The following is a 72,089-nucleotide window of genomic DNA, read 5'->3' on the forward strand; positions in this document are numbered from 1 at the left end:
GAAGAAAATATATATAAAGAGGCAGGAAAAAACAGAGCTAAAAACTGAAAAAATTGAGTAGCTAATTTGTAAAGGCAAATAAGGGGTTAAACAATCAGCCTGTGAAGGCAGGGAGTGGCTACAGGGGTGGGCGTGAGGAAAAAGTCAAAGAAAAAGGCCTACGTGAGTAAAGGAGGCGGTACCCAGAAGGAAAAACCCCTCCCAGAGGAGCTGCCCTCAGGGAAGAGGTTTCCTGCCTTGGACAATACGGGAAAACAAAGCGTGTTGAGCGCGTATGAGGAAACAGCAAAACTCTGAAGCAGAGTGATGCACAGGCTGCCACACAAGAGGGAAGGTAAAGCGCTGACTGCACACGTCTACAACGGTGAAAAACGACCGTTGGTAGATGCGCAAAACCTGAATAGAACGAAGCGGCGTGCGCGCTGAAGCGCGAACAAACCTGAAATACAGTTAGAGCGATAAGCAAAAAACGTATAAGCAGTAAACAAATGCAATAAATGTATATGTAAATAATTTGTTTAAAAGAAGAATTGTAGTACTTATCTTGACTGCGAGCAGCAAGAAAAGAGGACTTGTTCGCAGTTAAGATATTAATAGTTGTATTCGACGTCCTATTGGATATTCCCATTGTGATGTCACTTTGTAGTTTTACTTTATTGGGAAATGTTGTTTTTCTTCTTGGCTGCTGTTTAAATTAAAGTAAGAAAAGACTGCATAATATGACCCTCCGATCTTGTAATAAAATTTACATTTCCCTATACTAATCTACCACTAAACCTTTTGGTTGTAAAATAAGGTTGGGATGAGTCAAAAGAGGGATACACGAGGTAAGAGTCTAGGAAATGTTATGCTGTAATCCATGTGCACTTAAGGATTCAACAAACTCCACATATTGCCCAGGAAAATTACACACTGTATTACGGAGCACCCACAAATAATTTTCGCTTGAGCTTTGAAGATAACTGGGTTCTTACAGTGTTTTAAGTGTTACCCGCCCAATTCCTCCCTCCCGAAGATCGGGTCTAGTTGCTCCCCTGCTGTAGTCAGTAGAGTGAGTGCATATGTGAGCTCTGACGCCATTGCCACTGAGAGAGCGTAGTTTGAACGTATCAATTATTAGAAATGTAATGCTTATATAAATGGCTAACAAATGCCGCATAGAAAATGACAATGAATAGTAATTTGCTTAATGTGCATTCAAATTATGTAAATGAAACATAGAAATACCATTGTGTGTACGAACTAATGTTAGTTATGAAAATTGATTGTTTGCATCATAATTAATCGAGCTTATATTGACGTTTACAATATTGCAATAAACCCATAGGCCTTAAGTTAGCGTGAGCTGCAGATTTAGCTGCCTATCTTTCATATTAAGGCATTTTTCTCTGTTTTTCTGTGTGCTGACTCACAAAGGGCCATGACCCTGCATTTGTTCTTTTCTTCGTTCCATGTAACCATAAAGATTTTGTTCCCATCTGTATGCTAGCTGCTTCTGTATGGATTATTATACTATTTGCAACAAAATAGATTAAAAGAAATATTCAAGGACATTTAACCGTGGACCGAAGAACTTGTGACCCGAGGAACGTGCCAAAAATGATGAACTAATTCCGGATGTGCCACCTCTGAAGACGTCAATTATGAAGACCAATCAAAGTGTTGTAAATTATCGTGGGGTGACAATAAGGATTACCTAATGTATAATTTGATAGGTCAAAGATAGTGGGGTATAGCAAATATCCAATAGAATTTTGGGGGAAGGGGTTACGAAAAAGGGATAAAAACTCATGTCACAGAATGGACGTTAGAACTAGGTAGAGAATGCTATCGATTTTATCCAGAAACTCTGTCACTCTGTTTGGTGATTAGAGACTTAATACAAATTATCATTGCCCATTGACTGCCATTACATTTCTCCTCCTTATGAGGGAAGCGTCCCCTGTCCCTTAGATGAAACCAGACTGAAGGCGATCTGACTGATGTCCTGAAGACGAAGACTGATCCTGTGTGCTGACCTATTACTGGAGGGTAATTATGACAATGTGAATTACAATTGTCTGTTTTCTTTCTAGGTACCAACTGCTGTATATTTTTGATTAGAGGCCATAGCTAGATGTTTTTCTAAATTGTTGTTCTAAATTATTTTGCATGAAGTCAAACATGCTGATGCTAATTAGTGGTTAGACTAGGAAATCACCCGACTGACACTTAAAGACGAAACTGACGTTGCGATATGCTGAACTGAGACTGCATTATATTCTCATTGTTCTAATCTATAATTACGTTATGCTATACTCTAATGTTCGTGATTCTTGCATTAATTAAATCTTATTATAATTGCCATGTTGTGGTTATGTTCTTATGCTTTTTGGTTTTGAGATTGACACTTCTACTAGTAGATTGTAACCAATAGGGAATAAAATTCATAAAATTCTATCAAAGGATGTGGTTATTCATGGCTGAAAGGTCATGGTTGAGCCGACAATTTGATCAATGTCTTTATCCAAAGTAAAGTATATTGTGTTGATAAATATTGGTGATATTATTGACATTCTACTCGACATATTGATCAGTTATCTCGTCCTACGGTGTCTCACCACTGGGTCAAAAGATTAATTGGCCTAAAACGAGTCCTAATGTGTATAAAATTGGCATAAAGGGAAGCGTTAGCAGTTCTGGTAGCAGAGCGACGGTTTGGCCCTTGGGGGCCCTAGGACGGAGAGTCATTGTTTAATTTGTTTTTCTGTGTTAATGCAAATTGGAGGTATGATGGGCTTCTAAGTTCACCATGACTTTCCCGGGATCTCGGAGCCTGCCTAAATGAGTTGGGAATGTTCTCGGCGCCATAATGTATGTGGTTTAGGGTTTTTGCGCTTGCTTAGCTTATGCCTTTTGCAGAAGATTGTGAAGATTTGTGTGTATTTAGGCCAAATTAAGGGGGTTATTATAACTTTGGAGGAGGTGTTAATCCGTCCCAAAAGTGACGGTAAAGTGACGGATATACCACCAGCCGTATTACGAGTCCATTATATCCTATGGAACTCATAATACGGCTGGTGGTATATCCGTCACTTTACTGTCACTTTTGGGACGGATTAACACCTCCTCCAAAGTTGTAATAACCCCCTAAGTGTTGTTTAGTAGGAGTGGGCGTACTCCGCGGTATGAGAGTAGGGAAGTCGGCGTACTTCATGTGAGTGTGGCGCTTAATGCTCAAAATTATACACGTGGTTGGTTGTTATGTACGGACCTGTTGAGGTCTAAGACTCCGGAGTATGAAGAAAAGTGTGGTTTATGTTGTAATCTGTGTGGTTTAATAGGTCAATCGGGCGTGGTTGACAAGTCAAGTTTGAGTTGTAGTGCGTGTATGAAACCTTTGATGGAGATTTGACAAATTCTAAAGTGCACTAGAAGGAGTCATTGACAAGTCAAGAGTAGGATTTGCGGGTCAAATTCTGCTTGCGTATGAGGGAACTGATAAGGAGAAAGTAGCGGCTGAGGCTTCAAGTGAAATCTCTGTAAAGTTCTTAAGCGAATGTGTTACCCTTCCTGTAGTAAACCGCCAGATTTGTGTTGTTATTTAAGGTGCTCGCAATAATTTGCATTAGTTTGTGTGGGTTTGTATGGGTTCAATGAGGAGCGGACAAGCCACAAGACTTTGTCAGCCGCAGTGTGTATGTGAAGTGTGACGTCAGTGCTGCCGCGCTGAGATAGGTCAGTTGCCGAGAGGGGTCGCGCACGGATCGGCTGCCGTCCGTGAGAGGCAATAGGTTGAGAAAGGCGGGTGAAGAGTGTCCTGGGAACTAAGTCAATTCTAATTAAAATACAAAACAAAAGAAAATCGCGAAAATTAATTTTGTTAAAGCATTCAAGAGCGCTTTGAAGGGAGATGCATATATCATAACGACTGATGGGGAGCCTACACCACCCGAAGGTACCCCAGCTTATATAGTTATGGAAGAAAAGGGTGTTGCTCCTTGTTTATGGATGAAACAGTGGCGCAAACTAACAGAGAAAGAGGGATGTTTAGCGTTTCCAGAATATGGGACATTCAATACGAGGATCCTTGCACGATTGAGGTGGATGTTAAGTGAACAGAAACCACCTCCGAGGCCAGCACAATATGAGGCGTTAGCGGTTTGTGATCTGATGGCTCTTAAACAAAAGCAAGAGAAATTTCAGAAAAGATTGCGAAAGGCAGAGAAATCTTATGCGGAAGCTAGGTGGGATGATGAGAGTAAAATGTGGAGAAGGGGAATAGTTGATGGAATAAAACTGTTCCCAGCAATAGCACAAGGGGAAGAAACACAGGGAAAGAGAGACTCATGTAAAACAGACAAAGACTCAGGCAGATCTAAAGAAAATAAAAGATCTTGGGAAGAGTAAGATGATTCAGACGATGAGGAATTTATGGACAGATTATTACATGATCGTCCGCCACCTTATGCGGTGAGCGATAGTGTCCCAAGCACTAGCATGGATCCTGGGAACCAGACGCAGGAAAAGGGAGTTGCTGATACGGCACAGACTAGTGATATGACTTTGTTACAGAATGGTGTCAGTGTACCCACTGCTCCCGACATACCGATACAGTTGCAGCCTCCACCGCAGATACAGAGAATCTACCCAGACGTCCCAGTGCTTGAAACTACTACTAATCTGATAGTACCGCCAGACCCAATATATACTAAGCCAAAGCTAATACAGATTGAATCGACTCCGAAATTAGTGTCCCAGCCGCAACAACAACTAATGTCAGGGTACAATTCAGTAACTGGTCCACCTTTAGTACCAGTCCCAGGTACATTAGAGCAGACTTATGGAGTCGCTGCTCCACGCAGTCTAGGTACGGGTCAGACACCTGCCGCCATATCGTTACCAATTACTGTCGGTCCACCTGTACCATTGTATGCACAGGGCAAAATAGGCACGTGTGATCAGGGAGTGATGACTCAAGATGCAATAAGAGGGTCTATGGGAACTCCACAGATTATGGCCCCAGGAGAACAAGCAGTTGAACAACCGAAGTCTTTAATGGACTTTAGTCGAGTGGGAGCACCCATTGAAGAAATGCGTCAAGCAGAATTAGGAGTCTTAACTCCACAGACAATGAGTATAAACACTTCGCATTCCCCAATGATGCATGCAGGGAGCATTTCGTTGCAAGGTTTTACAGTCCAACAGTTAAACGAATGGTTAGAAAAGACTTATACTTCACAAAAGACTGCAGTAATTGCATCCTAACCAGAAAAAGAAAAACAAACCTGAACTTTGTAAGACTAGGGGCAGAAGCTGCTGAGTTAGTGGAAGGTACAATGGGAGTAAACAGACTGGAGTCATAGACGGAGGCCGAACTGAGATACCTATGTCCTAAAATTACAAAAGAAGTAGGCAAGGTGCATCAGAGATTAGCGAACCTGGCGGATAAATATAACATTGATATCGGAAACACTAAACATTTGAAAAGGAGTTATAGATTAGACTTTGACTCAAAAGATTTTGAACACATGAGATCTGCAGGAATGAAAGCACATTTGAGAGAACTATTGCAAAGCGCGCAAATTTGGGGTGCTCTGGAGAAATGGGAAGGCAGATGGGCAAAGAAAAGAGACAAGGGAAAAGGAGACAGTCCAGGGTCTAATCAAGCTAAGGCTTCACCTGATTTGGAATCAGTAAAAATATTACCTATGAGAGAAACAGCTGGTGGTGTCTTAGTTCATGTGCCATGGACCAGAGGAGACATTCTATCCTTTACTAACGATTATCCCAGATTGAGAGAGAAACCGATCGAGTGGTATCAGCAAACAGATAGGTTTGTGAAACTTGCGAAATGTCTATGGGAAGACCTGAATACCTTGTTTGAGATCATTGTTCCGCCTGATTTGTGGCTTGAGTGTAAGAGAGGAGTTGATTGGCTGACAAAGGAACCGGCAAGGGATAAGGTGACCGGGGCACCCTCTGAAGAGGTGATGAAGTATTATCATAAGGTGATTGAGTTTTTTAAACAAAAGGTGTCGCTGAAAGTGACTGAAAATTGACCGGACCTCTCAAGAGGTTAAGGAATCAATACATGCCTACTAAGAAAGATTGTTAAAGGCATTCAAACATTATAGTGGTACTGAAACTATTGAACCAAAGGATATGAACCATCTTGTGTTTAGATTTGTTGAAGGGTTGCGACCAGAGGTTAGCCAGATGATTAAGAATCATTTGATTTGTTGGCAAGCTAAACCGATTGATGAGGTGTTGCAGTATGCAAAGTACTGTAGTGATGAGACTGAGTTGAAACAGAAAAAGTTGAAAGAAAAGGTGATGGTGATGCAGATAAGGGCTGCACAGGCAGGAATACAGGGAAATGGAGTACAACAGATGATACAGCAGCATCCGCAAATGAACGGTGTGTTTCAGACCCAACCGAGGGGTCGAGGTCGAGGGTTTGTGAACCGTGGTTCAGACATGAATACTGTTGTGATTCAAAATGATGTTCAAGGGATGAAAAAAAATGTCACCATGTCACGCGTGCTGGGGTGTGGGGCATTGGAAACGGGAGTGCCCGAATATGGTGCAGGATGGTGCTGTTCAGCAGGGTGTCAACGTTGGTGCGTTACAAAATGTACGAGGTCCGAAAATGAGACATCAAAACCCGAATTCTCAGAACAATTTACTACAAGGGGTACAGCCCATGCAACAAATGCAAATGCCACGTTTCCAGTCAGTGCAATTGCAACCAGTACAACAGCAGATTCCCATGGTGCCTAGACAGCAAATGCAATTACCAATGGCTCCGACGGGACAGCAACAGGTGATGGTTCCTCAGCAGGTCGCAGGTCACAGGTCAAGTAAGGAGTCAAAATAATACAGTACAACAGTTCCAATTACGAGGTGAAAACAGCATGAATGGGGAATGGTCAGATGATAGTTCAGACAGTGAAGAGTGTAGGCTTGCAGCGTCCCTAGAGGTGGATCAGAGGGGTCCATATGTAGAAGGGAAAGTGATGGGTTACAAGGTTTTATTCCTGGTGGATACAGGAGCTACACGTTCCACAGTTAGAAGTGCAGAGGTCCTGAGATTGCCTCTTTCAGGGCGTACCATAAGAGTGGTCAGAGTGGAAAACCAGTATTTGACAAATCCGGTTATGGATCCAGTGCAGGTTGAGATTGGTAACTTTCAGGGACTGCACAGGTTTGTAGTCTGTGATTCAAGTCCGGTATCCTTACTGGGGAGAGACTTACTGTGCAAGACAAAATGTTCAATTACCTGTTCCAACGACGGAATTGAAGTACAAACAAATAGTGACGAAGGGCAATTCTCAGAAGAAGACACAGGAACAGCTAATGAAGATTACCCTTTAATTACCTTGTTCCCAATGCTTACCTTGATTGACTTGCCTGTTGAATTACAGGGGACAGTAATAGAGAAAGTGTGGGATCTGACTGGAAAAGAAGTAGGATTAATAAAAGGGGTAGAACCAGTCAAAGTCCAAATAAAGCCAGATGCAGTGTTCCCTCAAGTACCACAGTACCACATGACACAGGACGTTCTCATCGAAGTGTCACAAATAATTGCAGGTTTTCTCAGACAAGGGGTTTTGAAGGGGGTTTTGAGCAGTCCATGTAATTCTCCAATAATGGGTTTGAAGAAACCCTGTGGAAAGGTCCGAATTGTACAGGATTTGAGGAAAATAAATGAAATTGTGATAAAATGTTGCCCTGTGGTACCCAACCCAGCAGTAATAATGTTTCAGGTACCCTGTGATGCTGAATGGTTTACCGTAGTAGACCTATCAGAAGCCTTCTTTTAGATACCTCTTCATGAGGACAGCCAATTTTTGTTCAGTTTCAAATTCCTGGATAAGGTGTACAGTTGGTGTAGAATTCCTCAAGGGTTCTCTGAGTCACCGTCCATCTTCAATCAGATATTGAAGAAGGATTTGGAGCCTTTGGTGATGCCTTTTAATTCAACTCTTGTACAATACATTGATGATTTGCTCATTGCATCCAAAACCAGAGACAGTTGTAAATACGATACCATTGCATTACTGAATCATCTGGGAAAAAATTGACATAAGGTGTCACCGAGAAAGTTACAATACTGTCAGAAGGAGGTGAAATACTTAGGGCACTTGATTGAAAAGGGTTCCAGGAGAATATCAAAGGAACGAACAACAGCTGTTTTGCAAATGAACCCTCCAACGACAAAAAGAGATGTTAGGATGTTTTGGGAATGGTGGGCTACTGTCGCAAGTGGATACCCAACTTCTCGATCATTTCAAAACCATTGATAAAGCTAACAGGCAAAGAGGTCAAGGATGGGCCATATACTATAACCTTGTCTAAGGAAGAACTTGAGTCCTTTATGGAGCTAAGATAATGTATGTGCAGGGCACCAGCGTTAGGAATGCCAGACTATGAGAAACCTTTTCTGTTGTTCTGTCATGAACGTGATGCTTGTTCTTTGTCTGTCTTAACACAGGTCCATGGAGATGCGAATCGCCCTGTAGCATATTTTTCAGCTACCTTGGACCCTGTCACAGCAGCCTTACCGGGTTGTTTGCGCGCAGTTGCAGCAGTTGGTCAGAGCCTCACACAATGTGAAGGCATTGTCATGGGATATCCTATAACAGTAATGGTTCCACATTCAGTTGAAATACTGTTGAATCGAACTAAAACTCAGCACATGACAAATGCACGTCTCACTAGGTATGAGAAGATCATACTGGGGTCACCAAATGTCACGCTCAAGCGGTGCAGTGTATTGAACCCGGCAACTTTACTTCCTGTTGAAAACACTGAGATTAAAAATGAGGAAGAATTTGAACATGATTGTCTTGAGGTAACTGTACTGTGCACCACACCTCGTCCAGATATTCAGGACACCCAATTAAAAGAAAATGACTGCATCATGTTTGTTGATGGGTCCTGTCTAAGAGATTCTGCGGGAACGCTGAGAGCTGGTTACGCGGTATGTACTATAACCGGCATTGTTGAAGCTTCCTGGCTTGAAAGGGTGTTCTCCGCACAAGTGGCAGAATTAATTGCCCTTACTAAGGCATGCCACGCAGCTATAAATGTGAAAGTCACTAGCTATACCAACAGCAGATATGAATTTGGAATCGTGCATGATTTTGGCCAACTTTGGTCCCAGAAAGGTTTCATGACCTCATCTGGTTCACCTGGGAAAAATGGTGAACACATAAAAGATTTGTTACATGCAATTCAGTTACCTCTTGAAATTGCCGTGGTGAAATGCAGTGCTCACACCAGATCACAAGACTTTGTATCCATGGGAAACGGTTATGCAGATCAGGTCGCAAGGTTTTGTGCCCTGAACTGTATATCGTTCAAGGAGCAATGGGAACTACTTCCGCAGACTGAAAATGACACATGTTTGAAACTTGCATTGCGGGTAGTTGATTCCTTAGATGAGTTAAAAAACATTACAGAGTCGGGCAAGTAAAGAAGAAAAACGTTCTTGGCAAAGAATGCAATGTACCCAGAGAGCTGATGATATATGGGTTTCAGAGGAAGGAAAATTTGTTCTACCAAATTGCCTTTTGTCACAATTTGCCCGATTGTACCATGGACAGGCTCACCTTGGGAGGGACGCAATGATCAGATCATTTAAAATTGATTGATTCAATCCAAAATTCAGACATGCGGCCGAAGTCATTTGTCACAGGTGCATCATCTGTCAGCAGATGAATGCGGGAAAAGGGACAGTGGTAACTTTGAGCCACATTGGGAGAGCTGGAGGTCCATTTAGCAAGATGGAAATGGATTTCATTGAGATGCCTGCTTGCGGAGGTTTGAAATATGTGCTGGTGATTGTGTGTGTTTTCAGTCACTGGATTGAGGCCTACCCTACACAAAGAAATGACAGTCTCACAGTTGCGAAATTACTACTCAGGGAACTAATACCAAGATTCGGATTTCCGGTCACTATAGAATCAGATAGGGGCAGACACTTTGACAATGAGGTGATCAAACTTCTGTGTGCCGCACTTAACATCGAACAGAAGCTGCATTGTAGCTATTGCCCTGAAGCATCAGGACTAGTAGAACAAATGAACGGTACCCTGAAATCGAGAATGGCAAAAATGTGTGCAGCTACCAATATGAAGTGGCCAGATGCATTACCTCTAGTGCTGATGTCAATGAGAAACACCCCAGATAAGAAAACGTGATTGTCCCCCCATGAAATCCTCATGGGTAGAGCTATGAGGTTACCAGCAGTACCTGCAAATGCTCTAGTGAATATTACAGATGATATGGTGTTGGATTACTGCAAGAGTTTGGCTGATGTGATTCGCTCTTTCTCTCACCAGGTGGAAGCTAACACTTTGCCACCGATTGGGGATCCAGGCCACTCTCTGCAAGCTGGTGACTGGGTGGTTGTCAAAAAGCATGTGAGAAAGTCGTGTCTGGAGCCACGCTGGAAAGGGCCCTATCAAGTGATCTTGACAACTACCACTGTTGTAAAGTGTGCTGGAATTCCAAACTGGATACATGCCAGCCACACCAAAAGGGTAACGTGTCCAGATGAAGAAGAGCTCGGAGTTATCAGCACACCTGTTTCAGAAGAAGTCTCAGGTCTAGAAAACAGTCAAGAAAGAACTGAGACTGCTGGAGAACTCACTGAGAACAGCCTCGTCCCTCAAGCGGTCAATGAGTTCGAGAGAGGTGACAGAGAGCCTATCTCAGTAGAAACGACAAGAGGACAAAATCAAGAAGTTCTCCCAGAAATAGACAGATACGGGCTAGAACTTGAACCTGGTACAGACCCAGAAGAAGAAGAAGAGGAAGGAGAAATAGTAGAGAGAGATCAGAGTGAGCCGAAATCTCCCGAGCCAATTGCAGGTCCATCAAGCGAAAATACCATAGTACAAGAGGAGGGTGCTGACCAAAGTCCTGAAAAGACGCATCAGACGTATAAGGGTTATGACAGACCAAACAAACCGCTTTCTAAAATAAGAGGTGTGCCAAGAGACACAGTAATAGAGGAAAGTGATACATCTCGAGTAGAAGACTTAAGCGAAGGAGAACAACAAGGTGAACAAAAGTTGAAAAGAAAAAGAATTGCAAACAGGAGATATACAGGTCCTGAATGGGCATATGCTACAACATCTGAATGGCAACAAGAATTCCTGGCATTCTGTTTTGATCGAGAAGTACCAGGCCAATACTACGGTACCTGAACGAATCTGAGGAAATCTTGGTTAAAATCTGAAACTGAAAAAAAAAAGAGAGACTTTATAAATTACCTAAAGTGACACTAGAACCGGATTTGACTATTGAAAAACCCGATTACGACAAGCTGCTAACCTGATTTGACAAAAGGGATCCTGCTGCAAGTGAAAGCGCTGTAAATACACGAAGAAAAAAAAAAAAGAAGAGTTTGAATCATCCTCTAGTTGATTGTTATTCTGCTATCTGATTGTATACAGACATGGCTAATAATAGAAGTAGTAGCAAGAAAAGTAAAGTGTGTGGAAGGTTGAGCCTTATAGTAGGTATTGTGTGTGCAATAATGATAGTGGGTGTGATTGTAGGAATGCTGTGGTTAGAGAAAAAGACTATTAATGCTACCTCAAAACCTGAAACTATTACACTAACACCGTGGGAAAGACTTGAGCAGGATGCACTACACATGCATGAGGGAACTAATGCAAAAGGGGAACTTTCTACTAACGTCTTCTATCGCTTACTAAATGAGTATGTGGAAACTATGGATGCGAAAGATTGTTATGTGTGTACTAAAATTCCTGCGTCTGTACAGGAGGGAGTTACATACCATAGTCTACCTCTCACTTACGGAATTAGCTGCAGATTGCTACTAACAAGGTTCTACAATCAAGAGCATGTGCAATACTTTTATTCAAACTTAGATGTTGTGTTTTCTTTTGTGCCTGTGATTGATATTTAAATAAATTAGCTAAAGAGCATGATATAAAAATAGTTAGAGGATTCTTTGAGCCAACGCTTACATTTGGGACAGCCTATGCACATCGCAATAATTTGACTTGCTTATTATCACCTGTTGAGAAAAGCTTTTTAAATCACACTGATGATAGACACAAAGCATTGAAAGAAAGATTAGAAAAATGGTTAGAGAAACGCACATATGCAAATGATTATGCTTACACCGCAATCAAGACACAAGGAAAATTAGCTATAGATGCATTACACGTAGGTAGGTTTTGTATATATAGGTCAAAATCCGAGCAAGACAATCTGTTTGTGGGAACGAATGAGTGCAGGCATGTGTTTTTGTTTCAGAGTAAATGGACCTTTATGCTGAATGGACAAGATACAGCCATCCCTGGGATCTATTACATCTGTGGGCTAAATGCATATTACCGTCTCCCTAAGGGATGGTATGGGACATGTTATTTGGGAATAGTATTCCCAAAGATTTACCAGATTGATGACTTAAAACAGATACCTAAGACGTCTGAATTACAACATCCGAGACAAAAACGAGAATCAGTGGCGGCTGTCATTGGTGATATATTTAGAGCTATAATCCCTTCAGTAGGGGTTATCTTAAATTCTATGAAGATACAGAAGTTGTCTGCTATTGTGGATAACATGTTGACAAATTTTACAGGGGCTATACTCCTGATGGATACTGAACTTGCTGCAGAAAGAGCTATGACTCTTCAAAATCGGCTTGCTTTAGACATTCTTTTAGCAAAGAGTGGGGGGGGTCTGCAAGTAGCTCAACAAGCGTCATTGCTGTTCATTCATCCCAGATAACAGTAAAAAGATTAGAAATATGCTTACTAACCTTACTAGAGATAGTACAGATTTGAAGGATTTGAAAAAACTTGGTGTTTGGGAGAAATTTGGAAAGGGAATTGCCAGAGTTGGGAGCTGGTTTACCAACATTTGGAATGGGGTACTTGCAAAAATATTAATGGGGTTACTAATTATCTTGATTTATCTATTAGGATTATGGGGGGCATGCAAAATTAATGAAAAAATAAAGAGAAATTGGACTAAAAGAACCAGGAGAAATGAAGAAAGTGAAAGAGAGAAAATATTCAATGAAATTTGGGAAAGTTCACATAAAGGGCAAGATGTTGAAATGCGCATTATGCGCAAGGTGAAAAATTGAAAAGTTTGTGTGGTGGCGAACGTCATCAGAGGAGGGACTGAGAGAGCGTAGTTTGAACGTATCAATTATTAGAAATGTAATTCTTATATAAATGCCTAACAAATGCTGCATAGAAAATGACAATGAATAGTAATTTTCTTAATGTGCATTCGAATTATGTCAATGAAACATAGAAATACCATTGTGTGTACGAACTAATGTTAGTTATGAAAATTGATTGTTTGCATCATAATTAATCGAGCTTATATTGACGTTTACAATATTGCATTAAACCCATAGGCCTTAAGTTAGCTTGAGCTGCGGATTTAGCTGCCTAGCTTTCATATTAAAGCATTTTTCTCTGTTTTTCAGTGTGCTGACTCACAAAGGGCCATGACCCTGCATTTGTTCTTTTCTTCGTTCCATGTAACCATAAAGATTTTGTTCCCATCCGTATGCTAGCTGCTTCTGTATGGATTATAATACTATTTGCAACAAAATAGATTAAAAGAAATATTCAAGGACATTTAACCGCGGACCGAAGAACTTGTGACCCGAGGAATGTGCCAAAAATGATGAACTAATTCCGGATGTGCCACCTCCAAAAACGTCAATTATGAAGACCAATCAAAGTGTTGTAAATTATCGTGGGGTGACAATAAGGATTACCTAATGTATAATTTGATAGGTCAAAGATAGTGGGGTATAGCAAATATCCAATAGAATTTTGGGGGAAGGGGTTACGAAAAAGGGATAAAAACTCATGTCACAGAAGGGACGTTAGAACTAGGTAGGGAATGCTATCGATTTTATCCAGAAACTCTGTCACTCTATTTGGTGATTAGAGACTTAATACAAATTATCATTGCCCATTGACTGCCATTACATTTCTCCTCCTTAAGAGGGAAGTGACCCCTGTCTCTTAGATGAAACCAGACTGAAGGCGATCTGACTGATGTCCTGAATACGAAGACTGATCCTGTGTGCTGACCTATTACTGGAGGGTAATTATGACAATGTGAATTACAATTGCCTGTTTGCTTTTTCTAGTAATAGTTCTAATAATGCTAATTAGTGGTTAGACTAAGAAATCATCTGACTGACACTTAAAGACGAAACTGACGTTGCAATATGCTGAACTAAGACTTCATTATATTCTGTGTTCTAATCTATGTTTATGCTATACTCTAATGTTCGTGATTCTTGCATTAATGAAATCTTATTATAATTGACATGTTGTGGTTATGTTCTTATGTTTTTTGGTTTTGAGATTGACACTTCTACTAGTAGATTGTAACCAATAGGGAATAAAATTCAATCAAAGGGTGTGGTTATTCATGGCTGAAAGGTAGGTCATGGTTGCGCCGACGATTTGATCAATGTCTTTATCCAAAGTAAAGTATATTGTGGTGATAAATATTGGTGATATTATTGACATTCTACTCGACATATTGATCAGTTATCTCGTCCTACGCTGTCTCACCACTGGGTCAAAAGATTCATTGGCCTAAAACGAGTCCTAATGTGTATAAAATTGGCATAAAGGGACACGTTAGCACCACTTAGATGTCATTCCACGTCAACATCATGAGTCTCAGGTTTTTCACATATTCAAAAGCTGCCGTATCGTAGGTCAGTGTTATTTGAAGCAGCCACAGCTTGAGTCATTATGCTTTGTAAAGGCACACAGGTGACAAATTCTTTAAAAAGATTTTGAATACTTGCGCGCCAGGCGCTGTGCAATCCCAGCGTCGGCGCTGCACCTGTTCACTATGTTGAGGCAGTCATTAAGGCTGACGTACCATTCCACGCTAGAGCACGCTTAAAAAAAAAAAAAACAGAAAGACTCATACCATCCGACTCCCATGCTAAAATACCTTCATCTGCTGCTGCCTGCGCAATTACCTAACTGGGGAAGCTTGGTCTGATGTGGCGATCGGAATACCTGTTTTGTGTGTGTGTGGGGGGGGGGGGGGTTGTTGTACTGAACTGGTCGTTGAGAAAGTCGTCCTCCCTGTGTGCGAGTTTGCTTCGCTGACGACCATATAAGTGACACGTCCTCAAGGTCACCTGGGTAGCCAATCACGGAGCAAATAAAGCTACATCCAATATGGCCGTCAAGCCTGTGAGTTTATATAATGCTATGTGGTCTAGCTTTTCAATGTACTTCTCCGCCTTCTCTTTAGAGCCGCAGGTGTGAGAGAGACAGTGCCCTACGCATGCGCGGACCCTGGTAAAGCGGTAGCTGAGGCGACGAGTGGTAACAAACGCCGTACATCCGAGCGCGGTGGCGGAAGCGGTGGGATCCGAGGTGGCGGCTGGCAGCTCAGGGGGTGGTATGGCGCACTATAAAGTAAGTATGTTGTGGTGCAGTACTTGCACACGTTTGTTTGTCTTCGTTCGTCATTTCCTCACTTGTAATAAGATAATTAGCATTTTACAGGTAAAGTGTTCCACTAGCAAAAGCACTGCTCTTCCTTTCCCTATCGAGACCCCCACATAGCAACTCAACCCTACAGGGACTATGTTCACAGCTCAACTTTTACCTTGAATTGCTTCTTGCCACTTTTGGTCCCCTAAACTGTCTCTGTTTCCGTTTTAGTTCCTTCCCCTCCGGGGCCTTATTTCTTGTGCCACCTGCAGGTAGTTGTTCACCACCCATGTTTGCGCTTTAGAAATGTCATACAGGTTTAAAGGGTCTCCCTAGCTTCGGGTACCCAATGGAGGGCACTTAAGAATGGTGTGGGCTTAGTTAAGGTACGTACCTCTTTCCCCAACGAAGGAGTGAGGTTTTAGTAGGAAAACGGGTTGTTCAATTTGGAAGGAGGCAGTTTAACGCAGCCACAAACCAGTCGTGAGGGGGCATAGTGCCTTTTTTTGCTCCTTTATAAATACGGCCAAAATTCGTAGTTTAGTTTCCTCGCCACTGTGCTGTGGAAAGGCCTAATTGGGTGCTGACTGCTGGAGGAGATTGGGGGGGGGGGGGGGGGGGGTGGGTCCATAGTGCGTCACCACGGTGTGACTGTGTCAACTCTGCTTACCCATGTTTTTCCCCTCCTTTTTTTGTGTGGACACCGTGGCCCTCCCCCAAACACTCACTGTAAAGTTGAAGGTGCATTGATCCACGGATAACTATTTTATCTCCAGAACACTACTCGAGTTGACTTCCTACATAACCATTATTCTACTTAAACATGAATGTATTGCATATCCCTTTGTATGTAACCATTTCTAATGTGACTGTATATAGCCAAATACGTGTATTTCTTTGTATAAATATGTATAATAATAGTTTCTAAAATATCTTTTTGTCTTTAGTTCTGCTTAACATATATATATTACTCATGGTTTTATATATATTTATAAAATTCAGTTTTTATACAATTTTCAGTCTCAATATGCTAACTTCCTTATACATATATACCCTTTCTTGTAGTCCTGTATCTATACATTTTTACTTTACTCTTACTGTAGAAGAGGGGGGGGGGAAACGTTCTCCAGTGTGCTACTCTTACCCTATACCTCTCTTAATCTATCACCTAGCTCCACACTGACTCATCCTAAACCTCATTCTGCTACTATGATCTCCAAAATAACCCTTTGTAGAGACTCCTCCCTCCTGGCTTACCCTGAACTTTGTTTTACTACTATGATCTCCAAAAGAGCCCTTCTAAATTCTTCCCTCTTGTATCTATCATTTTGATTTAACCCAAGCCTCATTTTACTACTAGATCTCTAATTCCTTTATACAGACTCCTCCTTTCTCCATCTCTCCTTTTACTCATCCCAAGGCTTTTTGACGCTTTGTCAGGGATAGTAAGCGAAATATAAATGCAATTACAATTGTGAGCCTGTGTTGACTCCGCTAAAGTATAGCGGCTCCTTGTCTTGTTTGAAACCTTAGTTTCAACAAACCTGATGTTTTTATAATCTGGTAACAAGTTGCCTTCTGTTACACATTTCTGCGTTTCATGTCCTTGTTATAAGCTGAAGAACCCAGTGTACGAAAGGTGTTCGCCAAAAATCCACTTAATGTTCAAGAGTGGCTTCTTGACATAGGGTGACTTGGTACTGTTGTGGCGCCTCTTCCGCATCCTCCAGTCCAATAACCTGATGACATTCTCGTAAGTAGTTCCCGCAGCGCTACTAGTTATTTTAATTGTTTTTTGATGCATCAATTTCGCATTTACAATGCGGAAGGCACTACAAGTACTAGCAGGCAAAGAAGGAAGCTGATTCTATCACCCGGCCCTTTTAACCTACCGTTTCGTACCAATGAAGTAGCTAGGCCTCTTAATGTTTAGAGTAACTTTACGGATGTTTTAGAATGGCATTCCTTTTGCAGTTCCTTCTTATTCCAGCATTGCTGTTTGACATTTTACGTCTGTCGCCATGCTGAACTGAGTTCTCTAAAGATTACAGCATTTGAAGAGCCCTTTCACGGGAAGAAGTTTGGTTAATATTTCACCGCTGAAATGTGTAATCAATTCATTTTCCTCTGTTTTCTCCGGACTTCTCTGCCCTCGAGCATGCAACATATTAATACACCATCAATACGTGTAATGTCTGTTTTACTTTAGCAGAAGAAGTTCCAAAATGGATACTAGTCGACCACAATTTTCTTCTTTTTAAGTTTTTGGTGTAATGGTTTTACTTAATCGAACAATTAAATGCTGTTTGGTAGACCACTTTATGATTGTTAATTTCAAGAGTTGTTTTGATCGTTTTACATTAGGTACCGGATTATTTTTAATCACTGAATGTTTCTTTAGGCTGCTGACTCCAAGAGAGAGCAATTTCGGAGATATCTCGAAAAAGCTGGAGTACTGGATACGCTAACGAAAGGTAAGGGTTTCTCTGGGAGCACACGATGTGCCGACACTCAGATTGTAATTAATTATGTACTGTTTTCGGTAGAATTAATGGGCAGGGAAAGTATGGGTGACATAGATGTAGTCAAATGCCAATTTGGATCTCCAGTGACTCATAGCACCTTTGGCAGACAGCATGTGACATAATTGCTTGTTGGTGATGTTCTCCCTTAATGCATGTGATGAGTTACGTGGAAATGAAAATGCTTGTGAAGTGAGCCTTTTGCTTAAATAAGGGAAAGTATTGTCTTCTGTGGTGATAATAGTGTAATTTTGGCAAACTAAGTTGCTGAATAATTCTTAAACGCCTTTTAACACTTTCTTATGATGAACCTTATTTACTAAAACTCAAGAACTTAACATGTTTCATAACAGGCAGTCCTTTTGCAGTACACCTCGTTTTCAAGCTTGTATTTGGCAGTTGGAATAAGAAAAAAATGACAAGTGCTGTGTGCTGCTTCTTTTCCCAGTCGTGAGAATGTATTTTAAAATTGTAAGAGGTTGCTGAATTCCAACTACAATCTTAGTCCAACTTTAGAATATGCATGCATAGAGGCCTAATGGTTTCCTACACCTTTCTATTATCGTTTGTTTTGAAGGTATTCTTCAATTACAGTGCTGTTTTGATGTTTGGGAGTGAGATTTCCTTGGTTAAAATTGGGGAGGTTGTTTATTTGAAAGGAGAGACAACAGAAGCCCTTACTGGTGTGGTCGGCTCCCATCCTCTAGGTGCCAGTGAAGATGCACACGACTGAGTCTCCATTTGCTTTATAACAAACCTTGCCATTTGCTTTAGTGGAACAGAAACCTTTTCCTTTTAGATAACTCTTGACAGTAAACATATGGCAACGTTTTGCATGAGGTGACCGAGTGAATGTAGTCTAAATGTTTCCAGTTTAGATTAGTCAAGTACACGGTACAAATCTGCAAAAGTAGGTATGATGTTTATACCACTAATAGAAGTTATAAGCGGGTCTTCTTCTGGGTATGGGTTGATGACACGTCAAGGTAGCACCCTATTTCTTCAAGGCATTTGAACAAGTAAAAAGGGCAGCACTTATGTCAGCAATGCTCCATGACAGAATCATAGCTAATTAGAAGTGGAGGCCCTTGATGCTATGTCCTTCTGTAGTGAAAGGAGCTTTGATAAATACCAAGCTGTAAGTGAGCCCCTAGATATCAAGACTCTTGATTACATCTTCGACATGCGGCAGCAATAGTCCTCTAAGTGATTCCTGGTCGTATTTCCCACTCCTCAGATACCCCTATTTTAGTTTGTCTGAGCATCAGTCCTGACTGCCTCAGAGGAAAAGCTGAACCCTTATCTAAGCAGGCTAAGTATTACCTGGAAATGTATTCCCCTTCTGTCTCTAATAGAGCACTAATTTGGTGTGGTTGTCAGGAAGTCACTCGCACGTAAAGCATTTGTCTTTTTATATTTTTGTATCAGTGGATTGACACTTGTTGCTAAGGGGCGACATAGTGGTTGAGTGAACAGTGCAAAATATGCAGTAGATTGCACAAGGCAATCAGCGAAAGAACGTTTGTCGTTTTTACAGGACAGTAAAAAGAGCTCAGGGCTTACTAGAACTACAGTGTGTTACAGGGCCGCCAGGCAGCTGTGTGCTTTACGTTGGTGATAAAAGATCTTTTTCTAAAAAAACTTTGGTCTGTTGCTGTCATTTCACTTATAAAATGGCATTGAAAACTGTACTAAGTAATCCAAAGATAACCAGACGTGACAGATCGCCTACATATAAAACTTGTTTGTTCCAGTACCCCAATTTCGTCCATGTGGAATCCCGCACTGAAACAAGTATACTATAATCGCTTCCTTAGATTTTCCTGACCCTGTTTAATAGCCCGTTATCTGCACATTTTTAAAGTTTTCACGAATTCATTTGTGTTTGGTGTGATTGTTCCTTGACGCCTCGGCGATCATCTTGAGAATGCAAAACCAGTTCTTTTGGCATGGAGTTTAACAGGCTTCATTGTAACACGCCCAAAGATTTGACAGTGCCAGCTGGGTGTAACTGCTTTCAAGTCACAATTTGCTCTTAGTTCACTAAGTAGTTTGGATGATTCATGGTTTGTTTCCTAATGGGTGTGTGGGCGCCTTTTATTTTGCAGAAGTCACATTTCATATGTTCCATTTGTCTTTAAGTGTACCCGTAGCTTTCATAATGCCTGTAGCTCTCGAAACCTGTGAAAGAGACATATGTTTCCACTGTTGATTCACAGACAGTAGTGGTGCTACAAGCCAAGTGTAGGAAGCTGGCTCTGTATGCACTATTTCAAAGTAAGGAATAGTATGCACAGAGTCCAAGGGTTCCCCTTAGAGGTAAGATAGTGGCAAAAAGAAATAATACTAATGCTCTATTTTGTGGTAGTGTGGTCGAGCAGTAGGCTTATCAAAGGAGTAGTGTTAAGCATTTGTTGTACATACACACAGGCAATAAATGAGGAACACACACTCGGAGACAAATCCAGGCCAATAGGTTTTGTTATAGAAAAATATATTTTCTTAGTTTATTTTAAGAACCACAGGTTCAAATTCTACATGTAATATCTCATTTGAAAGGTATTGCAGGTAAGTACTCTAGGAACTTTGAATAATCACAATAGCATATACACTTTTTACATAAAACACATTTAGCTGTTTTAAAAGTGGACACAGTGCAATTTTCACAGTTCCTGGGGGAGGTAAAGTAATGTTAGTTCTTGCAGGTAAGTAAACCACCTACGGGGTTCAAATTGGGGTCCAAGGTAGCCCACCGTTGGGGGTTCAGAGCAACCCCAAAGTCACCACACCAGCAGCTCAGGGCCGGTCAGGTGCAGAGTTCAAAGTGGTGCCCAAAACACATAGGCTTCAATGGAGAAGGGGGTGCCCCGGTTCCAGTCTGCCAGCAGGTAAGTACCCGCGTCTTCGGAGGGCAGACCAGGGGGGGGGGTTTGTAGGGCACCGGGGGGGGACACAAGTCCACACAGAAAGTACACCCTCAGCAGCGCGGGGGCGGCCGGGTGCAGTGTGCAAACAAGCGTCTGGTTCGCAATAGGATTCAATGGGAGACCAAGGGGTCTCTTCAGCGGTGCAGGCAGGGGGGGGGGCTCCTCGGGGTAGCCACCACCTGGGCAAGGGAGAGGGCCTCCTGGGGGTCACTCCTGCACTGAATTTCCGATCCTTCAGGTGCTGGGGGCTGCGGGTGCAGGGTCTTTTCCAGCCGTCAGGATTTTAGAGTCAAGCAGTCGCGGTCAGAGGGAGCCTCGGGATTCCCTCTGCAGGCGTCGCTGTGGTGGCTCGGGGGGGACAACTTTGGTTACTCACAGTCTCGGAGTCGCCTGGGGGTCCTCCCTGTAGCGTTGTTTCTCCACCAGTCGAGTCAGGGTCGCCGGGTGCCGTGTTGCAAGTCTCACGCTTCTTGCGGGGATTGCAGGGGTCTTTAAATCTGCTCCTCTGGATACAAAGTTGCAGTCTTTGTTGAACAGGGCCGCTGTTCTCGGGAGTTTCTTGGTCTCTTGGAAGCAGGGCAGTCCTCTGAGGATTCAGAGGTCGCTGGTCCTGGGGAAAGCGTCGCTGGTGCAGTTTTCTTTGGAAGGCAGGAGATAGGCCGGTAGGACTGGGGCCAAAGCAGTTGGTGTCTTCTTTCTTCTTCTGCAGGGGTTTTTCAGCTCAGCAGTCCTCTTCTTCTGTAAGTTGCAGGAATCTAAATTCTTAGGTTCAGGGGAGCCCTTAAATACTAAATTTAAGGGCGTGTTTAGGTCTGGGGTGTTAGTGGCCAATGGCTACTAGCCCTGAGGGTGGGTACACCCTCTTTGTGCCTCCTCCCAAGGGGAGGGGGTCACATTCCTATCCCTATTGGGGGAATCCTCCTTCTACAAGATGGAGGATTTCTAAAAGTCAGAGTCACCTCAGCTCAGGACACCTTAGGGGCTGTCCTGACTGGCCAGTGACTCCTCCTTGTTTTTCTCATTATCTCTCCTGGACTTGCCGCCAAAAGTGGAGGCTGTGTCCAGGGGGCGGGCATCTCCACTAGCTGGAGTGTCCTGGGGCATTGTAACAAGAAGCTTGAGCCTTTGAAGCTCACTGCTAGGTGTTACAGTTCCTGCAGGGGGGAGGTGTGAAGCACCTCCACCCAGAGCAGGCTTTGTTTCTGTCCTCAGAGAGCACAAAGGCTCTCACCGCATGGGGTCAGAAACTCGTCTCTCAGCAGCAGGCTGGCAGAGACCAGTCAGTCCTGCACTGAACAATTGGGTAAAATACAGGGGGCATCTCTAAGATGCCCTCTGTGTGCATTTTTTAATAAATCCAACACTGGCATCAGTGTGGGTTTATTATTCTGAGAAGTTTGATACTAAACTTCCCAGTATTCAGTGTAGCCATTATGGAGCTGTGGAGTTCGTTTTTGACAGACTCCCAGACCATATACTCTTATGGCTACCCTGCACTTACAATATCTAAGGTTTTGCTTAGACACTGTAGGGGCATAGTGCTCATGCACCTATGCCCTCACCTGTGGTATAGTGCACCCTGCCTTAGGGCTGTAAGGCCTGCTAGAGGGGTGACTTACCTATGCCACAGGCAGTGTGAGATTGGCATCGCACCCTGAGGGGAGTGCCATGTCGACTTAGTCATTTTCTCCCCACCAGCACACACAAGCTGGCAAGCAGTGTGTCTGTGCTGAGTGAGGGGTCCCTAGGGTGGCATAAGACATGCTGCAGCCCTTAGAGACTTTCCCTGGCATCAGGGCCCTTGGTACCAGGGGTACCAGTTACAAGGGACTTACCTGGGTGCCAGGGTTGTGCCAATTGTGGAGACAATGGTACATTTTAGGTGAAAGAACGCTGGGGCCTGGTTAGCAGGGTCCCAGCACACTTCTCAGTCAAGTCAGCATCAGTATCAGGCAAAAAGTGGGGGGTAACTGCAACAGGGAGCCATTTCTTTACACCAAGTCCTCTAGAATTTACATAATGCTGGCTAAGAAGCACTCAGTTAATGTCCTAGGAGTTCAATAGTGTATATTTCCAGCAGTCCTATAGCTGCCATGAATTGCACCATGGGTCTTGTCTTAGACTGACAGAAGACACAGGACAGGCTGTGAGGGAAATAAACTGTTTGTTCATCCCCATGTTAAGGTTACTCCTTAGCACCAGCATCCCCGGTGGCAGGGATAAAAGCAGGGACCCTACTTCTTGCAGGGTAGAGGGTTGTACTTTGGGCGGCATCTATATCTAGCATATATTGACTGCCTCCCCATCCCAGGTTTTTAAACATGCTGCCATATGGCCTTCGCCATTAAGCCAAGTTTTACTGTAGGCATATGGTGTATTTTTATGGATCAGCATCCCCACTCCTCTTGAATCCACCGTAAAGCTGCATTGGGCCAGAGCCCTGTACCACAGTCTCTCAAGCACATTTCAGAAGTTGCCTTTTAAATGGGTTTCCTGCACTAGTGCTACATATGGACCGTCTCCTCAAATACTATGTGACCACCCTTGTTTTTATTTTACTTCCCAGACTGTTAACATTCCAGGAAAGTTTTCTTAGCCTAGCAGTATGCATACTGGAGCTGTGCTGGAATGATGCGCACCCTCTAAGGGTCCAGACCCCAGGTAGCTACACTACGTGTGGTTGGCAAGGGGGTGCCAAGTCCCTCCTCCACTGGCTGTCCCTACTGCTTGGCTGTGAATAAACAGCTTTTTGTTTTCTCCCCCCCCCCCCCCCCCCTCCTCAACGTCCTCTTCCTGCTGCCCTGCAAAGCAGAACTCCATCCCGATTTCCTGTTCTTGCAACGCGCAGAGTGCCTGTCACCCCACCCAATTCCCAAACGTTTCGCAGTCTAAGCATCCGACATGTCCCTTCCAATCCGCCCGTGTAACCATAGTGCTTCTCACTGATGAATAAGTGTCCCATTCTACCTGTTTTTAGCCCGCCCCCCCCCCCCCCCCCCAAATGATGCAGGAGCCTTCTGTGGCATGCCTCAAGTGCTTGCTTATTGGGTGGTGTGCTGATCCCCGCCCCGGTCTGTAGCTGTCCGGCCCTGTTTGTCCTTGCACCTCACCTTCTCACTGGTCTCCGGCTCTTCAGCCACTCCCATACCTCAGTTAGCATGTCGAAATGCGATGATTTCCTTTCTGCTACCACTTGCGGTTTGGTTGGAAGGAGCATTGTGTATTTCAGTTCCCAGACAGTGTTTAATCTCCCTGAAGCTGTGTCTTAGTCTTTGCACTCAAAGTAAAATCTGGAAATCAATCGGAGATTTGTAAAGCACACTACTCACCCATGAGGGTTTCAGGTGCTGAAGAGGGAGGAGAAGGTGTGAGAGAGGTGCTGCTACTGCTCGAACAGCCAGGTCTTGAAGTTTCCTGAAGGTAAGAAGGTCCCTGGTCTGGCGCAGGTGGGTGGGTAGTGTTTCACGTTTCGGCAGTGAGGTACGAGAATGATCTACTGGGGTTATTGTTCTGGCGACGCGTTGGATGGTGGCGAGGTGAGCGGAGATGCCAGGGTGTAGAAGGAGTCATATGTTGAGGTATTCTGGTCCGGTGTTGTGCAGTGCTTTGTGAGCGTGGGTGAGGAGTTTGAAGGTGATACTCTTGTTGACTGGGAACCAGTGCAGGTTTTTCAGGTGGTCTGTGATGTGGCGGGGGATGTCCAGGATGAAGCATGTGGAGACACTGGATGCGTTGCAACCTCTTCTGGAGTTTGGCCGTGGTTCCTGCGTAGAGGGCATAGCCGTAGTCCAGTTTGCTGCATACGAGGTCTTGGGTGACTGTTCTTCTGGTCTCAGTGGGTATCCAGTTGTAGATCTTTCGGAGCATGCGGAGGGTGTTGAAGCAGGAGGAGATGGCGTTGACTTGCTGAGTCATGGATGGTGAGGGGTCCAGGGTAAATTCTAGGTTGTGTGCGTGGTGGGTGGGAGTCGGAGCGGTTCAGAGAGTGGCAGGCCACCAGGAGTCATCCCATGCGGAGGGGGTGGAGCCAAAGATGAAGACTTCCGTCTTGTCGGAATTGAGTTTGAGGCAGCTGCTCTTCATCCATTGGGCGATGGCCTTCATTCCTTCGTGGAGGTAGGTCTTGGCGGAGTCCTTGGTGAGGGAGAGGATCAGCTGGGTGTTGTCGGCGTATGAGATGATGTTGAGGTTGTGGGAATGGGCGATGTTAGCGAGCAGGGCCATGTAGATGTTGAAGAGGGTCAGGCGGAGGGACGAACCATGGGGTTCGCTGCAGATGATTTTAGTGGCCTCCGAGCGGAATGGGGGAGGTGGACTGTAGGAAAGTACCATCTTGCCTGGCATGTTACCCCCATATTTCACTGTATATATGTTGTTTTAGTGTATGTGTCCCTGGGACCCTGCCAGCCAGGGCCCCACTGCTCATAAGTGTGCACTGTATGTGTTCCCTGTGTGATGCCTGTCTCACTGAGGCTCTGCTAACCAGAACCTCAGTGGTTATGCTCTCTCTGCTTTCCAAATTGTCACTAACAGGCTAGTGACCAATTTCACATTGGCATACTGGAACACCCTTATAATTCCCTAGTATATGGTGCTGAGGTACCCAGGTTATTGGGGTTCCAGGAGATCCCTATGGGCTGCAGCATTTCTTTTGCCACCCATAGGGAGCTCTGACAATTCTTACACAGGCCTGCACGTTATTTCACAGCCATTTACCACTGCACTTAAGTAACTTATAAGTCACCTATATGTCTAGCCTTCACCTGGTGAAGGTTGGGTGCTAAGTTACTTAGTGTGTGGGCACCCTGGCACTAGCCAAGGTGCCCCCACATCGTTCAGGGCAAATTCCCCGGACTTTGTGAGTGCGGGGACACCATTACACGCGTGCACTAGACATAGGTCACTACCTATGTATAGCGTCACAATGGTAACTCCGAACATGGCCATGTAACATGTCTAAGATCATGGAATTGTCACCCGAATGCCATTCTGGCATTGGGGAGACAATTCCATGATCCCCAGAGTCTCTAGCACAGACCCAGGTACTACCAAACTTCCTTTCCTGGGGTTTCACTTCAGCTGCTGCTGCTGCCAACCCTTCAGACGGGTTTCTGCCCTCCTGGGGTCCAGCCAGGCCTGGCTCAGGAAGGCAGAACAAAGGACTTCCTCAGAGAGAGGGTGTTACACCCTCTCCCTTTGGAAAAGGGTGTCGGGGCTGGGGAGGAGTAGCCTCCCCCAGCCTCTGGAAATGCTTTGATGGGCACAGATGGTGCCCATCTCTGCATAAGCCAGTCTACAGCGGTTCAGGGATCCCCCAGCCCTGCTCTGGCGCGAAATTGGACAAAGGGAAAGGGGAGTGACCACTCCCCTGACCTGTACCTCCCAGGGGAGGTGCCCAGAGCTCCTCCAGCGTGCCCCAGACCTCTGCCATCTTGGATTCAGAGGTGTGCTGGCACACCGGACTGCTCTGAGTGGCCAGGGCCAGCAGGTGACGTCAGAGACTCCTGATAGGCTAGTAACTCAGGTAAGAGCCTATCCTCCTTCCTAGGTAGCCAAACCTCCTTTTCTGGCTATTTGGGGTCTCTGCTTTGGGGAATTCTTCAGATAACGAATGCAAGAGCTCACCAGAGTTCCTCTGCATCTCTCTTCACCTTCTGCCAAAGGATCGACCGCTGACTGCTCAGGACGCCTGCAAAACCGCAACAAAGTAGCAAAGACGACTACTGCAACCTTGTATCGCTTCTCCTGCCGCCTTCTCGACTGTTTTCTGGTGGTGCATGCTCTGGGGGTAGCCTGCCTCCTTTCTGCACCAGGAGCTCTGATGAAATCTCCTGTGGGATGACGTAATCTTCCCCCTACAACCGCAGGCAACAAAAGACTGCATCACCGGTCCTCTGGGTACCCTCTCAGCACGACGAGCGTGGTCCCTGGAACTCAGCAACTCTATCCAAGTGCCTCCCGCAGTCCAGTGACTCTTCAGTCCAGGTTTGGTGGAGGTAAGTCCTTGCCTCCCCACGCTAGAATGCATCGCTCGGTACCGTGTGATTTGCAGCTGCTCCGGCTCCTGTGCACTCTTCCAGGATTTCCTTTGTGCACAGCCAAGCCTGGGTCCCCGACACTCTAACCTGCAGTGCACAATCTTCTGAGTTGTCCTCCGGCGTTGTGGGACTCCCTTTTGTGTCTTCGGGTGGACTCCGGTTCACTCCTCTTCCAAGTGCCTGTTCTGATACTTCTGCGGGTGCTGCCTGCTTCTGTGAGGGCTCCCTGACTTGCTGGGCGCCCCCTCTGTCTCCTCATCCAAGTGGCGACATCCTGGTCCCTCCTGGGCCACAGCAGCATCCAAAAACCCTAACCGCGACCCTTGCAGCTAGCAAGGCTTGTTTGCGGTCTTTCTGCGTGGGAACACCTCTGCAAGCTTCTTCACGACGTGGGACATCCATCCTCCAAAGGGGAAGTTTCTAGCCCTCTTTGTTCTTACAGAAACCACAGCTACTACCATCCGGTGGCAGCTTCTTTGCACCCTCAGCTGGCATTTCCTGGGCATCTGCCCACTCTGGACATTGTCGTGACTCTTGGACTTGGTCCCCTTGTTCCACAGGTACTCAGGTCCGGAAATCCACTTTGGTTGCTTTGCTGGTGTTGGTCTTCCTTGCAGAAACCCCCTATCACGACTTCTGTGCTCTCTGGGGGGGTTATAGGTGCACTTTACACCTACTTTTCCGGGTCTTGGGGTGGGCTATTTTTCTAACCCTCACTGTTTTCTTACAGTCCCAGCGACCCTCTACAAGCTCACATAGGTTTGGGGTCCATTCGTGGTTCGCATTCCACTTTTGGAATATATGGTTTGTGTTGCCCCTATACCTATGTGCTCCTATTGCAATCTTCTGTAACTTTACATTGCTTGCATTACTTCCTTTTGCTATTACTGCATATTTTTGGTATTGTGTACATATATCTTGTGTATATTTGGCATCCTCCTACTGAGGGTACTCACTGAGATACTTTTGGCATATAGTCATAAAAATAAAGTACCTTAATTTTTAATATATCTGTGTATTGTGTTTTCTTATGATATTGTGCATATGACACCAGTGGTATAGTAGGAGCTTTGCATGTCTCCTAGTTCAGCCTAAGCCGCTCTGCTATAGTTACCTTCTATTAGCCTAAGCTGCTAGAAACACCTCTTCTACACTAATAAGGGATAACTGGACCTGGTACAGAGTGTAAGTACCCCTTGGTACCCACTACAAGCCAGGCCAGCCTCCTACATGGACTCTCTGGCTTCTGCAGGTGAGAATGGAGGTGACCCAGTCAAGGGCTCTATCGCGGATTCCTGCATTGCTGAGGCGTGAGCGTAGGGTGTGGTGGCAGACTGTGTCGAACGTCGCTGAGAGGTCCAGGAGGATGAGTGCTGTGGTTTTGCTGCTGTCCAGTATGGTTCTTATGTCGTTGGTGGCGGCGATGAGGGCGGGTTCGTGGTGTAGTTGCTGTGAAATCCGAATTGGGAAGGGTCAAGGGTGCGGTTCTTCTCTAGGAAGCGGGTTGTCTGTTGATGATCTTCTCAATGTCTTTTGCCGGGAAGGGGAGCAGGGAGATAGGCCAGAAGTTCTTGAGGTCCTTTGGGTCCGCCTTGGGTTTTTTAAGGAGGGCGTTCATCTCGGCGTATTTCTAGCTCTCTGGGAAGGTGGCAGACTCGAAGGAGCTGTTGATGACCTTCCGTAGTTGGGGTGCGATGATGGAGCTTGATTTGTTGAGGATGGTGTGAGGTGAATCTGTTGTGTTGGTGGTGGCTGGGGGGGGACTGGGTGCTAAAGCTGTTGTGGATGTCTGCAATCTTGAAGTGGAAGTAGGAGGCTAGGGAGTTGCAGAGGTCTTGGGATGGCAGGATGTCATTGGCGATGGAGCTGGGGTTGGAGAGTTCTTTCACAACGTTGAAGAACTCCTTGTGGCTGTGTGAGTTGTCTGACCATTGCATTTTCTCATGATAGACTGTCCCAGAACCTGGCCGTCTGGAGTATCACATCTGGGGAAGGGCGGGTGTTGGGGAGGGAGGGTGAGGCCTTGTGTGCTCGCTCAGTTGAAGGAGAAAAAAAAAACTTTGAAAAACCTTTAGATTTCATGACGTTAAGGATGGAGTCTACCAGATACAGCTCTACGCTGTGGCCCTCTGCTCTAGTGGCACCCTCACTACTCATGTTACTTCTCGAGTGCTCCTCCTAGTTCTCCAGTTTCACCTGTATAACAACTTTGTCCTTCACCAGGCATCCAGTTTGCCCTTTTAATTTCTGGACCTTCTCTCTCTGCGATGTCGGGTCTTTGGTCATCACCAGGGTGCTCCATCTGTCGTGTGCTCTGCTCTCCCCTGTCGCTTCACATCTGGGGAATCCAGCTCATGGGTGGGGCACAATAGTCCACTTCCCTCCCCCGCCAGACACTGAATATTTTGTTAAACTGTAGGGGTAACATAGCTTGTAACTAAGACATATGTCTCTTCTAATGTTTATATTTTGTTGACACAATGAAATTTAATGGCTTATTTTAGATTAAGAGGCACACATAGTTTGGCTCTCTGCCAAAGACACACTGCAGTGTTAATGAATTGCCCTTGCCCATTAGTTTGTTTCAGTTTACTGGCATGGTAACATGCTGGATTTACAGGGTTTTTTTCTCTATCAAAATAAAGACAAATGTCCACATACAAATGCTAATTGATTTTGCTAATGCGTTTTTTTTTTTTTTTTTTTTTCGATGTAGCATTTAACAACACTTTATATTAATTGACTACAACGTACCCGAGTAGGCTGCAGAACAAGTATACTGTAATGACTATTTTATGTAACATATATTTCTCTTGTTGCACTTGTAAGCCTCTTCTACTTGTGATTATCTTTTTAGTGTTGGTGGCCCTTTATGAAGAACCAGAGAAACCAAACAACGCATTGGAGTATCCTTTGTCTTTAATCACAGCATTGATTTCAGTGTGAATATTTTAGGTTGCTTTCGACCTTGAAGTTGCATGATTATGGGTTTCCTTGTACCCCTCGAAAGAGAAGGCACTAATTTCTCAAGCATACTTTGTCTGTTTTACAATTTTGCTACTAAAGAATAAATCTAATCCACAGTTAGAAATCAGAAGCTTAGATATGGGCTGGTTGAAAAGTGTTTTTGTCTTTCATAATCGCTGACATCATGAAAACACCGAAGTATTTTGTGCATGTTTTATATAGTTTGGTCTAAGTTCCCCCCAAAGGGCTTTACGTGGTGGTGGTCTCCTTTCGTGTGAGACAAAACCTCGGTACTGTAAATAAAGAGAGGAAGGAAGAGCATGTATAGGCTGGTCTGGGCTCACCAATTCCTGGATATAGCATGGTCCCATGCCTTGTTTGATTTCAAACATGTAGCATAGTGCCTTATACACAGTGCGTTTCGAAACCTTAAGCCAGTGGAGTTCCCGAAGAAAGTGGGAGACCGCAGATGTTAAAGTAGTCTGGCAGCAGCATTTTGGACTAATTGAAGGCGATCAATAGTTGTCTTGTCAGTGCCTAAATCAAGTACATTACTGTAATCTAATCTAGATGATAAAATCAAGGCCCAGACTACGGTCCTCTGCACTGTAGGCAGATTTAGCCAGATAATTGTTTTCAGTCACCTGAAAACAGCAATGCACATGGCTTTGTGCTTGGATACCTGCTGTTTCATAGACTGTATGTCGTCAATCAAAAAACCAAAGTTCTTCACCCTTCTGGATTATGCAATGTGTTGACCTTGTGTTGCAGATGCAACTTTTTGTGGGTTGGCTGGTAGCAAACAGTTTGGAGAAAACAAGATATGATGCGCGCAGGGGAATAATGTGCAGTAAGGACAATACTAGACAGCAGCATGTGCGGTTACTTTTACATAATGATTTTCTACTTCTTAAGATGTTAGGCACCTGGACATAAATTGATTTGTCCTAAATTGAATATTTTTTGGTCAGTTCTGAAGTGGAAGAAGTTTACAATGCTAGTTTTCTCATCACATCTTCACAAAAGTATGTTCTTGACAGTACAGTATGCAAGATGTACTCCGTTTTTTAAAGAAATGTGCAAACATTAACTGGTTCTGTACCTTCGTGATGTAAAATTTTCATTTTTTCATGGTCTTTCTTCTGATCAGGGTAAATTGTTTACCCTTTCGATCTAGTAAGTATTACGGTTTCACTTTGGATCGTTTGCTTCAGACCTCAAGCTCCGATTTCTCTTCAGCTTTTTTTTTTTTTTTTTTGCATTTTATGTCTTAAGTTATTTCCCTACCAAATATGTTGGCTACATAGTGGAATGGTGGTGGTTCCTGAGCAACAAAAGGTGGAGGAAAAAAAATGTGATTCCTTGTTCTGTTGATTTTATAATGCAGGGAATCACCTGAAGGTGAACAACGGACCTAACCTTTTTGTCTCATGTCCACACCCGTTCAAGGAAGTGCCTTCTAAGCCATAATTGCACCAAAGGCAGTGGTCTGTAAAGGCTTGGTGCTGATGCCCACTTGGACAGCCTGTGACTACTATCTTGTGCCACCATACAGTTTCATTATTCCTCCTGCCTGCAAAATGCCGGATGGAAAATATATGCTGAGGTCTTTAGAAATTGTCAAAATACACAGCTTCCTTTGCTATCTCTGTAGCAAAACCACATGGAAATCCTCCAACCAATTACTTTAATAAGAAGTACACAAAGGGAAAGCCACAAATGCATGGACTTTCTGTAATACTGAAAATGAACAAAGCTTTTACACGTTTTGTTCGTATGTGATGTAATGCATTCAGGAGGAAAATAAAATGTTAGCACTTCCACTATCAAGGACCAGGAAATATTTCATTTACTTTTTAGTCTGTGGAAACAAGGGAATGTCTTTACTAGATGTGCGTCCTGTGATTCTCTGAGCAATGAGCAGTGTGTAACGTTTTGTACTTGTTGTGGGTTAAGGAAAAGGTAGACCCGGAGTACATTACCACAAGTCCTCACAAGAAATGGTTTGGAAAGACCCCAAACATTGACTAATTCTATCAAACTTGGATGAGAGGCAGCCTTCACCTTAGGAGAAGAGATCATATTATTTGGTTTTAGGTTTACTGCCATTTCATGATTCAGATTTCTAGCCCAAGCCTTTGAAGCTCCCTCTCCCCCCTCCATTAAACGAATGGGCTTCAACTCAAATAATGTGGTTTGACTTTTATCGTAATGGTTTGTTACTTCACAGCTTTTAAACTCGAAACCTAAAACTATTAATGAGTAACCTTAGGATGACGTCTTGATTTGAGGGCCATTTCCCTTCTGAGGAATCTCTCCTCCAAGTAACATGATGACTTGTAGTAACATGTGATTATAAGATTTGGATTGTCCTAATTCCGGAAAGACCAGACTTCTAAATGTTTTGACCATGATAGACCTTTAAGGCTTGGTGGGATCTTTCTCTGTTACGTTTTGTGACAGGGAAAGAATAGTCCCTTGGTGCCGCTCAATAGCGGACTCCTTTTAATAAGATCTACCTTTTTTATAAGTGTTGTTTTTGTAGGCAGGATCAAGAGCCAGGTATAATGTATGTTACAGTGTAATAAAAGCCCACTATGCATGTGTCAATTGCGTCTTTCAGCATTGCTGTAAAAATGTCAGACATGCTTTAGGATAATTGAATGAAAGACACTCAAAACTTGTATCATCGACAAATGGATAGAACACATGTTGTCTAAGAAATAAGGTATACTACAATGCTACTTCCTTAAAAGAGCTTTTTAGATGAAATGTGTTCTCCACAGAAATTGTGATTCTTAACTCTTTGTAGCTTTCTGAAACAACATTTGTGTGTGGCTGGTCCAGAAACGGGAGATGTTGAGACTCTTCGTCTAGAGTTAGCTGAACTTAAACAAAAATATGAAGCTTTACAGGAAGAATTCAAAGAATACAAATCTAAGGTATGGACATTTGAAAGGTTTGACAAATAAAAAAATAAGAGTATATGTGTAATATTTGTAAATGTGTTGCGTTTGGTGTTTTTAGAAATGTTAAATCCAGTTTTGAAATTATTTGAGCAAATCAAAACCTAATTGTTGCTGACAAATTGACTAATATTTATACCTGGTACAGAAAATAGGTAAAGTCCCACTCAAACAGTTCTTGACGTTATCAAATTAGAGATTTATTTCATTGTTGTGCAGACAGACGTATTGATTACATGTGTTCAACAAGTATTTTTGTTCAAAGTAAAAGCATTATCCAAAGCGATGACGGAGAAAAATGGTGATTTTCCAGAGGATTGCCACGTACATGCGGCTTTCCGCTTCTCTATGCACTTTCAAGAACATGTCTAACCTATTATTGAAATCATAAATGTTTGCCTTATCTTTAATGCCTTGAGAAAGCCCCGGCGTATGTAGCCAGAGGGGGCGAAACACGTGTTGGCTGATCACCATTTTTCTCTATCATCGCTTTGGATAATGCTTTTACTTTGAACAAAAATACTTGTTGAACACATGGAATCAATACGTCTGTCTGCACAACAATGAAATAAATACGTCAAGAACTGTTTGAGTGGGACTTTACCTATTTTCTGTACCATATACCCTTTTTAGAGGACCTGGGTCCTTGTCCTCTGGTCAAATCCCCCATTTTCATGAACATGGCATTTTTTACAGGAGAATAGTGACTTTGGACCCTCTCCAGTTTTGGAGTTTTGTTTTTTCATTTAATATTTATACCTAGATGTGTTACCAATTTGGGAAAAAAAAAAAGAAAAATTACTTATTTGTTATTAAATGTTAAATTCTTTTATTTTTTTTTATAATAATCATTATTGAATTGAAATACATTTTCTATAAGTTCACTATGCCTAATTAACCTGCATTTTTCCATGCATGTTAGCTTCTTTTGGTGGGGGGATTCTGTTGCACGTTTCTTAAAGTATCTTATTCATTTTTCTTGCAACACACAGAATTTAGGTTGACCTCTTTTTATCTGTATTTTGCAGCACGGTGAACCGTCACAAGAAGAAAAAAGGCCAGAATAGTACTTTGCCCCTGAGTGGCCAATACATTGAAGGGCTTCTCATGTACAGCTGTTTTTTTTCCTATTGTAGTCTAAATAGGTGTTAATAAATGTTTTTGAAAAAGTGTATGAATTCTCTGTTTGAGTGTGTTGTTGGGTGGGAGAGCGATAGTTTGGTGCCTCAGATCTGTATTATTACTACTATTTGCACCAGTAGTAGATTGCAGATAATCCAGTTCAGTTGATTGGCTTATTGCCGGTATCTTGACCATGTTTTTCGAGGCCATTATATTCACTTTCTGTTCCAACTCTCCTTTATTTTGTCTCCCACTGCATAAAACACAAGTGCAGCCCACAGTCAAGGAAGAAGCCATTGCTTTTTGGCCATGCTCTGTCTTGACTGTATTGTTCAAGGGTGTGGACTTCCTATAGCCCTGACGCCCAGCACATGTTGTTTCGGGTTGTGGGCGACACGTTTTCATGTTCATTTTGTCTTTGGAACAAGTAGGCCCAACCCCACTGCAGCATAAACCCCTTTACCTACCAGTTTATAGTATCATATTCTAGATCAGGGAAGGACTCTGTCTGCTGTCTAGGTAGTATTTGTGTCCATATGTTATTCTTCAAACTTGTATTTATGGTTCATTAACGCAAAGCTTTTATTATTAGGCAGAGCGTTCTAAGGAAAGGTTGCAAGCACTACTGACAAATGTTCCAGTATAAAAATATGTACACATGTTTGCAAAGTTTACCATTATGAGGCTAAGTCTAATGATCTCTGAGAAGATGCAAATATTTGCAGACGCTTGAAAGCAAGATTGATGGTTCTTTGCTTTCAAAATAATATGTTCCCCAAAAAAATGCAACCTGGAAAAAGTGTTTTCCTAAATAGGCTTCTGTGAAATTTTTAGATATCATTTCTAGTAAAATGTCTTGATGCATGTTAGTATTTCCAAATCAGTATTCCTAAGGGAAAATCATTTTCAGCAAGATTATGGGAAACATAAAAATAAACCAGCATTGGCAAAGCCAGTAAGTCTGATATTGGTGGTCAACTTTTTGGTTTTGTCAATGCGAGTCTTGTTTAGACATGTTTTTTTGTATAATTTTTTTGTTGTGGACTGCATTTTAGTATGAGCAAATCTGCATGCATAAATTTGCTCATGCAAAAATCTGTTGAACGTTTACAAGTTCACTTTCCGTCCAACTACTCCACCGTCCCTGCCCAACCCTGGAAGAGGTATTACTTCTTTCTCAGTATGGAAAACGATTAGAGGAGAACTGGTACAAACCTCTAAAACATGCACGTTAGTAGATTTGCACAGACTCAAAAGGGCGTTCAACCCTGGAATTATTGCTTACTGCTCCTTCTAGCACCAGTATGTAGCTCTGCAGAAAGTGCCAAAGAAAGGGAATCTTTATCAAAGCATTGCATCACCTTTGCTACATGCAACCGGGTGCAAGAGCGATGCAACTCTTTAGTTCCATGGACCTTGCCTGGCTTGATAAATCTAGGGTAGTGTAGTGCCCCTTCCTGCATAAAAAATAATCCCGCTCACAACGCAGGCAGCCTTGCATGTGGTGCAAGGTTGTCTGCACTGGGGCTAGGCAGCACATTGTGCGCCAGCGCAGGGAAAAGACAGGAGTGTGCCATACAGTTTTAATACAGCAAATTTCTGCTCTTTCCCTACCACGCAGCACTGCAAGGTGATTTGCTACGCTGTATGATTTCTTAATAAGTATGCCCCTTAGGGAATTGTTAGTAGTATTCAAACTACTAAATTATGAGTCCTGGCATCAGAGAATCTATTATCGGAGGTATTATGTAATGAGATTTGTCCCCCCCCCCCCCCCCCCCCCACTTCCCCCAACAGGACAAGCAGATTTGTAAAGCAACTTGTCCCTGATTGCTTTGCCCATACCATAGGGGAGCTTGAATATATTGTCAATTTGGTTCAACTGTCTCATCTGCACCAGTATTTTTTATTTTTTTTTAATTTGTATTTGCAGCAGTCAAATTGATCTTCTTATGATTGCAGCCTGAGATATTCACCTCCTGCAATTGCAGAACCTAGCATTTCCCGCATAAAATCTTATGCACTAGTTAGCAGGGGTGTCAGAGACCCCAAAATGTTGCTTGTTACACAAGCAAAATGAGTGAGCACAGTGAGTCGATTAGACCATTTGAGTGAGAACTTGTGAGGGTACCGGCCAGTACTCCAGGACAATGAGGTGAGATTTGAGGGCTTTCTGGAAAGCTGAAAGAGAAGGTTCATTGTAGTGAAGGAGCCAGATGGGCTTGAATTGGATGTCAATGATGAGACCTGGGAGTATTCAGGAGGTGTTTGGACACCAAGCAGGCGTCATCCTTAACATTTTTGCACAGTAACAAGATGACCTTTTATGCACTTCCTCAAAGTCAGCAGTGAGCCGCTCCAATAGGTCGACATCTGAGCAGGGAATACACTTTCATGATGAGGAAGGAGGGTTAACATAGGAAGTTTAATCTTGGCCCTGTGGAAGTAATGCTGACATTTTTTTCCAGATTGTGACAAACTGTGTTGATGCAGGTATAGAAAGCTGTTGCAGCAGTCTACTTCATTTATTCATTCAGAATTACAGGCAATTTGGGCACTGACTGATATGAGGTTTTTAATTATTGTGGCTATTAAAGGGGTTTGACGCAGGAGTCAATCACCACATTTATAATGGATGCACTTAAACTGGCATATCAAATTATATAGCCAAGATTTTGGCAGAGGCAATGGGAAGATGTCCATGTGAACAGAAAGAAAGTGGTTTTGTTATTGATGGGCTGAGGGCAAAGTGATTTCCATCTTCATATATAAGGGGGAATCATATGCTGGATGTTTAAAGACTCTAATTTTGGGCTTGTCAGAATCAGGAAAAGGAGACCTTTCTCAGTAAAATGGGTAGTGTGAGAAACTGAGATGTGAGCTTTGAAGTAGGGAGGGAGTCCTGGCCTATGATTGAATTTTTAGAAGAATCCCACGAAAAGTAATGTATGTGGCTGATTTGTAATGGAGAACAGAGGATTTGAGAGGTAGAAAATTGGTGGGCAGAGGAATGGTGACCTACTTTTAAAAGTACCAGGTTAAAGAAAAGGGGTTTGAGTACTGATGGTTGTGAGATGTGGTGGCTGTGAAGTTTAGGCCTAGTATAAGTAATCCTTTGAGTGAAAAATAGCAAACTCAATTCAAGGGTGGTTGCGGGGTAGCTTGTGTGTGAAAAAACAGCAAGCCATGAGAATACTGACTGTTCTGGAGAGATTTGGAGATTTCTAGAAAATAAATGGACTGCTGGAGATGTTGTGAAGGTGGACTCAACATAGCATTATGAGGATATCATTTTGGTAGGGAAACAGAAGGTTGACTTTTTTCAGCTGTTCAAAGGATGTGCAGGGTTGTTGCAAAGGATGCAAGTTGACATGGTCGTGAGCTGTTTGGTATAAGGTTCTTTCCTTTGTGCCTTCAAGACATTTGTGGGAAGCGTAGTCTGACTTTCATTAACACTTTTATTGAAATACTATGTTTTGATGACTCCAAATAGACTTGGGTGGAAGACTGGCCAGATGTTTAGTGCATGCTTAGCAGTGACTTCACTTTTTTTTGTATCACACGAAAAACTTAAACCAGCCCAATGTTTTGCCAGTGAGGAGGGTTCTGCAAAACATTTCATGGAAGTATACTGCAGAGCTGCTTTGATGTTACATTTATGTTGTGCCTCATACACATACGCAAGTTGTTGTAGTGTTACTAAGCACGGGATGCAAACGTATTTGCTCCTAAAGAAAACATACACAGAATACAAGACTACCCCTAAATTCTCAAATATAGCTTTATTTAATGGTGTGCACAGCATCATCCTTATGGGGATCTGAACACGTGTTACTAGCTTTATGAGGACTTACTCCAAAACTAGTTTGCGATTGAATACATTCACAATAAAATGTTTATTTTTCAGTGCTGTACCTAGATAAAATGATAGTTTATTCATATATGTTTTTCCCAAGTAGCACAAACAAAATGGATTTTGATGATACTACCTTTTTTATAACTAGAAAAATATATGCTTGCAATTCCACCTAAAGGGACTCGCTGACACCTAGGGGCATATTTAAGTAAAGTGGCACTGGTCCTAGTGCAGAGCCACTTTCCTAGCGCCCCTTAGTGCCTCCTACTGCCTCCATGTGTGTGCCGTATCTAATATACGGTGCACCATGGAGCAGGGTAGGGGGCAATAGCATGATTTTTATTGACGTTATTGATGTGCTCTGCAGGAGTAGCACCAAAATATTGGTGCTACTCCTGAAGAGTATGTAGGGGCCCATTATAAATAATGGAAGCCCACTTTTAACGCCTGCTCTGAGCAGGTGTTAAAAGTGCCGTAAAAATGACGCAAGGAAATCTGTTAGGAAGCCTGAAAAATGGGCAAGGAAATCTAACAGGAAAACGCCCCCTTTTCCTACAGTATGCCTGGTGCAGGTATAATGTAGCGCAAAAGGTTACAAAGTGGCGCAATGCATGCATTGCACCACTTTGTAAATGTCACGAGGATTTTGCCTCGTTGGGGCCACACTAGCGTTTACGCCACAGATTTTTTTTTTTTTAAAGTGTCTCTAGGGGCTTATAAATATGAGCCCTAGTCTATTGCTAAGTGCTCACAAATGTTATGAGATGAGGAAAGTACATGTAGATAAAATAATTGACTGACCATAGAACACATAATGGTTTTAGGTTAGAAAGGCAGGGCTAACTTTCCTGGTTTAATTTTCCGCAATTTCCCACTATGTGTTGTCTGCGCCAAATGACCATGCAATGATAGTTCCCTTAGAGATGGCACATGATTATACCAATGTTCAAGTCCCCGCAGAGCGAGTGTGTAATTATGCTGATGCCAAGGTCCCCACAAAGATAGTTTGTGATGTTAGATATGTTCAAGTCCCTGCAGAAATAGTCTATGAGTATACTGATGCCTAAGACCCCACAAAGACAGTGTGTGATTCTGGTGGGGCCCAGTATGACTATGGTGATGTCCAGGTCCATGCAGAGATAGTGTGTGATTATAGTCATGCTCAAGTCGTGCAGATAATTTGTGTGATTATAGCAAATCCCAGAGCCCAAAAGGAATAGTGTGATAGAACAGGGATGCCCACATCTCTGCAGAGTTAGTGATTACAGACATGTAGAGAGAGAGTGTGTGATGACTGTCCTGTTCAAGTCCCTGTGATCATACTATTTTATGATAAACATGTTAAAGTCTTGTACAGATGGTGTTTGATGATAGTTATGTTCAAGTCCCCACCAAGATAATTCGGAGGTCGCCACAGAGATAGTGGTTGATTCTAGGCATGTCTAGCCTCCTCTCCCCCCCCCCCCCCCCCCCCCCCACAGAGATAGTGTGATTAAAGGGATACCTAGGTCACCACAAATATGGTGTGTGATCAAAGGAATGCCCATGTTATCACAAAAATAGTATGATTATTGACATGTCAAGGTCCCCCAGAAATAGTGTGTGATTATAAGGAAGCCCAGGTCCCTAAAGGGATAGCATGTGATTATAGCGATGCCCAAGTAACCACAGAAATGGGGTGCGATTATAGGGATTCCCAGGTACCCATAGAGAGAGTCTGTTTATAGTCACGTCCAAGTCCCCACCGAGGTAGTATGAGATTACAATGATGTTCAAGTCGCCACAATGATGGCATGTGATTAGTAATGTGTACCTCCCCACAGAGATAGTGTGCTTAGGGATGTCCAAGTCCCCACATTGATAGTGTGGGATTGCAAAAAATGTTCAAGCTCCTACAGAGATAGGGGCGTCCTTAATAACAAATCGGAGCAGTATGTATGAATGTTTTGTGACCAAAATGCAGTCGAAAAACATTTGCATTTTACCACCTACTTCAGGTAGGTGGTAACCTATTAGCAACCTGGAAGGGGTACCAAGGGACCCCCTCCCCTTTGTGAATGCAAGTGAAAACGTTTTTTAAGAGCAGGGGGTTGTACCATGGACCACTGCCTACTCGTAAAAAATGAAAAGAAAACTTCATTTTTCTTTTTTAAACAATCCCATTTTCCTTTAAGCATTATGAAATGCTAAATAAAGCTCCTGGAATGTCATACATTCAAATATAAATTATCTAATAGTGATTTGCAGAAAATCACAATTAAGTAATCGCAATCCAAAATAATGATGCATTTGGCCGATAGTTATGAATTTTGGGAATTTTGTCCCTTAATAACTTTGCATCTGTTTTGTGATGAATGGCCACAAAAACTTGCAGGCCTGGTGTACCAGTGCCATTGTCAGATGACTGACCGTTTTGCTACTTTTGGGCTAAAGGGTGCAAAGAAAAAAGAGGAGTCCCAAAACGAGCATAAAATCCATAGCATTTTACATAGGCATTTGGTATTTCGCATTGCATGAAGATCTTGATGAATTAGGGTCCACAGATGAGTCTGTGGGGTAGAACAGGGAAGTATTTTGTAAGTTTTAAGGCTTTTAACTAAGTGATATCTGTTGCCATGGTTGTACAGCAGTACTACCACAGTACATAGCGATGACAAGTCATTAGGTGATTGGATAATGACTGCTTTTACAAAAGTTAAAGACAGCCACGTTGTTTTTATGTGGAGTTTGCTGGTGTTATGCATCACGCCTTTCAGTTGAGGTAAGGATTGGGTTTGGTATTTTTCCCTTACCTATTACCACTCTAGTAAAGTGGTGATACATATGGAAAAATATTCACAAGTTTCAATAAAATTCATATATTTATAAAAATAAATATGGAGGTCCCTGGTACTACCACAGTACCTTTTTTTTATAAAAAAAAAAAAAATACAAATGCACTGTGACACAATATTTTATAAATGTTGTGTGCTAAAGTGTACTTTCATGCACAAAAAAGTATATGGAGTAGCACTTTAATTAGTAAAAATTACTGCACTATTAGAAAAAAAGCTCACTTCCCCACAGACTGCTATAAAAATATATACATACAATTATAAACAAAATGTTATTGCCTTACCTAGTGGTAATAGGTAGTGAAAAACAAAAAAAAAAAACTAATGCTTTCCTTTGTATAAGACCTGAACGCAGCGCAGACCGCTGAACAATGGCAAATTGCGATAAAACCTACAGGGCTGCATTTTACTTTTTGCAAACAGACCCATTAGCCAATAACAATCAATTTTTACCCTTGTGTACTGTGGTATACCGTGACCTTACCACAGTATGGTGTGACACAATACATCACTGTGTTTTATAACTTTAACATTACTTACAATAGTGTCATATTTTACCAAAAGTAACATTTACACATTATAATATATATTTTAGCCACATAACCTAGACATACTTTAACACACGTCAACGGTATGTCTTATTGCACTTGCACACTCCACTGTCTGCCGCTCTATAACACTTCACTTTTTGCCACTCTACACTATTTACTGTACACCACTTCACGACACTCCAGTATACACCACTTCACTGTACGCTAATCCATTGTATGTCACTCCACTGTACTGCACTACACTCTAGTCTACGCTATTATGGTGTTCACCACTCTAGTTCGTTACACTTCAGTGTATGCCACTTTAATATACGCTAATCTACTGTATGGCTCACAACTGTATGCTGCACCACTGTATTCAACTCCAATGTACACTACCCTACGCTATTGCACTCTGCTACACCTTATGGGACACTACTGTAGTCGACACTATTAAACTGTCTGCCACTCCTCTGTAGTCCTTTCCATTGTACTGAAATCCAAGCTACGCCAGTCCACTCTACTACAATCTACTGTATGCTATTGCACTTTACAGCAATAAATTATATGCTACTCTACTATGTGCCACTCGACTGTACATCACTAGTCTACACCACTAAACTGAACTTTTAATCCACTCAACAGTACTGCGGTATAAACTACTCCACTGTATGCCACTTCACTGTACACTACTGCACTCTATGCTATTACAGTATACCCCACTTCAGTGTACGCTATTCTGCTGTATGCAAGTCCACTGTACGGCACTACATGCTACTGTACTTCAACACACTGCTCTGTACCTTACTCATTTAAGTCCACTTAATACCAATTGACTTTAAGCCACTCCACTGAATGCCTCACCACTCTGCTCTCCAGTCTGCTATGTTACATTATGCCACTCCAGTGTACCACACTCCACTGGACGAAACTGCACTGTATGCTATTCAAGTATACAGTATTAAAGTTTATGCCACTTCAATATGTGACTCCACTGTATGCCACTACACTGTACGCGAATCGACTTGACAATATTCCACTGTATGTAACTCCACTCCGTCATCTCACTGTACTCCACTACACTCTATGGTCCTCCCTTCAGTTCACTCCACCGCAAACCACTGTTAAGTATTACAGTTTACAACACTACTTTGTGCCTCACTCCACTGTACGGTACACTTCTACAGTTAACTCTGTTCCACTGTAGAATACTCTGCTCTATGTAACTCCACTATATCCCACTCCACTGTACGTCTTAAGACTTAACAGTACACTAAACGTTATTCAACTCAACACTACACCACTATACTCTACTGCACTATATGCCAGTCCCCTCTATGCTATTCTACTCTATGGTACTTCACTGTACCCTATTAAACTCTACCCCACTTCCCTGTATGCTATTATGCTCTGCCGAACTCCACTCTACTCCAATCTCCATTGTACGCTTTTGACTTTATGCCTGTACACTGTACCACACTCCACTCTACGAAAGTCCACTGTACATCACTCAACTGGGCGCCCCTCCACTCAACGGTTTTCTACTATATGCCACTCCACTCAACCTCACTCCACTGCACTGTATGCTATTTTACTATACAATAATCTAAAATATGACTGTACAGGACTGCAACTTAGGCCACTCCACTGTACGCTAATAGTCTATAATATCGAGAGGACAAAACTCCACTGAACCACACTGCACTGTATGATATACCACTCTAGTGTACCCTACTCCATTCTATGCCACTTTATTATATACTCTTCCTTTCAATGCCACTCCCCTATACTATATGCCACTCCACTGTAAGACACTCCACCTGACTTGACTGTATGACACTCCACTGTATACCTTCTTAAAGGCCAAAAATTAATACCTGGAAATGATATCATTGAAGCTGGAAATGCCCAGTGCATAATTTGAGCTGGTGTTTTCCTTTTGGGGTAACTAGCGCTCATTTATGTGGACCAGTATTTATTTTTCCTCATCGGTCCTGAGAGTGAGAGAAAAACACACAAACAGGAAAGATGAAGGAAGGGAAAGAAGGAAAACCAATCACCAAGGGATAAAGCAGGAACTTGTGAGGGTGATAAGAAGGGCAGGCAGTGCCAAATAGTGGATTAAAGAGTCCTGAGGTTGATTCAGGACTACGCAGCCTTGGTATTCGGCACACTGACATTTAATAGTGCCAGCTGTGGGCATCGCTTTTCCCACCGGCAGTCATTATTTTATAAATTGGGAACTGGAAAGACCCTGTGATATGACATTAACTGAGCATCTCTTACGTTGAACATTAGAACCTAGTTGAAATTTTGCTCACACTGTATTCCAAAATAGCTGTGCGATCATATAGTTTTGAAATGTATTGGTTAATTAAAAACAACTTACTTTAGGAGAGCAATGGCCAGAGCTCAGGATCTTTATTTTCTCCAAGCTGATCTCAATGTAATTTATCTCAAAGTTCAGGCCCCTTTGCAGACCCACTAAAGTCCATTCAAAAAGTACCAAATTGTCAGCTTAAATCAGGGGTGAGATGAGCAGAAAGCATAACTTTGGAAGACCTCTTGAACAACCAACCTCCTTAGCGAATTCATTTATGTATATATTAAAAAAATACAATAAAAAAGTGGCAAGTGCACAGCCCTGGCACATGCTGGCTATGACTAAATCTACAATAATCTCTCCTCTGAATTCAAGGGTTGCCCACACTGTACCATAGAGTGACAAACTGTGGTCATCTGAGAAGGTTAGTCTCATGGCTGTGGCATCATTGTACATTGTATCCTGAACTGTTTGAAATACAATCCGATTATTTATATGCCGAATGCCAGTCTTAGCTCATTTAAAGGCAGATAATTATTTAGATTTCAGAAATATAACACAATTAATTAGATGTGCCCTGTTTGATACATCTCGTTTGTATTCTTATCATGCCCTCTTGAAATCCAACAACTGATCCGAAATCCTAATGAAAACTTATCAAAAATATTTCCCCCCAGGTTCCAATATTCATATTTCCAAACTATGGCTCCAGTTACATGTGCAACAAGCATCCAGGTGCACTGTGACCTAAAATCGAATAGAATTAAGTAGTCTATGTTGTAACTTGTCCATAGATAACAGATCCTTTTCAGCACGTTATAGGCAGGGCCACGGGAATTATGCGGCAGGGGAGGACCAAATTATGCAGCAAGGTTACCTAAATTATTTAGCAAGAAAAGGCAAATTTTGCACCACATTTTGGGATAATGTAACTTCATTATTTTCTCATTTTTACACGTTATTACTGACAAAGATTTCATCTAATGAAAACAAGTTTAGCACAAGTACAACAAAGAACAGAAAAGTGACCATTGCGAAGGGCATTCCACTCTGTGGCAACATGTGTCACTGATTTTTGTTTTTAGCAGCTTTTTATCCATTTCAGCTAGGAACAAATGTTTGTTGTTAAAATCTGCAAATTATTCAGCAGATAGTGGATTATGTGGCAAACGCTGCAAATCCATAAATATATGCAGAAAACGATGCAGCCCTAAAATCACATAATTGCCATGACCCTGATTATAGGTGATTGACTTTGTGAGAGAACATAATTAGAATTGGAAAGACCGGTTCACTGGATGTATTTTTACTAAAAGAAATGCTACACATTGTGTACTCTTGTAAAGGGATCTTTTATGAAAAATGTGAACATTTAGTTAGAGAGATCAAGCGCCAAAAAACAAACATTGGCATGCAGTCAGCATTTGTGTAGGAACACACAGTTAAAGCAGAGTTACTGACATTGTCACTGCTTCTAAAAAAAATGTCCACTTCGAAATGCAATATAATTCCTTTTGTAGGACATTTGCATCCGATTAAATGGCACTTTTTGCATAAGTCAAAGGAACGTAAATGGATAAATCTCTGAAAATGTCTATTTTTCATTGCAAAACATCCCCTGTGTTCTGGGCTTTTGTCGCAGTGACTTGACTGTAGGTTATTGAAATGTAACTGGAGTTCACCTACAGACACTTGGGCAAGGGGGAAGATGCAACTCTGCTGGAGCAGGGCATGTCAAGGTCTAGGCCTTTTCTCCTGCATGCTGCCTGGGCTTTTCCCATTCACACCTGTTCCTGAGCCTCATGCATAACTAAAGAGTCCCTGGCCGCAGGTATCTGCAGGAGGGGTGACGGACACTATATAGGATGGGGAACCTACTGAAAGGTTTGCATGTTTGCAGAATTGGGGAGAGGGAGCTACTATTCATAGGCCTGTACGAAGGAGAATTTAGGCACACTAACATGCTTACTTGAAAATCCATTTTAAAAATCAACATTAATCAAATTTTTAGAGAAATAATCTCAAGCACATATATAGAGAAATGCAAAATGTCTATTTTAAATTAAAAAATACAATCTCTACTCCTGCACCAGGGAAAGGATGTTTCTGAAAAACGCACAGGGCTTTTTATGCGCCTGTGCTTTTTCCATGATTTGAATTTTATCTGCAAAATGTCTGACTATAAATATTTCTATTACATACTTCAGACAAGGTTTCCTGACAGTTGTTTCAGGCAGGCCTCTGCTATTTAACTAGGAACATTAGGCCTTACAACCTGGAATCTCAAACATTGTGAACTTTATTCCTTATGTTATGTAGTTTGTTTTTTCCGAATGCAAACCTATGACTAAAAGTATTAGAATGCAAAAAATAAAAAAATGCAAGTTGAACTTTGCAATTGGGTGACTTAATCTCTCGCAATCAACATGACTCTGTTTAGAATTCCAATAGGAGGCTACATTTGGTGACTTGGAATGAGAACGTTTTGCTGATTTTCACCATGAAGGTTTGCATTTCTTAAATAGTGAATTTTAAGAAATCGCTATTTGAGAAATACAAAATGGGATAGCGAATCCCTAATAGTGATTTCTTAAAATTCGGAATCGCTATTAGGGAATGGAACTCCATTCATCCCCGTTGGCCTGAAGGCCCATAGGTGCGAATGGTTTTGCATTTCCCAATTTGCGAATTTCTGTTAGGAATTCGCAAATTAGGTAATGCAAATATAAGGGAACAGTGGGCCTAAGGCCCCCTTTGATGCTCTCCCCTCCCAAGAAATTGTGCACATGTAAAGTGTAAATATGCCCTAGGGGCATGTGTGCACTACATGCCACTTTTAAAAATGCATTTTCAATGCATTTTAAAATTGTACATGGTTACCATCAAATCTGAATTTGTGTAATTGCATTTTCTAAATGCCCAGTTCGCATTTAGGAAATGCATGATACATGTGCTTTGGAACTCGCAAATAGGAATTCCCTATTTGTGATTTCCTATTTCGGGAATCTCAATTTGCGATTCCCTATTCAAAGTCGCCTTTTTAGGTAATTGCTAAAAATTGCGATTCCCTAACATTTCACTGCACTGCCTTTCATACTTCGTGAAAGGTGATTTTGCATTCGCAAACTGGAATTTACCGATTCACCCAGTTTGCGAATGCAAAATCCTTTGATACATCTGGCCCTAAATTCTTAATTTAACCTATGAAAGTACTAGTAGCCAGTTCAGTGTTGGCTTTTTCTTTGTAGTGTGCACCTGCAGATGTGACTAGTCCTCAGAACCCACAGATTTATGAATTCATTACATATTTTATAAATGGGTTTAACTTTTGATTTCTGAGTGCACAGATACAAACTTAGCACAGAACTGCAGTCTGTGCCTCACAGTATGTCTAGCTGAAAATGCAACAGTGCCCACATGAGACTGCAGCCTTTTGCCAAGCTCAGTCTTCTTCAGGCATGTGCCAAGCTCTGACTACAGATGCCTGTTGCCAAATGCAGGACTCTGCCTACCTATGCTCCGATCTCAATGAAGTCCTGTCCCAATTTAAACTGCAGTCCTGTGCCCAAATCAGACGGCAACAATGTGTCTTAGACTGCAGGCCTGCTGCTGCTGCCAGGTGGGCACAGCACTACAGTTTCATTTGGGCACCGATCTATAGTTGGAGCTGGACACAGGTATGAAATCTGAGCTGGGCACACACCATGTAATCTTAGGTTGCCTCCGGTCTGCAGTCTTAAGCGCAGACTTGGTGTTTCAGTTGGGCATGCAGTGATAATCTGCACTGGGCTAGGCCTAGCAACCTAGCTGGGCCGCAGGTGGAGCTGGTCACTAGACTGCAATCTGGCAACTGCTGCGAGAAAATTACATTTTCCCATTGGATGCCCAGTCTTCTTTTTTGCAAAAAGCAGCAAATGAGCTGTATAACACTTTTCTCTCTAAGGCATCAACCTATCCCTACAAAAAATTGCGTATCCAGAGTTCAGTTTGGGCGGCAACACATTTTCAGGGTGGACTTTGTCACTATTTCTCATCACTATTGGTTTTTACATTTTTCACAGTCTGCCTGGTGTACTGTTTCATATGTGAGAAACTAATGTCCATCAAAGGCAAAACTGAATATCTGTAACAAAGTACATTTTACCTACAGTGCACTAGGGATACAAAAAAAATCAGATACCAAAAAGTATATTTTAATTTGGACTTAAGTGTCATACATGTTTTTATGAAGAAATTATCATTACATTTGTCGCTGGGCACTGAACCCTCACACATTAAAAATCACACTCAAATTTAGATACACCTGCACCCACTGGTTCTGGCTTTCTCCTATCTAAATAGCATTACTCCTCTCTTCCACCTGAAACTGTATACTTGTGGAAAATACTCCCTTCACATGAACGTAAAACTATTCCTAATTGCACATTTGCCTCTCCAGGTAAATTTTGAAACAGTAACATAATTAGCTTTCTCAACTTGTCCTTACTAGGTAAAACCCAAGAATAAAATAGGATTGATGCATAAAACCAAGCCAGAAAACCTTACAAGACTATTACATGACCATTTAAACATGAACAATCACCCAATGCCCTGCCTCACTCTACCCCAGTCACCTCTTGGCTCACCTAGTTGTTGCAGCCCCATCACCAATAGAACCTATGCTCTCTCACTTTCAGCCGCAGGTGCTCACTCTACGTATGGTCTCCATTGATGTCTTAACTCTCCTCTTTCTCTCACTAACTTTCAGGCTGTGACAGTGTTAAGGGTCTGCCTATCCCATTCGGCAGATCTTCTGTGCCTGAATTCAGGCATCCGTGCTGCCTCTGGGTTCTAGAGCAGGGGTCTTCAAACTGGGGGGCTCTCCCTCCCACCCCCTCCCCCCCCGGGGGCCTCAAGTGATCCAGGGGGTGGGGGGCACCAGGCTCTAGCCAAATAAGCATAAGTACACATATAGCAGTGTTTAAGCAGAAACATGTTATTGCATTTTTTTAAAAGGTAACCGTACTTAACTGCAATGTTTAAATACATCCAGACATATTTAAACATTGCCATCTTTATAAAATATTTGTGAAACATTTGGAGGGGGGAGCCCAATTAATTGTGTTTTTTTCAACTGGGGGGGAGGGGGTGCAGCATTAAAACGTTTGAGACCACTGTTCTAAAGAGAGAAGCAACCCAAACCCTCTCTTATGGGACTTGTGCAGCATGCCAGTGTTGAGCTGTGCCACTCCTAACAAGACCCCTCCGCACCGCACACCATGAACTGCTACTATGTTTGGACAGAGTGCCCCCTTACCAGGAGTAACTTCTATTGGTGCTAAAGGTGCAGTGGTAAAGGGACCAGAGGCCTAGGGGGCCAACTCAACCCTAGTTATTGTGGTATTTCACTGTAAAAAGAAAAAAACAGCAGCTGGGGTCAATTTCCTTCCTTGCACTATGGACCATGGCACACTGGCTTGGCTGCTGCTCTCTACACTCGACCTCCACAGCGGTGCATCATCTTACAGCCAATGGGGAACACCCATGAAGGTTCTGCTCTGTTGGGTCGCAGAATCAAGCTGGAGGCCCTACTCCTCTTCAGTGCAGGTATCTGGTGACCTTCAATTACTGGTCACAACATTACTCAGTCAGTCTCTACCTAGTCCGAAGGTCCCTTAGCCCAGAATTGCCAACTCTGAAGTCATTCATCACTGCAAGGCAGGTCACCACCATCTACTTCCATTTAAAACTAGTGGAAGAATTGGGTTGAAATCAAGCCAAGTAGGGCCTGGTGCTAAAAGCCCATGTAGAGTTGACAAACTATAAGTCTAACTCCATGCTGGTCCACGTCCATAGTAAGGCTGTTTTCAAACAAAACAGAATCAATGGAGGGCATGCTCAGGAGGTCTTGAAAAATGGGGATGCTACCAAAAGAAGCTTTGTCATTATTAAGTATATGGCATATGTTGTGGCTGTATGGGAATTTCCAGTGCTACCCTGCTGAATGTGTGCCACAGGTTGGTTTTAGTAATATTTTGCATATATATATATATAAATATATATATATATATATAGTGCTTCTGCCCACTGATAAGGCACCAACATGCATTTTAAGAGTGGTAGCATCCTATGTCATGTGAGTATGTTTGTCATATGGCCTTTTTGACTAAACTTTCAGTGTCATGAAAGAGGACCACCGTTCTGTTTTATCATGTTTGTTTTGCTGTGCCTTGGCATATACTGAAGCAAAAGCCTAGCATGGAGACTAAGGCCCTCATTACAAGTATTTTTGTTAATTCTAATAGGACCTGTTATCAAAGTTACAGGGCCGCATCAGAAAAATAGGTTCAGCAGACCTGAAATGTTCAACCAGGGACTTTGTCTGCCGGAAGCAGGCAATCTAAGAAATTCCTGGGGAGTTGGATGAGATGTTCTTAATTCCACTGGCAGCTCCGCTTCTATTGAAGGCCCTATAGGTAATGCAGTTAAGTCTTAAACACAGAGCATCTAGCAATTAGAAGTCACTGAGCACTTGGAGGATAGGTGACATGTCATCATGTAGATAGATTATTTTCAGTCTTTGAAGCACTAAAGGCAAGGCCTTGGAGTAGAGTGCTTTGCATCATCAAGAGAAGATAGAACGAGTGACATAACAGCCAGTAGCTTCGTGAGAGAAATGTGGACTGCAGGAAACTTAACAATATAGTTCAAATAGTGTATAAAGCATTTCTTGTGACTTGTTTCATTTAGGGAAATCTATGGTCACTCTCAGGTTTCTCACTTCTGTTAACATCAGAGGCTTGGAACCCCATTCCTGACTAGATGCTTGCAGGACTGTAGTTTTTCTAATCGCTGCATGTTAGGATGTCTGTTTTGGATGAATTAAGTTTAAGGTGAATTCTCCGCATCCCTTTGTCAGTGACTTGGAGGCAGTGGTTTGGACCCGAGGTGTCTAGCTCACTCTGACTTTCCAACTTTAAGATGCCAAGCATGGATAACCAATCATACTCACAATCTAATCAAGAAGCACTTGCACTTTAGCACTGGTCAGAAGTGGGAATGATCCCAGAGTACCAAAACCTGCAAAATACAGCACACAATCAAAAATATAGGAGGCAGAGGAAAAAAGATAGGGGAAACCACACTAAGGATTCCAGGTCTAACAGTACCCTTTGCTAAATGGTACTAGTCCACCTACAATGCGGGGCTCGGCCGGACTGATGTTAAGCTTTATCACTGGGCATCCCAGTTTTCCCAATTAATGAGTGACAGTTCAGGAACAAGAAAGATCAGACTTGAACCTTAAAGTAGAAATATATTTGGTCTGCTCAATCGTTTATACGGCAAGGCTGTACCGCATGCAGTTTGGCAAATTTTGAAACTGTCATTACTCTGTTGGCATGACAGTCTATAAAATGTCACAGCATTCCCACCATAGCCACCCCACTTTGGCATGCCATCTGCCTTCCCCAGTTGACATGGTTTATCGGTCACATGAAATCTTATGAAGAGCTCACAGAACACTTTTTTTTCCATAAATACCAGTCGCTTTGCTATTTTCAAGTAAGACATACTCTAACTCACCAGATGCCACAACTCTGGAGAGTGCAGGAGTTTAATCCTACCAAGGCTAAACTGACCTCCGGGCCACTGAGGCGGTCCAGGCCGTATCCATGCCTTTGTTGCAACTGGTCATCAAGCGAGATGTAGCCTGTCATTGTCAAATCGGTGAAGCCTGGGAACTGAGTGAATGGGCCAGAGGCATTGTTGTGCAAAATCAGAGGAATTAGTCTACAAAGCCGAGGTTCACCATGGAAACACATGAAAACCTAGAGCCAATGGTGGGCTGTAATGTCTGTGTAACATCGTATTTGCCATAATTATGTCTTTCATCCCCTTGCACTGTAGTCTTTAGATTGGATTACTTTCATAATAACTTGCATTGCATTTATCACAAACAATTCATGATTGTAATTCTTAGAGTGCGAAGCTCTGCTTGCTTCTTTAAATTGTTTATGTACTAAAATCTTAATAAAAAGATTTATAAAAAAAAAATTCAAATACTTACATCACATTATATCTGTTGGTGTAGATGGGTTCACTAGCATTGCCCTCACTCACCTCATTGCCTTCACCCAATCAGGAAACATTCCCTGTACAAGAAAGGTTCAGTATTGTTTTGTCCTGCCCTCACTGACTTTGATTTGCCTAGACTTAAGATGGAGAGACAAGCTGAATCTTGAATGAGAATCAGAACTTAAAACCTATTTAGCCCATTATTTCACCTACTGGAGTTCCATGTTTAAATTTAGTTTTGCTCACTAGGTACTAAAAATGAAGCATCATAGCCAGATGCTGTATGCCAGCTCTGTGCCCTCTTTGTGAGATTTTCTATTGTCTCAGCCTAGTGTAATATTTACACTAGTCAATGGCACATGAACCATCCCAAGGATACTAAATTCAGATACATTACAGCAGAGCTATCCCTTCAGGTACAAATCTTGTATTCTGGGCTTGCAATGCTTTCCTCTCCAGTAACGGGAAAATAAATCTTACAGTGTTGTACGTTTTTAGAATCGAGGACTAATGAATAAGTGCTAAATGAGGGCATTAGTGTGAAACCCTGGCTAGACCTGTAAAACAAGGATTCACTTAAGATGTATTTTTTTTTTAATTGTGTATGTCTCCATTCCTTTTCAACTCCAGGCTGATAGTAATGTGACGCAAAGAGCTTGTGTATGATCACAAAAACCAAACATATGCTCAAATAGCAGAATGCTGCCATACTGCTGGGGTTACCAATAACCCTCCGTGGCCTCTGTGAATGGGTAAGTGCAGAGTTGGTTAAGTTAAAATGTAGTCGGCTGAACTATTTTGCCAAACAAGCTAATATAATTTCACCCCTACATTTCTGTCCACTTCAAAAATACTAAGCCCTAGATTTACTACATTTTAAATGCAGAGCAGCGTATCAGCCAGAAATGCTGCACTGCGCTGCATGAGAAAGAAAGAGCAAGATAGGGCCATATTTAAAGCTATGTCAGTCTCTGCCCCTGTCCATAGCGCCGGTGCTGAAATTTGCTGACGTGCGCCATGCACACACAGTTGAACCATAGTGTAAGAGTGTGTGCATAAGTCTAGCATAGCTTTTGTACAGGGAGGGTACCCCTCCAGTACAAAATACTATGCTTAGGCTAATTTTAGAATGTTTCCCACTTTGTACGTGTGCTGCACAGTGCAGTGCACATGCAAAGTCGAAAAAGAAAGGAGAGATATAAGCATTTCTCTGTGATAGCACCTATTTGAAATCGGTGCAATTTTTTTTATGCAAAACCCGGTCTACTGTTTTTAGCAAATAGGGATTTGTGTCAAAAACCTTGGGTGGTTGCATGGGTACTGCAAAACAGCGCATTGTACTGGTCAAAAAAAAAAAAGTGTGTCAATTTGCGTCACTTTTGTGATGCAAAATCAAATCTTAGTAACATGCCACTCAATAGGAAATCCAACTACGAAGGACACCCTATCTCAGTGAAGAGCACTCCCTTTCAACTGTACACTAAAGCCTTAACCCCTTAAATGCGGGCGACGGCCACTGGCCGACGCCCGCACTACCTCCCTGGTGGGGGTCACGACCAGTGGCCGACACCAGGGGAGGGTGTTAATAAATCCTCGGGTGCGTTGCACCCGAGGATTATTTTTCTTTTTTTTTTTACTTTTCCCGGGAGACACAGAAGCTTCCGTGTCTCCCCCCGCCCCCCACCCGCCCCTTTGTGATGTCACACGGCACGCTGACGTTACAAAGTTATTTTCCCCATCGAAGCAGGAAGCAGCCTTGCGGCCGCTTCCTGCTTCGATGGGGAAAACGGCCTTCCCCACCTTCGGGAAGGCCTCGTAAGAAAGGGGAGAGTCTCCCCTTTCTTACGAGGCCTTCAGAAACTGTTTCCTGGCCCCCGATTGCAGCACAGCTGCGATCGGGGGCCAGGAAACACCACTAGACGCCAGGGATTTCACTTTGGGGGGGCGGCCCCCTCGGAAAACGGGACACTCCCCCCGTCAGACCCCCCCCCCCGGGCATGTTTTTTTATAAAAAAAAAGGTAGGTGCCCCCTGTGGGGAATTTTTTTTTTTTCCCCCAAAAAAATAAAAACAAAAAATTAAAAAAAATATAAAATGACGGGGTCGCCCGTGGGCAGGGTGCCCCCCTGTGGGGGAAATATATATTTTTTAGATGTTGTAGGGTTTCCCTGGGGGCCATATTGGCCACAAGGAGACCATACAACAACTAAAAAAAAATAGATCTATATATATCAATCAAAGAGATTTATAAAGCGCGCTACTCATCCGTGAGGGTCTCAAGGCGCTGGGGGGGGGGGGGGGACGGGGGGAGGGAAAGGGGCTGGGAGGTTCACTGCCAGGTTTTGAGGCCCTTCCTGAAAAGAAGTAGGTTTTGGGTCTTGCGAAGGTGGGTTGTGTGAGGGCGTTCCAGGTTTTGGGTGCAAGGTAGGAGAAGGATCTACCCCCGGTGGTGGTGTTTTTGATGCGGGGGACAGAGGCGCGAGAGAGGTCAGCTGAGCGGACGTTTCGTGTGGGGGTGTGGAAGGTGACTCTCGTTGAGGTAGGCAGGGCCTGCGTTGTGATTTGTGTGCGAGGATGAGGATCTTGAAGGTGATCCTTTTGTCAATGGGGAGCCAGTGGAGGGATTTGAGGTGTGGAGAGATGTGTTTGTGTCAGGGGAGGTCGAGGATGAGTCGTGCTGCTGAGTTCTGGATGCGTGTAGTTTGCGCTTGAGTTTTAGAGTGGTGCCGGCGTAGAGGGCGTTTCCGTAATCAAGCCTGCTGCTGAGTGCGTGCGTGAGTGACAGTTTTCTGGTCTCTGTGGGGATCCATTTGAATGTTTTTCAGTATACGGAGTGTGTTGAAGCATGAGGAGGTGAGAGCGTTGATTTGTTGGGTCATCGAGAGGGAGGAGTCTAGGATGATGCTGAGGTTGCGTGCGTGGTTGGCGGGGGTGGGTGCAGGGCCTAGCGTGGTGGGCCACCATGAGGGGTCCCAGGTGTTTTTGTGTGGGCCAAAGAGGATTATTTCGGTTTTGCTTGAGTTGAGTTTCAGGTGGTTGACTGTCATATATATATATCACTTTTGTCAATATGTGTGTGGTTTCCCTGGGGGAAAAAGGTTCCGACTTGTCTAGTGGCAGTTTTAGTGCCATAAAGAAGCGCAGAAGGTTTATATGCCTACTGCAAAGAGCAAATCTGTATTTTATGTAAATAGCTGAGTACATTAGTAAAGTCAGCCATTACCTGCGCTATAATACAAATGAAATGTATGTGCGGGGTGGAGGGCGGCTATGGAGAGATGAAGGGCACTTTTGCTGGGTGGTAATGAGGGAATCCGAGGAGGAGGGAGTGGGAGCACCAATAATGGTTGTTGGACTGGGCGCAGGAGGTGCTAAAGACTGTGACGAATGGTATGTGACAAGGTGTTTTTTGAGTGTCTTGAAAGAACGTGCTGATGGAGGGAAGAAGCGCAGGTAAGGTGGCCTCTACTGTTGCACGTATCTCACAAACACCATCAATTTTGTGACTGTCTACGTAGGCTAGTGTTTTAGAGCAACAGTTTAGCCAATAGCAGAGATGGCATCTTGATGGATGATTGCTGCCGTCACTCTGGTTATAGAGGACAGCTCTGATATAGAGACTGAGACATCAGATACTGAGACAGCATCTGAGGGATAGGACAATGGCGCAGACTCTGGGAGTGATTTTTCAGTCGGAGGAGTCCCATTCGATAACTCCTCTTCCAGTAAATTATGAGGGAGGTGATGAGGACAGTCCTGCTGTCCCTTCGCAAGCAGTCTGTGCAACGGGGTAATAGTGGGTTAGCCCAACCTAGAGAGCAGATGAATGTGGCGGCAAGCAGAGAGAGAGAGTGCTCTCTTGGGAGCTCCCCAATTTAGTTCAGCCCCAAATTCCACCACCCAAATCATATTGTGGAGACATCAAAATTATCTATGGCAAAACAAACTGGTTTTGTAAGGCAGGCACCTGTGTTTTTGGTCCTGGATTCGGCAGCCATATAGAGAAACAAACTAAACCCAAACATTTCTGGAAACTAGACATTCGGGGGAGTCCACAGAGGTGTGACTTGTGTGGATTCCCCAAAGTTTTCTTACCCAGAATACCCTGCAAAGCTGAAATGTTGAAAAAAAACTCAATTTTCCTCGCATTTCTGTCACACAAACTACAGGAATATGCTGGGATCCACAACATTCCTACCACCCAGTGACTCCTCACCTGTCCTGATAAAAACACTACCCCACTTGAGTGCCTACACCTAGTGCCTGTGTCAGGAATGGATCACCCCAGGGTCAACAGCTGCCTCACGTTAAGGACCAACATTGACCGTTGTGTGATCTATTCCTGTCGCGGGCACCAGGCCTAACCACACAAGTGAGGTATCATATTTATCGGGAGACTTGGGGGAACGCTGGGTGGAAGGAAATTTGTGGCTCCTCTCAGATTCCAGAACTTTCTGTCACCGAAATGTGAGGAAAACGTGTTATTTTAGCCACATTTTGAGGTTTGCAAAGGATTCTGGGTAACAGAACCTGGTCAGAGCCCCACAAGTCACCTCATCTTGGATTCCCCTGGGTTTCTAGTTTTCAAAAATCTGCTGGTTTTCTAGGTTTCCCCAGGTGCCGGCTGAGCTAGAGGCCAAAATCCACAGGTAGGCACTGTTTTCAATGAAAAAATGGGATGTGTCCACGTTGTGTTTTGGGGCATTTCCTGTTGCGGGCGCTAGGCCTACCCACACAAGTGAGGTATCATTTTTATCGGGAGACTTGGGGGAACGCTGGGTGGAAGGAAATTTGTGGCTCCTCTCAGATTCCAGAACTTTCTGTCACCGAAATGTGAGGAAAACTTGTTTTTTTAGCCACTTTTTGACGTTTGCAAAGGATTCTGGGTAACAGAACCTGGTCAGAGCCCCACGAGTCACTCCATCTTGGATTCCCCTAGGTCTCTAGTTTTCAAAAATGCACAGGTTTGGTAGATTTCCCTATGTGCCGGCTGAGCTAGAGGCCAAAATCTACAGGTAGGCACTTTGCAAAAAACAGCTCTGTATTTTGTCAAAAAATGGGATGTGTCCACGTTGTGTTTTGGGGCATTTCCTGTCACGGGCGCTAGGCCTACCCACACAAGTGAGGTGTCATTTATATCGGGAGGATTTGGGGAACACTGGGTGGAAGTAAATTTGTGGCTCCTCTCAGATTCCAGAACTTTCTGTCACTGAAATGTGAGGAAAACCAGTTTCTTTAGCCAAATTTTGAGGTTTGCAAAGGATTCTGAGTAACAGAACCTGGTCAGAGCCCCACGAGTCACCCCATCTTGGATTCCCCTAGGCCTCTAGTTTTCAAAAATGCACAGGTTTGGTAGGTTTCCCTATGTGCCGGCTGAGCTAGAGGCCAAAATCTACAGGTAGGCACTGTTTTCAATGAAAAAATGGGATGTGTCCACGTTGTGTTTTGGGGCATTTCCTGTCGCGTGCACTAGGCCTACCCACACAAGTGAGGTATCATTTTTATCGGGAGACTTGGGGGAACATAGAATAGCAAAACAAGTGTTATTGCCCCTTATCTTTCTCTACATTTTTTCCTTCCAAATATAAGAGAGTGTGTAAAAAAGATGTCTATTTGAGAAATGCCCTGAAATTCACATGCTAGTATGGGCACCTCGGAATTCAGAGAGGTGCAAATAACCACTGCTCCTCAAAACCTTATCTTGATCCCATTTTGTAAATGCAGAGGTTTTCTTGATACCTCTTTTTCACTCTTCATATTTCAGCAAATGAATTGCTGTATACCCAGTATAGAATGAAAACCAACTGCAGGGTGCAGCTCATTCATTGGCTCTGGGTACCTAGGGTTCTTGATGAACCTACAAGCCCTTTATATTCCCGCAACCAGAAGAGTCCAGCAGACAAAACGGTATATTGCTTTCAGAAATCTGACATCGCAGAAAAAAGTTACAGAGTAAAACATAAAGAAAAATGGCTGTTGTTTTCAGCTCAATTTCAATATTATTTTATTTCAGCTGTTATTTTCTGTAGGAAAACCTTGTAGGATCTACACAAATGACCCCTTGCTGAATTCAGAATTGTCTAGTTTTCAGAAATGTTTAGCTTTCCGGGATCCAGCATTGGTTTCATACCCATTCCTGTCACTAACTGGAAGGAGGTTGAAAGCACCAAAAATAGTAAAAATGGGGTATGTCCCAGTAAAATGCCTAATTTGTGTTGGAAAATGTGGTTTTCTGATTCAAGTCTGCCCGTTCCTGAAAGGTGGGAAGATAGTGATTTCAGCACCAGAAACCCTTTGTTGATGGCATTTTCAGGGAATAAACCACAAGCCTTCTTCGGCAGCCCTTTTTTTCAATTTTTTTGAAAAAAACGAAATTTTCACTGTATTTTGGCTATTTTCTTGGTCTCCTCCAGGGGAAACCACAAACTCTGGGTACCATTAGAATCCCTAGGATGTTGGAAAAAAAGGACGCAAATTTGGCGTGGATAGCTTATGTGGACAAAAAGTTATGAAGGCCTAAGCGCGAACTACCCCAAATAGCCAAAAAAGGGCTCAGCACTGGGGGTGAAAAGGCCCAGCAGCTAAGAGGTTAATAATGTTCAAGCACATAGTCTCAACTGTTTACATAATGCTAAGATTATTAAAGTTACAATTTAACTTAACTTTGCAGTTCTTTTATAAATGCGTTTTAACCCCTAAGCAGTCCAAAGACTTGTCGGTGACTACATCCCTTTGATTGAATACACACCTGTGAGACCTCTCTGTGCCACCTTTGTTCACTTCCCAGGATGGGAACTCTGAGGGTGTTCACTGCTTCTTAAAGTCATCTGTGTGGAGAGAAATACGGAGACTGTTCAGGGGGATGGGTCATCTGCCCGCCTCCTTCATATAAGCTAATGTAATCTTTTATTGAGGTGTGTGTGCCATTGACGGAGAAACGCCGCTGCCAGGTTACGAGCAGTTACTTTGGCTTTGTTATGGATCAGCGCTTCCTCCTGTGAAGGAAGCACGGCCACAGCTCGGCTACCTCGACTGCAGAGGCCATGCGCACCAACGCTATACCTAAAAAGTGCACTTTAGTAGCCAGCTGAAGCATGACAACATGATATGTTTATTTTGCACAATATATGTAAAAAACTAATCTAAACACAACAAAAATATCTAAAAGTGTGCAGTTTTAAATTATTAAATAATATTTAATAATTATTAAATTATTGTCTTTCTTAAATATATAACTTTCATAGTCTAGCATCCTGTCTGCTGTAATGAATTGTGTTTAAACTGGTCTATGGGCGATTGTTTGCACTTTTTCATCAGCATCAGCAGTTCTTCGGGTGTGTTCTAGATACTTTCAACGGGATTTAGTTATCAAATTAAGAATTTTTAAAGCATGTACCTTTTTATATTTAATAATCATTAACTGTTGCAAAACGGATTTTCGTGAAAATTAGAAACCTTATTAGTAAAAAAAAAAAAGTGCTTTGTATTCTATTCCGATTGGTGGAAATTGGGAAAGTTCAGACAAGGCAAATGTGGCTATTCTTCCATAAATGAATAAAAAAAAAGAATATCGGGAGGCCGATTTAAAGTTCAGTCTGCCATCCAAAATATGGGATATCTTGAAATCATAATACGTTTGTCTATTGGACGATATAAATTACAAATGTCTATTATGACATCTGCAGCTCTATGTTGATTTTAGAATAGTGTGACTACCCTGAGGAGGCGCTGAAACACTTTCACTGGTTCTTAATCAAGAACTGCTAAATGTGTGGAAAATATGGGGAACACGGCAACTAAAGTAGGCATCAATGTTGGCTAGATGCTTAAGTCATCATTAGCCGAAGTAGTAATGAAAAACCTTCACCCCTCTAGACAGCCATCTATGCACATGCCATTACGTTGTAGATTTAAACAATGATCTGGTTAAACAGATTTACAAAATCTGATTCATATCAACTGTAGGAAATATCAAAATATGTTAATACACAACTTCTTGGAACCATCTTTACTAAAGGTTTGTGCAGGCACCTGCACAGTGCAAAGAGCAGCAACAACCAAGCACAGCAAGCTATTTTGCACCAGAAGTTGTGCCTCACACATTGTCAGACCCTTTTACGTCAACACCCAGGTAATGTATTCCACATGGTCAAGTCTGGGACAGAATAGTGCACAAAAGCATAGGTTCTGGCGCAAAGCCTGATCAACAAATTAGCAAGATCTGGCTCTGCATCAAGAGACTGGAGGCAAACGCAAGGGGTCAAGTAGTATATCACTGGAGATACTTACATGTAGCGTGTGCTAAACACAAAAGCAAAAATCTTCCATATTTGACACCTGCGCAGTTGTCTACATATAGGTATTTCCACTGGAGACTTCCCTTTGCACATTGCACAAGGCTGAGTGCCACCCAGAATGCTCGTTTTCAGCAGTAAACTTTCCAGACCTCTTGCTTTGTCTACATTGGCGCATAAGGAAGGTTTCTTGGAGGTTCATCAAGGGGGTAAAAAGAAAAAAGGGGGAGGGGTCCTAAAACGTGTGTTAACCCCATTGCATTTTCCATACAAGTTGAACTCAAATGTAGTGGCCAAATGCCCTCTCGGATTTGCATGAAATTTAGCAGGATTGCACACTGTGGTGATGATCATTTTTGGTATCACAGTTAAGTAGGGTAAGTATTAACGTTATAAGAGCAATTAAACTTAGTAATATCTGTGTCCGCTGTATTTTCACAAAATTTCACAGAAATTCGACAAACTACTGCTGTGCATGTTGATGTAAAGCAGTGGCGACCGGCAGCTTTGGGAGGGGGGCGGGCGGGGCACACACACAAACACACACACACACAGGCTCATTCTTTCACACACACACAGACACGCACGCACGCTCATCCATTAACAACACTCATTCCATTCAAACATACACGCACGCACCAAACATTCATTTTCCAAGATCACACACATTCATTCTTACACACACACACTCTCTCTCTCTCTCTCTCTCTCTCTCTCTCTCTCTCTCTCTCTCTCTCTCTCTCTCTCTCTCTCTCTCTCTCTCTCTCTCTCACCTCCATTAACAACACTCAAACATGCACGCGCGCACCAAACATTCAATAGCCTCCAGGTCCCAGGAGGGTTGGGACTGCTGCCTTCCCTCATTGGCTGACCTTAGGTCAGCCAATGAGGGAAGGCAGCAGTCCCAGCCTCGTCACAGAGTGGGATGGGGTCAGTGAGACTGCTGACCCCACCCCACTCTGTGACGAAGTGTCACTGATTGACACTCGCCCTGGGCACTTCAGGGCTTAAACCTGAAGCGCCCAGGGAGAGTGTCAATGGGTGACGCTTTCCTCGTCACCCAGGGGAGGGCCTCGAGGCACCTTTGCTGGGCCCAGGAGGTCACGCCCATAGGGGTCGTGATCTCCTCAGCCCAGCAAAGTTCAGCTCAGTCTGCGCAAATCACGCATGTCTGCTCCTGGCTGCCTGACCTGAACATGAAGAGTGTCTGTCAGGCTGACCTTTGTTCAGCCTGACAGACACTTTTCATGGGGTGGGGGGGCGTGGCCCCTCCGCCCTAAAGGACGGGCCGCCACTCATGTAAAGTCATTATGTGATTGGCTGCCGATTAGCTTTACAAAAGTTAACCTAAATCTTGTTGTTTAAAGGTCAATTACCCTGTGTTTTGGGCTAGGCACTTAGATATAGGTAAGTATTAAGTTTTATCTTTATCCTTACATATTACCACTTAATTAAAATGGTACTAGGTAGGGAAAAATGATATTTAGTTTCTATACATTTAAAAAAAATAATCACTGAGTACTGTGAGACTATCTAGTAATTACAGTGGTACTTTAAAAAATGTTTTTAAAATAAAATAAGTTAAAGAAATGTAAAAACACTAAAACACAATATTTCACAAATATAGTGCACTACAGTGTTTTTTTTTAATATATTTAATTATTGTATATGTTATAAAAAAAAAAACTGTGCGGGGTACCAAAGAAATACAGAAAAGATGCTGCACAACTTAAGAAATGTTGAACTAGGTACCTTTGTTAAAAACATGGTACTTCCTAGGAACGAGCGCATACTCCATAAACTTGTTAAAAAACTATCTAGAAAAATATAAATACATTTCCTAACCTATTAACACTTTAATAAAGTGGTACTAGGTAGGGACCAACAATATAACTTACTACTTATCTACATTTAGGGCCCTAATCCGTAACACAGCTAAAGTATAATAAAAGAAATATGCCCGTCTTTTAATATTATAATGGCATCCATTAGTTAATTATATACTTGCTTGTAACTGCCATGTACGGCGGTGTACACAAAGTTACAGCAGTATACCGTGGCACAATAGATCACGAAGGAAAAGATTTATCATTGCATTACCCTTGCATTACACAAATTTACCAAGTAAAGTAAGGCCTCCATGCGTCACCCTGTGTTGCTTGGTAAAGATGGAGAAACAGAGAAGGTAGTGCAAGTCGCTGCCTTGTGTTAGTCTGCACACCATATTCTACATTCCTAAAAACATTTATGTAGTCCATTCAGCCATTTACACATGAAAGTCCTGTACACTAGACTCTAAAACATGCCACACCACTCCATTCCACTGTACGAAACAACATTCCACTGTACGGCGCCACTCCACTCTGTTATTCCCCAATATGCCACTCCACTCCTCTCCAATTTACTTTAATCTATTTCACTGTATGCCACTCAGCTCCATGCTGTTCTACTCTATGCTTTAGTATTGTATGCCACCCCACTCTACGCCACTCAACTGTATGCCACTCCTCTGTACACTATTCCAGTGTACACCTCCACTCGATGGCCCTTCTCTTTATGCCAGTTCACTATACACTATTCCACAGTGGGTCACTCTACTCTATGATGTTCCACTCTATGGCACTCCACTCTACTCTACAGCACACTACTAGACTCTACACCACTCTGCCACTCTACTGTACTCCACTCTTCTCTACAACGCGCTACTCCACTTCATGACACTCCACTTTTACTTTGACATGGCACTCTTCTGTACCAGACTCCAGTCTACGCCTCTCCACTCTATTCTACAACACGTCACTCCACTTCATGCCACTCTACTCTACTTTAAGACATGCCACTTCTCTCTACCATACTCCAGTCTATGCCACTCCAATACACGGTATTCAACTGTGTGCCACTCCAGCATAAGCCACTTCACTCTACAGCATTCCACTCTGTCATTCCACTATATGGTATCCCCACTGTATGCCACTGCACTCTGACCACTCCACTCTACATTATTCAACTGTACGCAAATCCAGTGCACACCACTCTACTGTCCGCTATTTCACTGTATATATCTCCACTCTACACCACTCCACTATACATTAGTCCATTGTATGCTATTCCACTGTACACCAGGACACTCTACACCACTCCACTCTATGCCACTCCAACCTACGCTATCCCTGTTTATGCCACTCCACTCTACACCAATACACTGTATGCCACAACACACTATGCCACAACATTTTACACCACTCCACTGGATGTCACAACACTCTATGGCATGACACTGAACACCATGACACTCTACACTACAATACTACATGATGCAACACTTTACGACACAACACTGTATGCCACTGCACTTTACACTATCCAAGTCTCTGGCACTGCTGCCTACTCTTCTATACAATAGTGCACTCCAATCTATGACACTCTACACCCCTCCAGTCTAACAAACTCTACTACACTCTATGCCACTCCACTGTATTGCAATCTATTTCACTCTACAATGCTATGGTAAAGTCTATACCACTGCAATATACTCTTCTCCGCTCAACACCAATCTATGCAACTCCTTCAATGCCACTCCACTTCAATTTACTCCATTATACTCTATGGCACACTGCTCCACTCCATACCACTCCATTCAACACCACTCAATGCCACTCCACTCTACCACACTCTAGTGCATTCTGCCACTCCACTCTACAGCACTGTAATCCTCTATTCCACTCTACTATAATTTCTGACACTCTGACATGCCACACTACTCCATTGTACAACACAGCACTCAATTCTGTGACACTTTACTACACTCTATGCTATGACACTCCACTCCACCTCATGACACTCTTCTGTATGACATGGCACTTCACTCTTTGCCATTGTACTGCCCTCTACTCTATGCCACTTTACTCAACTCCACTGTACGACACTTTACCCCACTTTACGCCACTCCGCTCCATGCCTCTCTACAACATGTTACTCTACTCTATACCATTCCACTCTACAACACTCTTCTACAATATATGTCTCTGTACAATGCTCTACTACAATCTATGCCCCTACACTTGACAATACAACATTCTACTCCACTCTATTCCACTGCAAACAACTTTACTACTCTACACTCTGTCACACTACTCCACTATACTCTACTACTCTACTGAACGCCACTCTATGGCACTTAACTTTGACACTATATACCTCTCTGCTCTATAGCACTCTACTCCACTCTATGACACTTTTCAGCACTCTGACATGCCACTCTACACCACTCCACTCTGTTGTTCTAGTCTATGCTATTCCACTCTATTCTGACAGACTTTTGCTCGACCCTACTCCACTTCTCCAGTCTATACCACTTCACTCTAAGCGACTCTATGCCACTCAGCAAGATTCCATGCCACTCTACTCTACCACACTGTACCACAGACAACTCTACTCTATGCACTGTGTTCTCCGAAATTGTCATTTCAGATGTCATAAGTGTGGTTATGAATGCTATGATTTCACATGCTTGGAATCATGTTATATGCAAGGATATAACCAGTGCATGGAGAAGGTGCAAGTTATAGTATATGCAGTGTGGCGACTGAGGTGACAAGACCGTGTATGGAGGTGCGCTACTTATAGTAAACTGAAGGGGGTGTATTAATTATAATTTGAAGTTGTGACTATACATTTCGAATTTCTAATGTTTGTATAGTTTAAGTTGGGTTTGTATAGAAAGAATAAGTATACCTTATCCTTAAGCTTTGGTTTTATCATTGTACATATCTTTCTATATAAATACACACACATAAATATATATATATAAATACTGACACATATAATACATATATATATATATATATATATTATATAGATATAACAAAAAAATACTTAGGCCCTTATTTATACTCCGTTTGTGCCAAATTAGCGTCATTTTTTTTAAACGCTAATTTGATGCAAACCTAACTCCATATTTATACTTTGGCGCTAGACCCATCTAGCACCAAAGTTATGGAGTTAACGTAATTTTTGGGTGTGAAAACCTACCTTGCGTCAATGAGATGCAAGGTAGGCTTTTCCGGGCACAAAATGACTCTAATGCCCTTGCGCCTTATTTATCCTCCCATGCAAAAATTGTGCACGGGAGGGAGGCGGGCGTAAATAATGGAGCTAAGCTTGCTTAGCACTATTATTTAACGCCTGGGTCAGGGCAGGCGTTAGGGGACCTGTGGGCTCATTTCCATGGAGTGAGTCCACAGGTGCCCTCCCCTGGCCCCAGGGACACCCACACCAGAGGGACAGCGGAGGATGTGGGACCCCATCCAAGGTAAGTACAGGTAAGTAAAGGTAAGTACTTACCTTTTTTTTTTTTTTAAATGCCACAGGGCCCCCAGAAATGAACCCCCATACATGGCACAGGGTGCAATGGCCATGCCCAGAGGACCCTTGTCCCCTGTGCTGGCCATTGGGGTGGTGGGCATGACTCCTGCCTTTTATAAGGCAGGAGTCATGTGGTATGGTAGGTTTAGCGCAAGAAATGATGCTAATCTGGTTAGAGTAATCTTTTTTACTCTAACCTGTCTAACGTCCTTTTTAATGCTAAACCTCCATCTCTCTTACCGCCACTCCGACCCGGCTACCGTCAATTTTTTTTACACTAGCCCACCCTTTGTGGTGGCTAGCACCATTCCATAAATATGGTGCCCGGCCGGCGTCTTGGAATGGCGCTAGCCCGCTCTATACTTTTTCACGCAAAACTGTGCTTACACAGTTTTGTGTGAAAAAGTATAAATCTGGCCCGTAGTGCTAACCTTCCTTTACCACTACCTACTCCTAAACCCTAAAATAACCCTAAACCCCATTTATCACTACCTACCCTAAAATTACCTCACCACCCTTTACACACACACACACACACACACACACACACACACACACTCTCTCTCTCTCTCTATCTCTCTCTCTCTCTCTCTCCCCCCTCCTCCCCCTCCCTCACAGATTGAGGGCACACATACTGATTTTTTTTTGCTGCATTTGTGTAAAATTATGACCATTCCCTTTCTACTTCTAGAAGAAATGTCCTGCCTATATGTTGACCTGGCTGCACTCCAGTTCTTTTGATTGTGGGGATTGCATACTTGCAATGAAATTTGTATTTTTTTCACCTGTTGTACTGCTTAATAACATAATTTACCTACATTGCACCTTTTCATTAGATTATGTCCAGTGGAAAGAAATGGAGAGTACAACCCCACAGAGTTGAGTCACTTTTTTTTTTGCACATATATCTATCAGCATGAGTTGGGAAAATCTGTTATTCATGGTTTTGCCTCTTTCATATTATTGTTACCTTTTGATATTCATTATCTAAGGGTCTTCCGCCTTTCTTATCTCCTAAGTAGAATGTTGTGCACAGAATTTTCAGCAAGTCTGCAATTTTGTTTTACTGCTTATGATTAACAGTGCCTTCTAGAAAACCAAAAGGCACTTCTGACCTAATTGTTTTTTCCTTCTCAAAGCGGTGGGCAGTTTCTTGCATTCCTCATTTGCCATGCATCCACCCCAACTTCCAACTGGTTACCTTTCTTTGCAACTCTGTCAGTGGATGGAAAGTGTTTTTCCCTTTGCTCTAAGATCTCATTTACTTCTTGCCTGGCTTCAACTGCTATGAATGTGCCACACTATGCTAGGAGTTAAAGCCCTTATGACTGCTTCAGTGAGGTTCAGCCTCAGTAGTTTCTCTAGTATTCAAATTGATATGGTTGTTTACCCTAAAGTTCTGGTTATAGTCAGGTAGGCAGTTTCAGGTTCAATCCGATAAATTTCTATGCGTGTCGGATGGGCTCACCTTTGGAACACAAGACAGTGTTCGAAATGGTGTCTCTAGTTTACACCCTGTCCAAGTAGGGACCCTCACTCTAGTTAGGGTACGGGAGATGTACAACTCAGATAACCCCCTTCTAGCCCCCTAGGTAGCTTGGCACAAGAAGTCCAGCTGATCTCTGAGGCAATGTGTAAAGTTTTTGTACCAACACACACAGCAACACAGTGAAAACATCACAAAAGTACTCCACATCAGTTTAGAAAAATAGCCAATATTTATCTAAATCAAACCAGACCCAAATGACAAAAATTCAAAATACTCAAGCAAAAATATGAATTCTTAAAGTAAAAAGAGTCTTAATACATAGAAATCAATGGATGTGTTGTTTTAGCACAAAGTACCTGGTATGCATCAAAAGCAGAGCCACACGGGCGAGTGTGCGTCAGAAAAACAAGCGATGCGTTGATTCCTTACTTGCAGGTTAGGCTGTGTCTCGATTCTTTCTCTGCTGGGCAAGCAATGTCGATTCTTTTCTCGCAGGGAAAGGGATGTGTCGATTTCCGGACAAGCAGCCTCTGGTCCGTGTGGTGTTGTGGAAAATTCTGACTTGCTGTGTGAAGAGTCTGCATTGAGAACAGGCGCTGTCGATTCTCCAGCCGCGAGGCAGGCGCTGTTGTGGATTTGTTCCCGCAGGTTACTAGCTTGCACTTCTAAGGGCCCAGGGACTGGATTTGGCACCCCTTAGCAAGTCAGGACTATCAGAAAAGCACAGGCACTGGCAGATGAGGTCTTTGATGCCCCTGGCACTTCAGAACAGGGGACAAGTTCAGTCCAAGCCCTTGGAGAAACTTCCCAAGCAGGATTTCAGAAAGCAAAGTCCAGTCCTTTTCCTCCTCAGGCAGAAGCAGCAGGCCAGCACAGCAAAGCAACGGGCAGAGTAGCAGGGTCTCCTGAAGTATTAAGCTCTTCTCCTTGGCAGAATGTTCCTCTTGATCCAGAAGTAATCGAAAGGTCTGGGGTTTTGGGTCCACTGCTTATACTCATTTCTGCCTTAGAAGTAGGCAAACTCCAAAAGAAAGTCCTGGTTGTTAACAAGATCATGCCTTGCCCAGGCCTGGCCCCAGACACACTCCAGGGGTTGGAGCCTGCATTGTGGAAGGAAAGGCACAGCCTTTTCAGGTGCAATTGTCAGCTCCTCCCTCCCCACTCTAGCCCAGGAGACTCATCAGGATATGCATGACACACCACAGCTCCTTTGTGTCACTGTTTAGAGGGAATTCACAAACAGCCCAACTGTCAATCTGCCCCAGAGGCACAGAATTGTGAAGCAAGAAAATGCCCCCTTACTAAAAGTGGCATTTTCAAACAGACAATTTAAAAACCAACTCTGCCAAAAGATGTATTTTTAAATTGAATTATTAGACCCCAAACTCCACATCTCCATCTGCTCTGAAAGGGAAAACTGCACTTAAAAGATATTTAAAGGCAGTCCCCATGTTAACCTATGAGAGAGAGAGGTCTTGTAATAGTGAAAAACAAATTTGGCAGTATTTCACTATCAGAACATGTAAAACACATCAGTACATGTCCTACCTTTTAAATACACTGCACCCTGTCCACGGGGCTACTTAGGGCTTACCTTAGGTCTGACATGTAGAAAAAGGAAAGATTTGGGCCTGGCAAGTTGGTGCACTTGCCAGGTCGAACTGGTGGTTCAAAACTGCACACAGACACTGCAGTGGCATGTCAGAGACATGTTTACAGGGCTACTCATGTGGGTGGCACAGTTGATGCTGCACGCCCAATAGTCGCATTTGATTACAGGCCCTGGGCACAGGGAGTGCATTTTACTAGGGACTTACCAGCAAATAAAATATGCCAATCATGGATAAACCAATCACCAACACAGTTTAGACCAAGCATATGTACATCATCACTGGTTAGCAGTGGTAAAGTGCCCAGAGTCCTAAAGCCAATAAAAAATGGGTCAGAACAAAATAGGAGGAAGGCGGCAAAAAGGTTTAGGATGCCCCTGCAAAAGGGGCCAGGTCCAACAGATAGCTTCTAGCAAATCTTAAATTGTCGGAAAAATGGACAAGAACTGATTTACCCTAAATGATATACGGGACATCTGGCAAAGCACGAACAGTCTGTTTAATTAAACGCAATGGCCAGGAGAGCGCAGTACAGAGTCTGGGGTGTGATGACTATCTTTCAAAGTTAGAGTTTTTATCGTCTTTTTGTAAATTGTCTTGAGGAAATAATTGAATACTTTCTTCAAAAAAAAGATATCTGGGCCTGGTCATGAAGCCATAAATCCAAACATCTGCTAAAGTGGGTCTTGGCCTTGAGTGAACATAGTGTGGGCCAGTAGGTGACCTATCCAAATGTCTAGCATGGGAAGCGCATGATCACTGCTTGTAGTATGTGTTGTGTTCTGATTGGCTGTGTGTTCCTAACCTCACTTGGCATATAACTTTATGGTGTTTTGGGATCTCGTACCCCTCTGGCCGAATGTGTTTTATTGGGGGCCAATTTTGTAGGACCTTTGTGGCGTTGCTGCCTATCTGTGGAATGAATCTGGATCTTTCCTGTTTTTCATGTTTTTCTGTGGGCTACGTGTCAAGCCATCTGTGATCTGTGAATCAGTTGCTTATGCATATCATCAGAACATTTACTGGTAAGTCCCTTTACAGGCTGGATCTAGGATTAACAGCTGGCCCACTGGAATACGATTCAAGCAAGTTTCAGACATTGATTTAATCTGGTGAGTGGAGCTCCCTTTCCATAGTCTCCAAAGAACTGGTAAGTGCGTACCCGCTTCCTTTGACAGTTCAGTGAGGTAGTTTATAAAGACCGACCCACTATGGAAACCTTTTCTCCTACTCTGCTCCAGTACGACTGGGGCGGGAGGGGAAGATTTGGTATCTATTCTTTCATTTTTTTCCTTCTCATGCTCCCTTATTTGTTCAGGATGATTTGATCTCACAAAGCTCAGCTGATAATTTAGCCATTTCTTACCAGGATAATTGACTGCCACTGGCCTAATCATGATGACAGAGCCAGCAAGGACCATCAGTGATTAAAAAAAAAAAAAAACATTTTGTGGAGGTTGCCTCTGGGCTCTCCCATTCTTTTTCCTCTCTCATCTAGAGTCTTTGGGCTCATTCTGTAATGCACATATCATGATAACAGCAGATAACTTCCTAATTTAAAGGAAAAATGAACATGGAAATCTCCTTAATATTTATCCCAACAGATGTTCATTGAATTTATATTTTACTTTGCTACAGTCTTGGAGCCTTTTCTCCTGTCAAAGGTCCCTTTCAGTCATCTTGATGTTACTGATTATAGACAATGTGACCTCATTGGATGAAGTCCCCTCCGAAGGTGTTAAGAACTAAACTGCATACTCCGCTATAGGTATTGCACATATGTGCCACTATTTTGTAAGGTTGCTTATTAGAAATTGGGTCTCTAGTTGGCAGAGGTATGTAACTTATCCTAGTCAGGTTAAGTCAATTGCTCACCCTCTTCTAGCTTGGTGCAGAGCAGGTAGGCTTAACTTAGAAGGCAATGTGTAAAGTATTTGTGCAACACACACTCGGCAAATACAGTGAAAATACCACAAAAATACTCCACACCTGTTTTGTATCAAAAATAGAGACTCTTTATCATAGCAAATCACGATTATCAGGATCCAGTTGTAATAAATGAATCGAGTAGGGTGTGACTGAACGAATCTAGGTCGGAAAGTAGGATTTAGCAAAAACGGAACTCGACTTTGCTTAGAGCAGATGCTCCCTCCTTCCAGTCCATACTCCGGTCACCACCTTCATAGACATGGATGGACTAGCATGTCAGAAATACTTTCCTCACTGAGCGCATTTCAGGGTGGGAGTCCACTGGCAGTTGGAAGTGTCAAGTGTGCTTCTACACGCAGTCCTACAGTGCCAGCTCACCTCATTGATCCATGCCTCTGCTGTGAGGCTTTCTCCCTGTGGCTGGGTTGACGATCCTGTGTCACTCAGTTCAGCACATACTTCCCCAGAAGGAAGCGAGCAGGTTGCACGGTGGTGTTGGGCCGTTCTCACAGTCCCTCGGGTCCTATGGAAAACACTCTCTCTCCTGATTTCTGCAGCATGGGTGGGACCCAACACAAGGCCTCACAACAGGTTCCTGGATGCGGGGCTCACCCTGGGGGCACCACACTTAGTCTCTCAGTGAAGTGAAGCCCAGTGATGTCCTGATGGGGTAGAGGGGACGTAGATGTCCCGGAGGCCCTCAATTAAACCAGTGGCAAGTCAGCAAGCCCTTGGAGACACTCTGAAGAGCTGATTAGTCCTTGGGGTGAAGGGCAGATATCAGCAGGCATTGGGGCAGAGCAGCTGTTCCAGGGAACAGTCAGGTCTGGCATAGTGGCGATCATGGCACACAGCAGCCTTTTCGTCCAACAGAGTTTTCTTGAGTCCAGATGTGTACTACCTTTAGGGAGTCAGAGACCCAGTACTTGTACTAGCAAGTGCCTTTTTTGTGGGGGATGACTACAGAAGATTTCTATGAAGTGCACAGATCACCCTTTCAGGTTGGCTTCGGTCCCAGAGTAATCTGGGGGAGGGGTGTAAATAAGCCACTTCGTGTGAACTCTGGTCACTACCTTTTGAAGTATGTGTGCCCTTTCCAACCTCTTCCCCAGGAAGATGTATCAGTATGCAGATGCAGTTGAGTAGCTTGTTTTATTGGTGTCTAGAGTGAAAGTATAAGTGTAGCTGTAACCCAGCCCATGGTAGACCTGTATTAGAGATAGGCTGTGGGCACACAGGGCAGTGAATGCAGAGATGCCTACTTTCTAAAAGTGGCACTTCTAAAATAGAAATAATAGATTTATTGTTACCATTACAATGGTACTAAACATGATGCAGCTACTCCTCTCAGATCAGGAATCACAGTTTAAAGGTATTGTATGGAATTCCCAATGCAGGCCTATGACGGGGCAGTCCTCAGTAACGAAAAATGAATTTGGGATTTTTTCATTACTAGAACATGAAAAACTTAAAACTAGATGTTTTACATTTTGCTTATATGGCACCCGGCCCCATAGGCTGCCTAGAGCCTAGCCAAGTCAGGGTGGCAGTGAGACTGCACACACAGGCTCTGCAGTGCAGGCCTGAGACATGTTTACAGAGCTACTTAAGTGGATGGCACAATCAGTGCTGCTGGCCCACTAGTAGCATTTGATTTACAAGCCCTGGGTATTTGGTATACCACTTTACAAGGGATTTGCAGGTAAATTAAATATGCCAGTTGTGAATACACAAATGTTATCACATTTAGGGGAGAACTACATGCACTTTAGCATTGGTTGGCAGTGGGAAGTA

At 43.0% G+C, this 72,089-nt stretch overlaps 1 protein-coding gene across 1 annotated transcript; it reads left to right on the plus strand.

The window, feature by feature from the left end:
* Window positions 1–15,282: 15,282 nt before the first annotated feature.
* On the plus strand, window positions 15,283–34,062 carry MYCBP (MYC binding protein). Its single transcript, XM_069223964.1, has 5 exons — window positions 15,283–15,452; window positions 17,872–17,944; window positions 29,815–29,863; window positions 32,737–32,866; window positions 33,919–34,062. The coding sequence occupies exons 1-5, from the start codon at window positions 15,438–15,440 to the stop codon at window positions 33,955–33,957; spliced, it is 306 nt and encodes a 101-aa protein (XP_069080065.1). The 5' UTR covers window positions 15,283–15,437; the 3' UTR covers window positions 33,958–34,062.
* Window positions 34,063–72,089: the final 38,027 nt, after the last annotated feature.

Source organism: Pleurodeles waltl, chromosome 3_1 (genome assembly GCF_031143425.1).
Source record: "Pleurodeles waltl isolate 20211129_DDA chromosome 3_1, aPleWal1.hap1.20221129, whole genome shotgun sequence".
Lineage (NCBI taxonomy): Eukaryota > Metazoa > Chordata > Amphibia > Caudata > Salamandridae > Pleurodeles > Pleurodeles waltl.

Excerpts from the sequence above, each read along its gene's own strand:
- MYCBP (XM_069223964.1), top strand. Across the intron at positions 29,864-32,736 it reads AAACCAAACAACGCATTGGA|CTTTCTGAAACAACATTTGT; the intron begins GTATCCTTTGTC and ends AACTCTTTGTAG. Across the intron at positions 32,867-33,918 it reads TCAAAGAATACAAATCTAAG|CACGGTGAACCGTCACAAGA; the intron begins GTATGGACATTT and ends TGTATTTTGCAG.